This window comes from Gossypium hirsutum, chromosome A03 (genome assembly GCF_007990345.1).
Source record: "Gossypium hirsutum isolate 1008001.06 chromosome A03, Gossypium_hirsutum_v2.1, whole genome shotgun sequence".
In the NCBI taxonomy this organism is placed as follows: domain Eukaryota; kingdom Viridiplantae; phylum Streptophyta; class Magnoliopsida; order Malvales; family Malvaceae; genus Gossypium; species Gossypium hirsutum.
The window spans coordinates 12,493,670-12,564,493 of record NC_053426.1 but is presented as its reverse complement, the minus strand read 5'-3'; the positions used below and the strand labels follow the sequence as shown (position 1 = coordinate 12,564,493).

The following is a 70,824-nucleotide window of genomic DNA, read 5'->3' as shown; positions in this document are numbered from 1 at the left end:
CCTTATATTCCGATGGTTCAACGGGTAATTCTACTAATGAGAATACTCAAGATGAAAGGGACGTATTGGTAAGTGTCGTGAAATGGATATTTGAACAGGTATGTACTTAACCCTCGGGTTGAAACTCGATATAACAACAATATGGTAAGATGAAATAAATGTATGATGCTCGGTGATGATTATGCAAATGATGTTTATTTGCTTATATAGTTATTACTGCTATTTGATGTGAACTTATAGCATTATGCTTTCCCTTTCATCCTGTAGTGTTGACAGCCAGCTCGGAATCGGAAACGGTCGGAGGCACGCTCACACTATCCGTATACCATCTTGCATAATGGCTTGTATATTTTGAGTATGGCATGTATAGCATTATAATTTTGTGTATATGTCTTATGATATGGTTATTGAGTGGTATGAAATGCTTGTATGATTAGCCATTGAATGGCTAATCATGATCATATTTGGTGTTATGTATGCTAAATTGCTAGCTAATCCATGGGACCATGAAATAGGTAAATTTACCATAAATAGATTCAGACAGCAGCAGTGACGTGAGTTTGAAAATCACTAAAAATAGTATAGATACAATTATATGATGAATAATAATGGAATTGAAGATTATGAGTCTATTTTCATATGGATGGAACAAAACAGGCATATGAGTTATATTTTATGAGATGTCTAAATTTTGTGAACAGGGCCAGAGCGATTTCTGGATCCCCTGTTCTGACTTTGGAAATTCACCATAAATTTTACAAAGATAATTAAAAGTAATTCTTATATGTACAGATTCCTTACTGAGTCTAGTTTATTAGAGACAAACAGCATAGTCATTGAAGCTCTGTACAGGAGATATCTGATTCGTAATACACAGAGTTAGAGTAGTCGAACCCTGAAATAGGGGAGACTTTAACTAATAACTGTACTAATTTACCAAACAAAAAATTCTAGAAAAAAATTAGTAGATATATATATGAGTCTAGTTTCAGGAAAAATTACGGAATTGGATTTCAAGTTTCGGAACTCGAGATATGATTTTTAAAGCGACTGTGATGCAGTTAGCCAGCTTGTCTGGAAATTTTAAAATGAATTGTATGAGCTGTTTAAGTAATGAATTAAGTCCGTTAAACCTCTTGTTCGAATCCGGCAACGGTCTTGGGTACGGGGCATTACAATTCCCAACATTAGGGAGAGAATAACAGCTAAATGAATAAGTACTTGAATAAATTATCATTGTCTAAGATCCTTGAACAAAGCAATGTGAACTAGAAGTTCAATAGATAATATTCATTTACAAACCAATTGTAATACCCTACCCGTATTCATTGCCGGAATAGGGTACGAGGCATTACCGGAATTTATGAATTAATTTTTTTTATATTCAATATAGCCCTTTATAAATATCTAACCTCCCCTGCAATATTAAATCGAGACCAATCCACATCAACCAAATCAATTCACATATTTTCAAGATAAATTCATGCATATTTATAAGATAACGTCATCACATATCTAAAACCAGGTTTGTTAACGATACTAATGGCTAACTTTACATTCATTTCACGTTAACATTACTTTGTTAGCCAAATAAAGTTTCTTTATATACCGAAATCCTGAGGTTGACAGTGTGATGTGTCTCCGACCAAATTCGACCTCCGAGCTCTTAACACTACAAAACAGGGAAAAGGAAACGGGGTAAGCACTTCGTGCTTAGTAAGCTCATGTAACAAGAATGATACTTACCTAATATTTTCAATACAATACCATAAACATCCATATATCCATTCAATGCATTATTACCCTAATATGCACAAACTCAACATTCAAGTTAGTACAATAATTTCCATGTACCAATAATATATACTATGATTGATGAGCTCGTCAATACCATGATTTCCATTTCCTTGTTATTTTTCCATATTTATCCCGTTGAATTTCTTAGAATTTTCGATGGATTTTTAGAGGTACACATTTATTGTACAATTCCGGGTCCGTCAATTCATATTCATGTGCGCACATTTCCATTTCAGAGAGCACACTCCCGCGAACCTAAACCTTGCAGCGGGATTACCAGTCCAGGCTGAATCCCTGCAATATAAACTCATAGAGTATTGTCGGGATTACCAGTCCAGGCTAAATCCCCTGCAACGACAATTACTCTAATGAGCTTGGATCTAAATTACCAGTCCAGGCTAAATTCAGACCCTAATTCGGATTATCCGTCCGGGCTAAATCCATTTTACACATATTCTTCGGGAGGGCTATATCAGGATAGGATCACCCGCCCGGGCTAGATCCTTTTTACCGTCAATTCCTTTTCAGAGATCCATCGAATTTTCCTTTCATTCAACCGGGATTTCTTCCCATTTTATCAAATATATCAATGTTTCATTAATTTTCATACAATGAACACTCAAATCATATTCACATCAACAACATACAATCTCAAGCATTTAAGAATATAATTCAAGTTACACGAACTTACCTTGATACTTGTTTGTAAACAGTAAAAATCTACTAATCCCGAACTTTTTCCTTTCCTCGATCTAGCTTCGTATTTGAATCTTTTGGATTTGGTGCAAAAATTATGAAATACCAGCTTAGAGAACCCTCCTATGGCGTTTTTAGCTGCTGGAATTGAAGAGAAATGAAGAGAAATCTAGATATTTCCTATTTAGTCCTAGTTTTATTTAGTTAATTTTGCAATATTCCAATTTTACCCTTAATTTATCAATTTTTCTGCTGATTTCATACCCTTGCCGTCCAGCCCAAATAACTTTTGGGTCTAATTGCCTTTTAAATCCTTTCTCATTAGACTCTTAAGCTATTTAATCACTCTAGCAACTTTTACACCTATTACAATTTAGTCCTTTTCATTTAATTGACTACCCAAGCATTAAAATTTCCTAACGAAATTTTAATACCACATTAATAACATTTCATAAATATTTATAAATTATTTTCAACTCGGTTTTACGAGATAGAGGTCCCGATACCTTATTTTACCCAATTTATTCAATAATTTCTTTTTCTAACTAATCACTAAATCGATAAAATTTTCCTATCAATATTTTCATAAGATTTTCCTATCATATCAATTTTTAAGCAAAAATATTGAAATAAATTTCTCTTTAAATATGGTTACGAAACCATTGTTCCGATAACCTTGAATTTAGGCCATTACACCAATTGTCAGATTCATATATTGACCTAAAAAGAATTACAAAATCTCTCATACCAACTAAAAATACTCCAATATTAATTAATGTCCCAATAAGGCAAATTGTTAATACAAAGAAATGAGCAGTGAAAGATCAGTAGCTCATGTTCACACATAAAATAGTTTAGCTGAACATTTATTAAACGCCTTCAACTAATAGATAAACCATTACTTATGAGATGGTAATATAGGAGAAGCGAGGGTTCCTAAAGAGACCCATGACATAACTAATTATGAAACACAAGAAAAGATTTAGGTACCTGAAAGTGAAAATGAAATGATGAAAATAAAGAGATCTCGAAAAGTTATGTCAATGCGAGAAAAAGATGGAATTGAAAAATATAGTTGTCGACAATAATTTTGCTTATAATGTTGCCATTGAAACAACAAAAGAAAATAAGAATCCTGAGGCTAAATCTTTTGAGGAATGTAAAAATAGAAAAGATTGACTAAAATGGAAAGACACAATTCAAGCAGAATTGAATTTTCTAAACATCAAAACCTAAAGATGTAAATCCGGTAGGATATAAATAGATATTTATGTGAAAAAAATGAGAAAAATGAAGTCGTAAGAAATAAAACACAATTTGTAGCATAAGGATTTTCTTAAATGCCCGACATTAATTAGTAAGAGACATACTCTCATTTAGTGGATGCAATCACATTTAGATATCTTATTAGTCTGATGGATTGGTGTTGTTGCAACCTATTTGTATGGCTCACTTAATAGTAAAATTTATATAAAAATCATTAAGGATTTAAAATCCCTGAAGGATATAGAGTTCTTTAGAAAAATTATTCGATAAAAACGATCCAATTTTTCCATATGTCTTTATAAAAAGGTTTGGATCAAATTTTGTGGTCATTTCTGTTTATGTTGATGATCTAAATATTATTGGAACTCCTGAAGAGTTTCAAAGTGTAGTAAATTGTTTAAAGAAAAAAATCGAGATGAAATATCTTGGATTTTTTTTGTTTTATCCTGCAGATCGAGCATTTAAATGATGGAATTCATGTCCATCAGTGAACTTATACAAAAAGATCTTAAAGAAAATTTACATGTATTATGTACATCCATTGAGCATCCCGATAGTTGTATTATCATTGGATGTGAATAAAGATTAATTTAGTCATTGCAAGAATGATGAAAAGTTTTTTGGTCTTGAAGTACCATATCTAAGTGTCATAGGGGCATTGAAATATCTTGCAAACAACATAAGGCCTAATATAACTTTCATTGTAAACATTTTAGCAAGATTTAGTTATTCTCTAACACATAAACTTTGGAATATAATTAAACATGTATTCGGATATCTCAAAAGGACCATTAATATTAGATTATTTTATTCAAATAATTCAAAATCCTTATTAGCCGGCTATGTTGATGCTGGATATTTACCGGATCCACATAAAGTTCGATCTCAAACAATATATTTATTTACATGTGGAGGTACTTCCATATCACCGTGTTAAATAAAGCAGACATTAAATGCCACCTCTTCAAATCATACAAAAATAATTGCAATGTATGAGGCAAGCCGAAAATGTGTATAGCTAAGGTTATTGACCCAATATATCTGGAAGATATGTAATTTTCCTTTACAGTAAAAGATGCCAACTATCTTATACGAAGATAATAAATGTATAGCTCAATTGAAGGGTGGTTACATTAAAGGCATTGTCAATCTCAACGTTTGAAAGACTAGTATACAAGATTGAATGCGTCAATTCTTAAAGATGTAATGTGATGTTTCAATTAGGGGGAGTCTAAAACACGATGTACTGTTTTCTTTTAACCAATGATTTGTCCCACTAGGTTTTCCTGGTAAAATTTTTAACAAGATAGCTTGTAATAGGAGATTGTTCACTCTTTTTTTTTCATTAGGTTTTTATCCTATAGGATTTTTCCTAATAAGATTTTAATGAGACACCACTACAGCAAAACTGACTTTTAGCGGCGTTTTTTAGGCCTTTAGCGGCGCTTTTAAGTGCCATTAAAATTATTAGCGGTGTTTTTGCAAGCGCCGCAAAAAACGTCGCTATAGATGGCGCCGCTAAATTTTGTGGCGTTTATTTGAAAACAACGCCGCTAAAGGTCCTGACCTTTAGCGGCGCTTTTCCCACAAACGCCGCTAAAGGCCATGACCTTTAGCGGCGCTTTTATCACAAACGCCGCCAAAGGCCATGACCTTTAGCGGCGCTTTTCCCACAAACGCCGCCAAAGGTCAGGACCTTTGGCGGCGCTTTTTCGAAAAACGCCGCTAAATGTCATAAAAATTAAAAAAAATAAAATATTATAAAATATTGTAAAAGTCCTAAAAAATATAAAAAAATTAAAATTCATTATCAAAATATTGAGAAGAAGAATAATCTATGATATAAATACATCCCGCCAAACAAAATACCACACTTATCATACTACACCAGAAATCTAACAAAATACAAATAGAACAAAATAAGGATGAATGAAAGACATTAATGATATATAAAATCATTGTTTCTAATGCATATGTAGAAATCAAGCCATGGTGTGCACCAAGGATCCGGTTCTCGTAATAGCACCAGGCCTTGATCAAAATAATAATACTGCGTTTGAAAGGATGATCTTTTCCAATTAGCTGGTCAACCTGAAAAACAAACAGTTCAAAAGAAGTCATGTGTCAATTAAACTTGCCACCCTTGATATTGCTATAGGAATTAATGCATGGAGAGTGATGGAGATGGGATTGGGGATTTCTCAAGGCTGCAGCAGTAAATTTAAGCAACAGTGTGGGAAAAGGTGAAATGAAAGATTTTAGACTAAATCCAAAGCATTAATTTCTATTAAATGAAAACAAACAAACAAATATAATTGTTAAAGAAACATTAATTTCTCTTAAAAATCCGGTAATATTCGAACTATTCCATTATTCAGTGCATTCAAAGTTTCAGAATAGAGAGATGAATACAGTTAGCCGTAGGAAGCAAATACAGACAATTACCACATTTTCAGTCGTCGTAGCTATAAACTTAGTTACTGAATTCATAAATCGTGCCTGCCATTTGCAGCCCAAATACACACACACACATATATATATTTAAAAAAAGCAGCACTTTATAGTGTTGGTTGCAACCAAAGAAATTCAAACATACCATCAAAACCCTCCAAGATGCAAGGGTTGCCAGAATCTTCAGTGGCCTTCAAAATTTCTGCTCGAGCTACCAGTAAGCCATAGTGCAAATAACTGTACACAAGAAAGCCATAAGTATATAACTAAAATATAAAGATTATACAAATGACTGAATAAAGACCTGTCTGATAAGACTGCTTAAGGAATCACAAGCCATTAAGATTTCTCTTTATATTCAATTTCAAATCATTAATAGAATCCTATTTTGTTAAAATGGAGGGTACCTGTGTACATAGAGGTAATATTTTGATCCCTTGAGATACATTTCATTTACATAATTGTCCTGTCCAGCTGGTAAACTTGGAGCTCTTGAAGCAGCATTCTTGGAGATGGCATACGCCATTTGAACAGATCCACCACCAAGATCAACTATGCCAACTGTGTCTTGATATGTCCTTCCCAAATTCCCTAGTAGGTAATTTATTGTCACCTATAAAAGAAGATGGAGGTTAAGAAAGTCCAAATTAGGTCCATTGGCTCCATCAGTAGGAAAAATTACAACGGATCCTAGCCCTAACAGCACGTAAATACTTTATTCTAGTTTCCCTAAGTTACCCTAGAGAAACCCCTCGGATTTCTCCAATTGGCTCTGGCACCACCATGAAAGCATCTCAAGCAAGACTGATCATGTTGACCAGTTATAAGATTAAAATATCAAGCAGTCCTTGTACTTAGTCAAAAGTACAATTTAATCCACTATATTACAGAATTGAGTTCTTCAATCTTTTTATGTTTGACATTGGAGAAATAAGTAAAATTGATAGCAATGTTAACGGGAAACCATCTAAAAGCTAGCATAGACCCCCGAAATCTGACAAAAATATTGATCTCTAGATGGAACTGAAGTAGCAACATTTTTTCAATTAAGAACATACATATTGTCGGATTTAAACTCATGTACAACTCATGTACTATGTAAGATTTGAGAAGAAAAGTCCACATCAGCATTTAAATAATTTTACATCAATATTGTTATCAATTTTACTTGTTTGCGCCTATATCAAATGTTTAAAGATTAAATTACTCGGTTCTATAATACAAGGATTAAATTGCATTTTAGCTATAATATAGGGACGCCAAGATACTCTAACCCCAGTTACAGTATGCAAAGTAAAAGCAAAGTATAAAAGTACAAGAAAATTCAGCATATCATACCCACTCATAAGAACCTTCTTGAGAGCCGTCCAGAATTTTGACCCCATTTGCCTTGGATTTAAGGGTGCTTCTACTTTTCAAAAGTTCCCTAACCTAAATACATATTTAAATTGCACTAGCTTGAGGAAATGGTAAAGTAAATGCTGTGGCCATAACAAACATGTATCCGAAAATAAAATTACCGATTACAAATTTTATCAAATGCCTCGCCTCCTAATGCCCTCAGACCAGCAGTTGCCTACACAGATAGCCCCATTGTTCAGCAAATTAAAAGGCTTAGAATGCATAACGCATGAACGTAATACCTACCCCAACTCTCACAGCAGTCTTTGATCGTAAATCTAGCGGAACAACACTTTCTGCCTTGTCAAGAAGAGAAGTTAATGAATTTGCAGCAGCCTGTGGATCTTTTGCATAGTAGCTCAAACTTGGTTTAAGCTGCAGCAAAACAACCCACATAAAACTAACTAATACTTGGACAAAAACCTCCATAAAATTGAAGAAAATGGTCCACAGCACATAAGTAAAATGGTACCTTGAAAAGAGATCAAAGAATTGATGTTTTGAACTCTTTTTTTTTTTGTTCAATTCAAGTAAAATCCTTTTCTAGAGGATACAAGTTAAAATCCTACCTTACAATATTTGAGTCAAACTACGTCACAATTCACAAATATCAAATAAAGGTCACAATATTCTCAACCCCTTTCAACTTATATTTAGAGGAAAGAAAAACAAAAACAATAATCATACAAATAAAGATTACTAGTTGTCAGTTACTTTTGTTAGAAGTAGCTTTCTAGTGTCTATTCGTCTGGAATGTTTTTTATTGAATATTTTATTAATTATGTTAAAAATTACTATTTAAATAAACTTTTTTACGAATTATTTATTTTTTCAACAAGTTTGACAATTAAGGTTCCATTTCCTCGATACTTTTGCATCTTAAAATCTCGCTATAAAGTAAACCTAAAAAAAGTTACGATTGATTAAAAATGAACAAAAAAATTCAAAATGTAACACTAAAAGTAACATCATGCAATTTGTTATCTATCAATGTTTATTTAATAATACTTCAAAAACATTGTTTCTCTTGCTAATCTAGCGTACAGCAGACCAACTAGTTACCATTAGCAAGTTTTAAAATTACGATCAAAGCAGGCGAGTATCAGACTAACATTTCAAAGGAAAATAATTTAGAAAAAGAAAGAAGGAAATTGTAAAGAAAAGAATGAGTTTATATAAGGAAAAATATGGTTATTAGAATCCTATGATTGTTGGAATTGTGACCATTCGATGATTTGTTATCGTTTACTTGAAAACGCGTCTTATAGGGCGCGTATGTAATACCCCTACCCGTATTCATTGCCGGAATAGGGTACGAGGCATTACCGGAGTTTACGAATTAATTTTTTTTTTTGTTTCAATTCAACATATTTTCATGATAGATTCATGCATTTATATAAGATAACGTCATCACATATCTATAGCCAGGTTTGTTAACCATACTAATGGCTAACTTTACATTCATTTCACGTTAACATTTACTTTGTTAGCTTATACACGCCATTGATTTCCAAAATAAATTTTCTTTATATACCGAAATCTTGAGGTTGACAGTGTGATGTGTCTCCGACCAAATCCGACCTCCGAGCTCTTAAAACTACAAAACAGGGAAAAAGGAAACGGTGTAAGCACTTTGTGCTTAGTAAGCTCATGTAACAAGAATTATACTTACCTAATATTTTCAATACAATATAATAAACATTCATATATCCATTCAATGCATTATTACCCTAACATGCACAAACTCAACATTTAAGTTAGTATAATAATTTCCATGTATCAATAATATATATACCATGATTGATGAGCTCGTCAATACCATGATTTCCATTTCCTTGTTATTTTTCATATTTATCCCGTTGAATTTATCGGAATTTCGATGGATTTTCAGAGGTACACATTTATTGTACAATTCCGGGTCCGTCAATTCATATTCATGTGCGCACATTTTCATTTCAGAGAGCACACTCCCGCGAACCTCAACCTTGCAGCGGGATTACCAGTCCAGGCTAAATCCCCTGCAATATAAACTCATAGAGTATTGTCGGGATTACCAGTCCAGGCTAAATCCCCTGCAACGACAATTACTCTAATGAGCTTGGATCTGAATTACCAGTCCAGGCTAAATTCAGACCCTAATTCGGATTACCCGTCCGGGCTAAATCCATTTTACACATATTCTTCGGGAGGGCTATATCAGGATAGGATCACCCGTCCGGACTAGATCCTTTTTACCGTCAATTCCTTTTCAGAGATCCATCGAATTTTCCTTTCATTCAAACGGGATTTCTTCCCATTTGAATGAAACGGGATTTCTTCCCATTTTATCAAATATATCAATGTTTCATAAATTTCCATATAATGAACATTCAAATCATATTCATATCAAAAACATGCATTTCAAGCATTTAAGAATATAATTCAATTTACACGAACTTACCTTGATACTTGTTTGTAAACAGTAAAAATCTATTAATCCCGAACTTTTTCCTTTCCTCGATCTAGCTTCGTATTTGAATCTTCTGGATCTAAATAAATAAATTTAATTATCAATTTAATACATTTCATGTTCATATGCAACATTCTCTATAATCCAACTATTATTTATAGTTCATTCAAAGTTGTCTACTTGAGTCATAGTCACTAAATTATTTATAACTTGAGCTACGGAACTCCAAATTAAGATCCGTTAATTTTTTCTGAAACTAGACTCATATATATTTTTACCATAAAATTTTCAGAATTTTTGGTTTAGCCAATCATACAGTTTATTCTTCAAAGTCACCCCTGTTCTGTTGTCTAACAGTTCTGACCCTTCTTCACTAAAAATAAATTATCTCTTTATACAGAATTCAAATGATGTTCTTGTTTGTTTCTATTAAAAATAGACTCATTCAGAATTCTATACATATAAATTTAAGTCCCTAATTATTTGTATTCAATTTTTTATAATTTTTCAAAGTCAGAACAGGGGAACCCGAATTCATTCTGACCTTGTCTCACAAAATTCATTATATCTAAAAATTTACAAATCCATTGCTTACAATATTTCTTCTATGAGAAACTAGACTCAATAAGCTTTAATTCCATATTTTGTTTATCTTCTAATTCGATTCCTACAATTTTTGGTGATTTTTCAAAGTTAGTCTACTGCTGCTGTCCAAACTGTTTTAGTGCAAGCTGTTTATTACCATTTTTCCCCTAAGCTTTTAATAAATGATAATTTCGTCCCTACTCAATTAGCCTCTCAATTGAGCTGATTTTTCTCAATTAACATTTTATTCTATCACCTTAAACTAGTTTACAACCTTTAGGAATCAGAATTTCAGCAATAGACTTTAATTCCAAACATTTTCACAATTAGGTACCAAAAATCAATTTCCATTGAAATTGCCTAATAAAATCATCTCATAAACAAATTAAAGCTTTAATTTCATTCTATTTCATCATAAACTTACAGCACTCAACCATGGTGACTTGAAATTTCATCCATGAAATCAAAAACTAATGAATTTAATAGTAAGATCTAGTTGTAAAAGTCTTAGAAACATAAAAATTACAAGAAAAAGGCAAGGATTAACTCATTTGGTGCAAAAATTATGAAATACCAGCTTAGAGAACCCTCCTATGGCGTTTTTAGCTGCTGGAATTGAAGAGAAATGAAGAAAAATCTAGATATTTCCTATTTAGTCCTCGTTTTATTTAGTTAATTTTGCAATATTCCAATTTTACCCTTAATTTATCAATTTTTCTGCTGATTTCATACCCTTGCCGTCCAGCCCAAATAACTTTTGGGTCTAATTGCCTTTTATATCCTTTCTCATTAGACTAATAAGCTATTTAATCACTCTAGCAACTTTTACAACTATTACAATTCAGTCCTTTTCATTTAATTGACTACCCAAACATTAAAATTTCCTAACGAAATTTTAATACCACATTAATAACATTTCATAAATATTTATAAAATTATTTTCGACTCGGTTTTACGAGATAGAGGTCCCAATACCTTATTTTACCCAATTTCTTCAATAATTTCTTTTTCTAACTAATCACTAAATCGATAAAATTTTCCTATCAATATTTTCATACGATTTTCCTATCATATAAAATTTCAAGCAAAAATATTGAAATAAATTTCTCTTTAAATCGGATCTATGGTTACGAAACCATTGTTCCGATAACCTTGAATTTAGGCCATTACAACTCTCCCCCTTTTAAGGATTTTCGTCCTCGAAAATCTTACTAGTAAAGAGGTTTGGGTATTGTTTCCTCATTGCCTCCTCCGGTTCCCATGTTGCTTCCTCAATCCCGTGCTTTTGCCACAATACTTTCACCAAATTTATCTTTTTATTTCTAAGCTCTTTTGTCTCCCGTGCCAATATCTTGACCGGTTCTTCACTGTAAGTCATATCCGGTTGAATCTCTACTTCTGTCGGAGAAATAACATGTGAAGGATCTGATCGATATCGTCGTAACATAGATACATGAAAAACATTATGGATTCTATCAAGTTCCGGTGGTAATGCCAATCGATAAGCGACCGGTCCAATTCTTTCTATGATTTCATAGGGCCCGATAAATCTTGGACTCAATTTACCCTTTCGACCGAATCGAAGAACTTTCTTCCAAGGAGACACTTTCAGAAATACCTTGTCACCGACTTGAAATTTAATCTCTTTTCGCTTAAGGTCGGCATATGATTTTTGACGATCGGAAGCTGCTTTTAGACTATCTCGAATAACCTTTACTTTTTCTTCTGTTTCCCGGATCAAATCAACCCCATGTATCTTCCTTTCACTGAGCTCTGTCCAATATAACGGTGTTCTACATTTTCTACCATACAAAGCTTCATACGGAGCCATTTTAATACTAGACTGATAACTGTTATTGTAAGCAAATTCAATCAAAGGTAGATACCTCTCCCAATTACCTTCAAACTCTAGTATACAACATCGGAGCATATCTTCCAATACTTGAATTACACGCTCAGATTGACCATCTTTCTGAGGATGAAATGCAGTGCTGAAATACAACTGAGTACCCAAGCTTCTTGCAATTTGTCCCAGAAACGAGACGTAAATCGGGGATCTCTATCTGATATAATGGAGACAGGCACTCCATGTAACCTGACAATCTCAGATATGTACAGTTCAGCTAGTTATCTAAAGAATAATCTATACGTACCGGAATAAAGTGAGCTGACTTTGTCAATCGGTCTACAATCACCCAAATAGCATCTTTTTTCCTCGGAGACAAAGGTAGCCCCGATACAAAATCCATAGTGATTCTTTCCCATTTCCATTCCGGTATAGTAATTGGCTGAAGTAACCCCGAAGGTACCTGATGTTCAGCTTTAACTTATTGACATATTAAACACCTTGATACAAACTCAGAGATATCACGTTTCATTCCCGACCACCAGTACATCTTTTTCAGATCATTATACATTTTATTACTCCCCGGATGTACAGACATAGTATTACTGTGGGCCTCGCGTAGAATCTTCTGTATGAGCTCTGAATTCTGAGGTACACATACCCTACCTCTGAATAATAAACAATCATCAGAACCAATCTGAAATTTAGAATCATTACCTGACTCACACTGTGCCCGTTTAACCTGTAACTTCTCATCATTCTTTAGAGCTTCACATATTTGCTGTAAAAATGTCGGTTTAGCTCTCAATTCAGCTAGGATTGAACCATCATCAGTCAATGATAACCGGGTATTCATAGCTCGTAAAGCAAACAGAGATTTTCGGCTCAAAGCATCAGCTACAACATTAGCCTTACCCGGATGGTAATCAATAATCAAATCATAGTCTTTTATCAGTTCAAGCCACCTGCGCTGTCTCAAATTCAAATCTTTCTGTGTCATCAAATATTTCAAGCTTTTATGATCAGTATAAATATGACATTTCTCACCGTACAAGTAATGCCGCCATATCTTCAGCGCAAATACAATAGCAGCTAATTCAAGATCATGTACTGGGTAATTTCTTTCATGTGGTTTAAGTTGTCTTGAAGCATAGGCTATTACTTTACCTTCTTGCATCAAAACACAACCTAAACCATTTAATGAGGCATCACTGTAAATAACAAATTCCTTACCCGGTTCAGGCTGCACTAATATAGGTGCTTTCGTTAATAGGTCTTTCAATCGGTTGAAACTTTGTTGACATTCATCAGTCCACTCGAACTTTACATCTTTCTGCAATAATCGAGTCATTGGAGAAGCTATCATAGAGAATCCCTGTACAAATCTCCGATAATAACCAGCTAAACCCAAGAAACTTCTAACTTCAGATACATTCTTCGGTGGACTCCAATTGACAATAGCTGAGATTTTACTTGGATCTACCTTGATGCCTTCGGCAGATACAATGTGTCCAAGAAAACTCACTTCTCGAAGCCAAAATTCACATTTACTGAATTTAGCATACAACTGCTTCTCTCGTAGAATTTGCAACACAATTCTCAAATGTTCTGCATGTTCTTCTTCATCCCGAGAATAAACCAAAATATCATCAATGAATACTACTACAAATCTGTCTAAGTACGGCCTAAATATCTGGTTCATCAAATCCATGAATACTGCAGGTGCATTAGTTAGCCCAAACGGCATAACTAGAAACTCATAATGCCCGTACCTGGTTCTAAAGGCTGTTTTTGGCACATCTGACTCCTTTACCCGTAACTGATAATAACCTGATCGAAGATCAATCTTTGAAAACATAGTAGCACCTTTCAGCTGATCAAATAAATCATCAATCCGGGGTAACGGGTACTTATTCTTTATGGTTACTTTATTAAGCTGCCGGTAGTCGATACACAATCTCAAAGACCCATCTTTCTTTTTCACAAACAGAACCGGCACACCCCAAGGTGAATGACTCGGTCGAACAAAACCCCTGTCAACAAGCTCTTGCAATTGTGTCTTTAACTCTTTTAATTCTATAGGAGCCATCCGGTACGGAGCTATGGAGATCGGAGTAGTTCCCGGAATCAAATCTATAGAAAATTCCACTTCTCTTTCTGGTGGCAATCTTGGTAATTCTTCTGGAAACACATCAGAAAATTCACATACCACTGGAATTGCCTGTATCTTTGACTCAGATACCTTGGTGTCGAGTACATAAGCCAAGTAAGCATCATACCCCTTTTTGACATACCTCTGTGCTGCCATTACTGAAATCATATCAGATAACCCCTCTGTTTGATCAGATTTAACCCGGAGCAACTCACCATTCTAACATTTTAACACAATATATTTTTGTTTACAATTTACTACCGCATCATGCTGGGTTAACCAATCCATACCCAATATCACGTCAAATTCATCAAATGGCAGTAACATCAAATCAGCCGGGAAACAATAACCTCTTACCATCAGTGGATAATTTTTACAAATTTTATCCACTAACACAGACTGGCCCAGGGGGTTCGAGACTTTAACCACAAATTCAGTAAGTTCAACAGATAAATTTTTAACAATTGCAAGTTTAACACATATATATATATGAATGCGTAGAACCAGGATCAATCAATGCAGTAATATCAGTATCAAGTAAAGAAAATGTACCAGTAATAACATCGGGTGCTAAAGCATCTTCTCTGGCACGAATGGCATATGTCCTAGCAGGTGCTCGTACCTCAGGCCTACCTATAGTATCTTTTGTAACTCCTCGACTACCACTGACATTACCGGATGGTTGAGGTGGTCTGCCCCTCGAAACTAGATTACTCGGCTTCGATATATGTTCAACTTTTTTTCAACCCTTTCTGGACAATCTCTGAGGAAATGGTCAAAAGAACCACATCGGTAACAAGCCCCACTCTTAAATCGGTATTCACCAAAATGAGCTTTATTACAGTACTGCATCTCGGTTTAGGAGTGCCAACACTGCCAACACTGGTCACTGATGGACTAGAAGGCCTTGGATTAGTGCGTTGAGAACCTCGTTCTTTGCCCGAATACCCAATGGCTGAAGTAGAACGATCCTGATATTTCTTCAATTTCTTTGAAGCAGAAAACTGGGATTTTCCCATCGGTCTTTTACTAAAAATTTGAGCTTCCCTCTCAGCCTGTTTCTTTTCTTTGCTCAATTCTTCTGCTTTATAAGCTCTCTCTGCCAATGTAGCAAACTCTCGAATTTCAAGAATTCCGATCAGTAATTTAATGTCTTCATTCAACCCTTCTTCGAATCGTTTACACATTTCAACTTCTGACTGTACCCATTCTCGAGCATATTTACTCAATCGAACAAATTCTCTTTCATATTCAGATACTGATCTATTGCCCTGTTTTAGCTCAAGAAATTCTTTTCTTTTCTGGTCAAGGAACCTCTGGCTGATATTTTTTTTTCTGAACTCGGTCTGAAAGAATTCCCATGTAATTTCTTCTTTCGGAACAACTGAAGCTTTAATATTCCACCAATGGTAAGCTGTATCTTTTAGCAGTGAGACGGCACATTTCAGACATTCTTCTGGTGTACAAGATAATTCTTCCAGAACTCGAGTAGTATTTTCTAACCAGAATTCAGCCCGTTCGGAATCATCATCAACTGCTGCTCGAAATTCTTTGGCCCCATATTTTCGAATTTTATCTACTGGTGCTTTCCCTTTTCTGACAGATTCAGTACCTGTACCTTGTGGGATCTCGGGAACCGGTGAAGGAGCAGGAGGGGGAGCTTGAACTTGCTGCACTACAGGGTTAGTTCTTAAGTATTGATTAAACCATTCATTCATCATTTGAAAGAAGGCTGTTTTTGCCTCCTCCCCTCGACCCTCTGTTTCGGGCCTTTTACTGCTAGTTTTTTTCTCTTTGTACTGAAGCCAGAGCATGACTCCCAGCTTCCTCAGATTGAGCTCGGTCGGATGACATTACTATAAGAAAAACACATTTTAAATGGTCAGGAGATATCACACTATCAATAATAATTTAAATGGCATGTATAGCTAATCCCGTATTTGCTACATCGGTCCTAGAACAGGCTAAACCGTAGCTCTGATACCAATAAATGTAATACCCCTACCCGTATTCATTGCCGAAATAGGGTACGAGGCATTACCGGAGTTTACGAATTAATTTATTTTTTTCAATTCAACATATTTTCATGATAGATTCATTCATTTATATAAGATAACGTCATCATATATCTATAACCAGGTTTGTTAACCATACTAATGGCTATACATTCATTTCACGTTAACATTTACTTTGTTAGCTTATACATGCCATTGATTTCCAAAATAAAGTTTCTTTATATACCGAAATCCTGAGGTTGACAGTGTGATGTGTCTCCGACCAAATCCGACCTCAGAGCTCTTAACACTACAAAACAGGGAAAAAGGAAACGGGGTAAGCACTTTGTGTAATACCCCTACCCGTATTCATTGCCGGAATAGGGTACGAGGCATTACCGGAGTTTACGAATTAATTTTTTTTTCAATTCAACATATTTTCATGATAGATTCATGCATTTATATAAGATAACGTCATCACATATCTATAACCAGGTTTGTTAACCATACTAATGGCTAACTTTACATTCATTTCACGTTAACATTTACTTTGTTAGCTTATACATGCCATTGATTTCCAAAATAAAGTTTCTTTATATACCGAAATCCTGAGGTTGACAGTGTGATGTGTCTCCGACCAAATCCGACATCTGAGCTCTTAACACTACAAAACAGGGAAAAGGGAAACGGGGTAAGCACTTTGTGCTTAGTAAGCTCATGTAACAAGAATTATACTTACCTAATATTTTCAATACAATATAATAAACATTCATATATCCAGTCAATGCATTATTACCCTAACATGCACAAACTCAACATTCAAGTTAGTACAACAATTTCCATGTATCAATAATATATATACCATGATTGATGAGCTCGTCAATACCATGATTTCTATTTTCTTGTTATTTTTCCATATTTATCCCGTTGAATTTATCAGAATTTCGATGGATTTTCAGAGGTACACATTTATTGTACAATTCCGAGTCCGGCAATTCATATTCATGTGCGCACATATCCATTTCAGAGAGCACACTCCCGCGAACCTCAACCTTGCAGGGGGATTACCAGTCCAGGCTAAATCCCCTGCAATATAAACTCATAGAGTATTGTCGGGATTGCCAGTCCAGGCCAAATCCCCTGCAACGACGATTACTCTAATGAGCTTGGATCTGAATTACCAGTCCAGGCTAAATTCAGACCCTAATTCGAATTACCCGTCCGGGCTAAATCCATTTTACACATATTCTTCGGGAGGGCTATATCAGGATAGGATCACCCGTCCGGGCTAGATCCTTTTTATCGTCAATTCCTTTTCAAAGATCCATCGAATTTTCTTTTCATTCAACCGGGATTTCTTCCCATTTTATCAAATATATCAATGTTTCATAAATTTTCATACAATGAACATTCAAATCATATTCATATCAAAAACATGCATTTCAAGCATTTAAGAATATAATTCAAGTTACATGAACTTACCTTGATACTTGTTTTTAAACAATAAAAATCTACTAATCTCGAACTTTTTCCTTTCCTCGATCTAGCTTCGTATTTGAATCGTCCAGATCTAAATAAATAAATTTAATTGTCAATTTAATACATTTCATGTTCATATGCAACATTCTCTTTAATTCAACTATTATTTATAGTTCATTCAAAGCTGTCTACTTGAGTCATAGTCACTAAATTATTTATAACTTGAGCTACGAAACTCCAAATTAAGATCAGTTAATTTTTCCTGAAACTAGACTCATATATATTTTTACCATAAAATTTTCAGAATTTTTGGTTTAGCCAATCAGTACAGTTTATTCTTCAAAGTCACCCCTGTTCTGTTGTCTAATAGTTCTGACCCTTCTTCACTAAAAATAAATTATCTCTTTATACAGAATTCAAATGATGTTCTTGTTTATTTCTATTAAAAATATACTCATTCAGAATTCTAGAAATATAAATTTAAGTCCCTAATTATTTTTATTCAATTTTTTATAATTTTTCAAAGTCAGAACAGGGGAACCCGAATTCATTCTGACCTTGTCTCACAAAATTCATTATATCTAAAAATTTACAAATTCATTGCTTACAATATTTCTTCTATGAGAAACTAGACTCAATAAGATTTAATTCCATATTTTCTTCATCTTCTAATTAGATTCCTACAATTTTTGGTGATTTTTCAAAGTTAGTATACTGCTGCTGTCCAAACTGTTTTTGTTCAAGCTGTTTATTACCATTTTTTCCCCTAAGCTTTTAATAAATGATAATTTCGTCCCTACTCAATTAGCCTCTCAATTGACCTGATTTTTCTCAATTGACATTTTATTCTATCACCTTAAACTAGTTTACAACCTTTAGGAATCAGAACTTCAGCAATAGACTTTAATTCCAAGCATTTTCACAATTAGGTCCCAAAAATCAATTTCCATTGAAATTGCCTAATAAAATCATCTCATAAACAAATTAAAGCTTTAATTTCATTCTATTTCATCATAAACTTACAGCACTCAACCATGGTAACTTTAAATTTCATCCATGAAATCAAAAACTAATGAATTTAATAGTAGGATCTAGTTGTAAAAGTCTTAGAAACACAAAAATTACAAGAAAAAGGCAAGTATTAACTCACTTGGTGCAAAAATTATGAAATACCAGCTTAGAGAACCCTCCTATGGCGTTTTTAGCTGCTGGAATTGAAGAGAAATGAAGAGACATCTAGATATTTCCTATTTAGTCCTAGTTTTATTTAGTTAATTTTGCAATATTCCAATTTTACCCATAATTTATCAATTTTTCTGCTGATTTCATACCCTTACCGTCCAGCCCAAATAACTTTTGGGTCTAATTGCCTTTTATATCCTTTCTCATTAGACTAATAAGCTATTTAATTACTCTAGTAACTTTTACACCTATTACAATTTAGTCCTTTTCATTTAATGGACTACCCAAACATTAAAATTTCCTAACGAAATTTTAATACCACATTAATAACATTTCATAAATATTTATAAAATTATTTTCGACTCGGTTTTACGAGATAGAGGTCCCGATACCTTATTTTACCCAATTTCTTCAATAATTTCTTTTTCTAACTAATCACTAAATCGATAAAATTTTCCTATCAATATTTTCATACGATTTTCCTATCATATAAATTTTCAAGCAAAAATATTGAAATAAATTTCTCTTTAAATCGGATTTGTGGTTACAAAACCATTGTTCCGATAACATTGAATTTACGCCATTACACTTTGTGCTTAGTAAGCTCATGTAACAAGAATTATACTTACCTAATATTTTCAATACAATATAATAAACATTCATATATCCATTCAATGCATTATTACCCTAACATGCACAAACTCAACATTTAAGTTAGTACAATAATTTCCATGTATCAATAATATATATACCATGATTGATGAGCTCGTCAATACCATGATTTCCATTTCCTTGTTATTTTTCATATTTATCCCGTTGAATTTATCGAAATTTCGATGGATTTTCAGAGGTACACTTTTAGTGTACAATTCCGGGTCCGTCAATTCATATTCATCTGCGCACATTTTCATTTCAGAGAGCACACTCCCGCGGACCTCAACCTTGCAGCGGGATTACCAGTCCAGGCTAAATCCCCTGCAATATAAACTCATAGAGTATTGTCGGGATTACCAGTCCAGGCTAAATCCCCTGCAACGACAATTACTCTAATGAGCTTAGATCTAAATTACCAGTCCAGGCTAAATTCAGACCCTAATTCGGATTACCCGTCCGGGCTAAATCCATTTTACACATATTCTTCCGGAGGGCTATATCAGGATAGGATCACCCGTCCGGGCTAGATCCTTTTTACCGTCAATTCCTTTTCAGAGATCCATCGAATTTTCCTTTCATTCAAACGAGATTTCTTCCCATTTGAATGAAACGGGATTTCTTCCCATTTTATCAAATATATCAATGTTTCATAAATTTCCATATAATGAACATTCAAATCATTTTCATATCAAAAACATGCATTTCAAGCATTTAAGAATATAATTCAAGTTACACGAACTTACCTTGATACTTGTTTGTAAACAGTAAAAATCTATTAATCCCGAACTTTTTCCTTTCCTCGATCTAGCTTCGTATTTGAATCTTCTGGATCTAAATAAATAAATTTAATTATCAATTTAATACATTTCATGTTCATATGCAACATTCTCTATAATTCAACTATTATTTATAGTTCATTCAAAGCTGTCTACTTGAGTCATAGTCACTAAATTATTTATAAATTGAGCTACGGAACTCCAAATTAAGATCCGTTAATTTTTTCTGAAACTAGACTCATATACATTGTTACCATAAAATTTTCAGAATTTTTGGTTTAGCCAATCATACAGTTTATTCTTCAAAGTCACCCCTATTCTGTTGTCTAACAGTTCTGACCCTTCTTCACTAAAAATAAATTATCTCTTTTTACAGAATTCAAATGATGTTCTTGTTTATTTCTATTAAAAATAGACTCATTCAGAATTCTATACATATAAATTTAAGTCCCTAATTATTTGTATTCAATTTTTTATAATTTTTCAAAGTCAGAACAGGGGAACCCGAATTCATTCTGACCTTGTCTCACAAAATTCATTATATCTAAAAATTTACAAATCCATTGCTTACAATATTTCTTCTATGAGAAACTAGACTCAATAAGCCTTAATTCCATATTTTGTTCATCTTCTAATTCGATTCGTACAATTTTTGGTGATTTTTCAAAGTTAGTCTACTGCTGCTGTCCAAACTGTTTTAGTGCAAGCTGTTTATTACCATTTTTCCCCTAAGCTTTTAATAAATGATAATTTCGTCCCTACTCAATTAGCCTCTCAATTGAGCTGATTTTTCTCAATTAACATTTTATTCTATCACCTTAAACTAGTTTACAACCTTTAGGAATCAGAATTTCAGCAATAGACTTTAATTCCAAACATTTTCACAATTAGGTCCCAAAAATCAATTTCCATTGAAATTGCCTAATAAAATCATCTCATAAACAAATCAAAGCTTTAATTTCATTCTATTTCATCATAAACTTACAGAACTCAACCATGGTGACTTGAAATTTCATCCATGAAATCAAAAACTAATGAATTTAATAGTAGGATCTAGTTGTAAAAGTCTTAGAAACACAAAAATTACAAGAAAAAGGCAAGGATTAACTCACTTGGTGCAAAAATTATGAAATACCAGCTTAGAGAACCCTCCTATTGCGTTTTTAGCTGCTGGAATTGAAGAGAAATGAAGAAAAATCTAGATATTTCCTATTTAGTCCTAGTTTTATTTAGTTAATTTTGCAATATTCCAATTTTACCCTTAATTTATCAATTTTTCTGCTGATTTCATACCCTTGCCGTCCAGCCCAAATAAATTTTGGGTCTAATTGCCTTTTATATCCTTTCTCATTAGACTAATAAGCTATTTAATCACTCTAGCAACTTTTACACCTATTACAATTCAGTCCTTTTCATTTAATTGACTACCCAAACATTAAAATTTCCTAACGAAATTTTAATACCACATTAATAACATTTCATAAATATTTATAAAATTATTTTCGACTCGGTTTTACGAGATAGAGGTCCCGATACCTTATTTTACCCAATTTCTTCAATAATTTCTTTTTCTAACTAATCACTAAATCAATAAAATTTTCCTATCAATATTTTCATACAATTTTCCTATCATATAAATTTTCAAGCAAAAATATTGAAATAAATTTCTCTTTAAATCGGATCTATGGTTACGAAACCATTGTTCCGATAACCTTGAATTTAGGCCATTACAGCGTTTTTACTCTGACATGAATAGATAAATTTCAAAATTTTCGGCATATATCAACAAATTAGCCTAATTAAATGGGTAAAGAAATTCTGCAGCTAACAGAAAAAAAAAGGTCGACAAATGTACGTACCTCTTACAAAACAAACACAAAATTTCACCTCTGTTAACTTCCTCCTCACTTCTTATTGTGTTTGCGTGAATCGATATGACAATTGAAAGCTCCCACTCTTTCTAATTTACACAACAATTCCTGTAATATTATAAAATCATTAAAAAAGTTGATAAAGAAAACTGATAACAATGGAATAAAAATCCCAGAAAGTGTGAGGACGAAGAAGAGAAAATTTTGAAAAAAGAAAGGATATTTGGGAAGGAACAAAACTGAGAAGCAAAATCCCGAGAAACAAACAGAAAACAGTGAGATTCAAATATTAATTTATATATAAAATAAACATAAAAAATAAAGAAAATACACTAACTCACCTATCAGCTCTCCAATGAAACAAAGATGAACAAACCAAAGAACACCATCGAAAGTTAACATTATATAACCCCTCCCCCCAAAAAGAGTTTAAAATCAATACAAATACAGAAACCTTTCTTTATAGTAGCATTACATTGAACAACTTCAAACTTCTTTTTCTGTGATAAAAAAAACGTATATATGAAACAATAAATGGAAACACAATAAAAAGGAAAGCATTACTAAGATTTCCGACTTACCTTAAACGGAAATTCATTAGCCATTGTTGATCTTTATCCACTGCTACATTCGCCATCACTCGAAGAAAAAAAACACAAAACCCCTAACTTTAGGCTTTTCTTCGTTTCCCGCTCTTTGAAACAAAGAGATGAAAAGAAGACAGGAAAAAACACTGACTCAGGTACGAATAGTGGCAAATTTGAAAACTCTTTCCATGTTTGATGCTCTCCTGCAGAGATATTTTAGGGTTTGGGTTTTTCATTTTTTTTTAAATTGAAAAAACAATTATATTTTGTTTGCTATCCCCGGGTCTAGCCCATATTTCAAGAATATAAATACTCTTCTTGGGCTACAGTCCAATAGTGTCCAACCTATTTGGGCCTATATTCGGTTGCAATTTAAGTTTGATCCAATTATACATTAATATTGATTTAATGTGTAATTGTATACATGAATTTTAATTTGGTGCAATTTAAGTTTAATTCGTTGCCTTCTATTCAACCAATTATGGTAAGTTGTTGATGCGGCAACGTAAAAATTGACATTTGGCATGCATTTTTCATATCCTAAAACATAAAATGAAAATTACACAATACAACTATTATTAATTTCTTGATAATTTTTTCGTATTATTACCGATTTAACTAATTAATTTTGGAAAAAATAATTTTTAATGTGAATTAAAAATACATATTAATTCCTAACTTGAATAAATTTTAGCAAGAGTTTATTTTTAACTTGAATTAAAATTAGTCGGATTGAATTAATTTTCACAATAACTAATATGGAAACACAACAAATATGTTCTTAAATTTAATTATGTTATTCATTTTATAGAAGGGAAAATATCAAATTTGGCAAGAATTAATTATTGAATAACCTATGTTATTAAATATTGCCAAATTTTTAATGTTAATTAATTTTTTATTTACATTAAGAATTAATTTTGACATGTTTTATACTGATAATTTGATTTTATTTTATTTTTGTAAATTATAAGAAGGACAAAATCCTAGCAACTAACAATTTGATTTAACTGGTGTTTTTAACCTTGCTTCCCCAAGGACCATGTTTTTAGTAACAATGTCAACATTAAAAAATGCTAATACAATTACATATAAAATTTTAATAAATATAAATTAAAAATTTAAATTCAATTACATATATAGGATATTAAATATTAAATTAAAAATAATATAAATATATATATTAAATTGGGTTTAGGTTAAGCCTTTTATTAATATGGGCATACTTAGATAAAATTTTAGGCTCATATATTGAATGAAGTGAGACTTGAATAAAAATAAAATATATTAATATCATGCTTAAAGCACAATCATGTTTAAGTTAAACAATTATGTTTTTTTATTAATATATATTCAATGACTTTAAAAATTAGGGGTTTTAGTGTCGGGCATGAGAAAAAGAAAACATTTCAAAAAGAAAACGACCCCGTTTAAGTTAAATTTCCAATTAAATTTATAAATACTTAACGCAAATTTATTTAAACCTAATGATATTGTTTTAATTTTTTTTATAAATATATTCATGTTATTTTCATTTTATATTTTTTAATTTTTTAAATATAAACAAGTTAAATATTTTTAATTATTATTATTTTTCTAAACTCCAAACCCTTAACCCTTAACCCCAAACCCTTACACATTAAACTCCAACCCTAACCCCTAAACCCTAAATTATAATCCCTAAACCCATAATTCATCATAAACCTTCAAATACTAGTTAACTCCTAAACCTTAAACCCTAAACCATGTATCTTAAACCATAGTTAACTCAAAAATCTTAAACCCTAAACTATATATCTTAAACCATAAACCATAAACTATAATGATAATTAATTCGATATTTTAAATTCAATACTATCTCTTTTACGATTATATAAGAAAATATTTAATATATTGTATAACCATAAATTTTAATAATTATTGTTTTAGGGGTTATAGATTAGTGTTTATGATTTTTTTGGTTTAGGGGTTATATGACTTTTAGCGGCGTTTTGCCAAAAGCGCCGCTAATGCTCTGGTTTTTAGCGGCGTTTTTCCAAAAGCGTCGCTATTGCTCTGTTTTTAGTGGCATTTTTGGTAAAACACCGCTATTGCTATGTGTTTTACAATTTTTGCGGCGTTTTTTGATAAAACGCCGCTAAAAACGCCGCTAAAGCCCTATTTTCCTGTAGTGCACATTTTCATTTATGGACATCCAAGGGGGAGTGTTGTAAAATATATTGATAAATGGATGTCCATAACCCCCGAAATTTATCCTATTGTAACCCTTAAAAGATGAATGTCCATAATCCCTAAACTCATTATCTTGTAGCCCCTAAATCATTTATAGGGTACCTTAAAGTTGGTCTTTAATGGTTTGTAACTTATGGTTTTTGAAGCCCTATAAATAAAGGACATGTACAAGCTTATTGGATGCCAATGTGAAAGTTGAATCATCCTTTCATCTTCTGTTCTTCTCTCTTGTTCATTCTATATTTCTTTTAAGTTTTATAACAAATCTAAAAAAATTTCCCTTTTATAGGCTAAAGTAAACAAGGTCCTCACTAAAGCTCGCCCTTATATCTAATTGATTTTTTAGTGATGGAAAAAAAATTACTTGATCTAAACTCTCGCTTTAATCGTTAATGGTCGACCAGGTTATTGATAAAAACCACTAGAATTTGACAGATGGCATGACATGTGGATGTATGCTAATATGACATATCATGCTAGAAAATTTTAAAAAATAAATTAAAATACACATTTAGGATGAACTTAGACAATCAATTGTTCATTTTCATTCTAGATAAGTGCAAAATTACAAAAAAAAAATTTAAAAATATAAAAATATAAAAAAATTCAAATATGTAAATAATTATAAAAAATAATAAAAATAGCACATCGGAGATGAACTAAACAACCACACATTCAAATTCATTCTAGAGGAGTGAAATTAAAAAAAATAGAATTATAAAAATTAATAATTATTAAAGTCTATAAAAATTCCAAAGGTAAAATGTAAAATATATAAATTATAAAGAAAATGTTGAATTTAGTATATTGGACAAAGAGACCTGATCGAATTAATTCATTTATTAGTAAGTGGATCAATTTAATTTTTGTATTATTAAAAAGAATAAATTAATACCTAAGTGGACTAATGCAAACATTTATGGTTTAAAAACTATTATTTATTTCTTAATAAATTTAATTTTTTAGAGTTTTTATGGTTTTTAAAGATTATATGGGATTTAACTGTAATTGAAATAAATAATTTTTAAAATATTTTCTATACAGTAAATATTAATTGTGTTATAATTTAAATTTATTTATTTATTTTAATAATATAGTCATTAAATTGATAATTGTAGTGAACTAATTTCAATCTATAATAAATATGCTTTATCAATAAGGAACGTATAACCCATTTGAAAATGTCCCATCATTCTTTAATTCCCTTCTTATTTCCTTTCCAGATGCTATTTACACGAAAACTTACTTTCCATTTTCTTCATCATCATCGTCGTCATCATCATTATCGTTATATTATCATGTTCTTTTTCCTGCTTTTGATCATCCCTCTCTTTTTATTTTATTTTATTTTATTTTATTTTAAGTTTCAGAAGATTCAGAGCACTTTCTTCTTCAATTATTGTAGTTAAGTCGGTACAAGACTGGCACACGGCCTTCACGCAGTGCTTCAATCCTTATCTCTCTCTCTTTCTATATATATATATATGTATGCACACACACACAAAAAAAAAACCTGGTTATCGTTCTTACAATAAACCCTAAGCTGTGTTTTAGCTGATACTTCGAAATGATGAGAAGTGAAGAATATGATCGAGTTGTCAGATATTTCGACAAAGATGGAGATGGGAAAATCTCAGCTTCTGAGTTAAGCCATAGATTAGGCCAAATGGGTGGGAAGTTGTTGTTAAATATAGCCGAAGTTGCAGTGGAAGCATTGGATTCCAACGGTGATGGGTTATTGGATTTGGAAGATCTTATTAAGTTAATGGAAGAAGATGATGAAGAAGAGAAGTTGAAAGATTTGAGACAAGCTTTTGGGATGTATGATGAAGATGGATGTGGGTTCATTACACCTAAAGGACTCAAGAAAATGTTGAAAAAACTTGGGGAATCAAAGTCCATTGATGAATGTATGGTTATGATCAAACATTTTGACATAAATGGTGATGGTGTTTTAAGCTTCGAGGAATTCAGAGTTATGATGAAATGATCAATGTTGTTTTTTTTTTTTCATTTTTCATGTAACCCATTTCATTATTCTTTGAGATTTCATCATTCATATTTCACTATATTCTTGTAATTATTATTCATGATTGTTAATATATTAATTACTTCAAATTTAATTAAGATTTTAGATATCTTCAACTTTAATTTCTCCATTTTCTCGTGTCTCGGAAAGATTATATATTTTTCATGCCATTTTTTTCTGTAATAATTCAGTAATTTTTTTATTGGAAAAGAGAAAACATAACTCAGATTATAAAAAGCTGTTGATAGACTGCTATTCTATTTAATTCTAGTGATTTGTCGTATTCCAATTTTTATGTACCCAAAAATTATATCAATCCCATATCTAGCATTTCCCTTTACAACAACTCTTTTGTTATAAATTGGGTTGTATTTTACTTTTTCTTATTAAAAAATAATAAATTAATCTTAATAAATTAGATAAAAAATAAATTAGTTCTTTTTATTTATAATTTTATTCATTATCTATCTGTATTGTTAAAAACTGATGTGATTAACGGAAGAGAAAGAATGGTATGAAACTGTGATTCCACGTCATATTTATCCATTTTCAATAGAAGAATGACAAATTAGATTTTTTTCTCTTGATTTTTAGCTTTTTCCTCCTGAAAAAAATCAAATCTAACTAAAAATACTAAAAATCAAGAGAAAATATCTTATTTATCATTTTCTTATTGAAAATGAATAAAGATGATGTGAAATCACAGTTTCATATAATATCTTCTCTTGACGGAATAACTAAATAATGACATCTGCGTGCCACATATACATTATGTTGACGTATATGGACTAATTTTTAATAATAAAAATGAAAGGAAATTTTAAAAGAAAAATTAATTTTTTATTTAATCTAACATACATAAATTAAATTATCTATTTTTAAATAAAAAAATAAAATACAATCTAACTCTACTAAATATAAAACAAATGGAGTGAAATCGATAAAAACAAAAAAACATAAAAAAGAAGGCCAAAAGAATCGAACAATGCTGCGGATGTCCCAAAGCATTTTCAATGCCTTTTTACGTTGTTACTCTCCTTGAAAGAATAATCTTTTATACTTCCACATTGCGTTTGGCTAAAAGACAAATATATTTATATATATATATATATTGGATCTCTTGTCTTCAATTGCAGAAAAGTTTCATTACGGGATAACTCAAATCTTAAAATCTTTGATTTGGTTTGGTAAGAAGCCATTCCAATTTGTAATGGATACCTGTGGTTCAGTCCAGGAACTTGAGACACCAGATAAAGGGATTTGTTCTAACAGTACAGGACTCTGCCTGCTGTCACCTGTCTTGGAGATCAATGAAGATTGTCCACTCGACGATAAGATCGGTACGTCTACTATCTTAACCCATTCTTTTTTCTACAAACATTTCATTTAGGAACTTCATGTAATTAAAGTCAAGTTCGAGGTTGAGTTATAAATAATTCTATACATTATTTAAAAAAGAAGAAGTTAAACTCAAGTTGTTAGGAAAGGATTATGGATACAAGAAGTTATAAGAATTAAAAAGGTTAAATTCTACTGTTAGTTCTTGTACTTTGTAAAAATTGTGGGTTTAATCCTTAAACTTTTTTAAGGTGTTAATTTTAATTCTATACTTTTTGAATTGTTTTAGTCTTGACTTAAACAATAACAGTTAAATTCAATTACTAGTCATGTTTTATGCATACAATTTTAAATTTAGTCTATATTATCTAATTGGATTATTATTTTTCAAATTTTCAAATTTTAGTCTTAACATAAATGACAGTTGTTCATCCATTAACTAAGTTTTTAGTGAACAATATACGAAAATAACAAGCTCACATAGTATATTACACATAATAATATATTTGTCGAATCAAAATTTGAAAATAGAAAAACTTAATAAATTTAACAATTATTGTTTAGTGGGAATTAAAACTTTAAAATGTGAAAAGTATAAAGACTAAAAATATCAAATTAAAGAATAAAGATTAAATACATAATTTCCGTAAAATACATGTACTAATAGCAAAATTTAACCAAATAAAAAAGTGTTTTTAAGTTTTGAAATTGGATGGAAGGTACAAAAATTGAGTGGTGCTTCTAATTGCAGCTGGCCTGAACAATTGACTAGAAAAACACGGTTGCTTGAAGTTGTACGCTAACATAACTTCAAAATGGCTGGGTTTTTTTTTTTATTTTTTCTTTTCTCTTGCCACTCTTTCTGGATGAAAATAATTTATTGACTCCTTTTGGTTCACGCAGATAATCCCTTTTAAGAGTATAGATAATATTTATACAACAATGATAACATAAAAATAGAAAAGATATATATAATATATTCCTAAATATATAGGATAATATACAATATAACCAATTTTTTCTTTTGCAGATAGTGAAGAAGAGGAGGCCTTCTTTGATAGCCAAGCGTGGCTAAGATCAGATTGTGAGGATGAGGTTTCTAATAATCCTGGGGAAGAACCTCCTCCAGCATTAGAGGAGAAAAAGGAACTAGTGGAGCTATTGGAGGACCCTTTTTGGAGTGATCTACTAATTCAACATCCTACGAAAGTCATATCAATTTACAGGGATAACATACAGTTGGTTCGGTTTTTTCAGGATTGCTCTTGGACGAGTGAGCAAGGTTTCAAGAATCATAGCATCGTTAAGCCATCTATCCTCGTGAAAATTCCCAAGGAATTCAATGGTTTGAGTAATTCCAGGAACAACTCATTGCATGGCAAGGAGAGAGTTCAAAAGAACAAGTCAAACTCTAAGGAGAAAAGTTTCTGTTGCATCCCGGTGGTTTAGTCCAAGACATTGGCTTAGCATCAAACAAAGCTTTCTGCAAATGAATTTATAGTACAAACTTATATTATTTAACATATTGTTCTAAAATAGTTTTTTTTTTTGAAATAATAATCGGATTGGGCTTGTATAGCAATTAAAATATAAAACAAAGTTCAAAAATAAACAGAACAATACTGAAGGCCCAACACTCAAAATGGCCCGTGATATAAAAATATCTTAGATACTAAAATAAACAGAAAATTCTAGAAGTGTAATTATGCCACCGACTAAATGCCCAATCAGAAAAAACCTGACGCTTGTCTTTCCATCATTCTGTCATTTCAATTTTAATGGCGCTGTTGTTTTCAAAGGAAGCTTTAATCCTCATGACTTTTGATCTGTTCATTTTGAAACTTCCTTATTTTCTCTCTATCTCCTTTCTTCTTCAGTCTAGTTCTCTCACGCTGTCATTTTCCATGTGGTTTTTGGCAAATCTGGGGACACTCTCAACAAGGTACGTCTTATCCTTCCTCTTCAAAGTTTCTGTTGCTAAAATATGGGCTAAAAAATTTGCTATTCTTGGGGTATATTCGAACCTTAGATTCCTGGATCTAGTCTTTAACTGATGAATGTCATGTATATACGCCCCTATCTGCTATTTATCATACCCTTTAGCGTTGCATTTCTTTATTATCGATAAAGAATCACCCTCAATGATTATTTTTGGCCATTGCATGTCGATTCCTAACTTTACGGCAAGCAAGGGCTTCAGCAGCGAAGGTTGAGGGTACTCTTTGATGAATCTCCAAGCATGATAGGAGGACCAGCCCTGCACTGCCTCATACAGCAACTCCAGATGCTGACTGTTGATTCCTCTCATCGTAGGCTCCATCGAAATTAATTTTTACTGTTTGAACAGGTGGGCGTTTCCATTTTATTTCCTCCGTTAAACCTTTGAATGTTCTTTGTCCGACGCCATTTAACTCTGATATATAGTTGTGGACAAATTTTGCTATCTCCTGACCAGATTTATTTTTCTTTTTATGAATACGAGCATTCTTGTCCCCCAGATGGCCCATAGCGCACAGCAAAATATTCTGCAAAGACTGGAAGGCTGTTGAGCGAAAACCCTGGTAAGCCACTGTTCGAATGCTATAGTAGATTCCTGTATAAAATTCGAGGTTGATAATGCTCTCCAAATTGACACTAATACAGGACATTCGCGGAAGAGGACTAAGAGGTGATCCATTGTTTCTACTCCTTCACCACAACGGGGACAAGCGGAACTGTTTTTTAGTCTTCTGTATACCATGTTAGCCCGTGTAGGCAAATAGTTCCATGAATTCTTCCAAATTGTAACTTTAATTTTGGTAGGTAGATCTAGGAGCCAAAGTTTTTTTGTAAAAATCCTTATAGTCGGTCTGTAAAGGGTAAGTTCTAAGATTAGAAATTTGTAATAGTTATTCTCCCGAAGGTTCCCCGCTCCACGTCAGAATATCAGCATGAGGTTCTTACGCCAACGGGATGCTAAGGATTTTTCCAACTTCAACTTTTGGGAAGGTATTGGCAACTAGCTCTCTCTTCCATTTCCTTTAATTAGAATCAATTAACTCAGCAACTTTAAAATCTGGCAAATTAAAATTACTTGACGTCAATCTAAAATTTCTTGAATCTGGAATCCAATTGTCATGAAGAGCTGAAATGCTCATGCCCGAGCCTACCTTCCAGCAGCATCCTTCTTCCAAAATACCATTGGTCGCCCATATACTCCTCCATACAAAGAACTGTTATTTCCCAATCGCGAGTTGAATCTTCTGGAAAATATTTTGCTTTAATAGCACAACTAACGAATTTGGGTAATTTATGAATCTCCACCCTTGTTTTGCTAGTAATGTAATATTAAATTGGGCCATACCCGTAAACCCCATTCCACCTTACTCTTTAGGGTGACACAAATGTTTCCAGTGGCACAATTGTATTCCTCTTTTCCCATGCCCTTTCTGCCACCAAAATTTAGCACAAATATTTTCTCTCTCCACATAATAAATTAGGTAAAAGAAAGCAAGACATCACATAAATAGGAATTGCCTGTAATATTGATTTAATGAAGATCTCCTTTACCTCTTGCGATAGAAACCTAGTTCTCTAGTTTTCAATTCGTACAGAGGCCATTTCTTTTAAATTCTGAAAAGATTCTTTTTTTCGTCTGCCCAAAACATTAGGGAGATCTAAATATTTTTCAAGATTTGTTGAGCTTCTTATTCATAGCAGTGTCGATACTTAGCTGTAGAAGATTGTTGATTTATTAAAGTTCACACATTGCCTACAACTTTCATATTCCTTGAGTATCCTTTTAAGAATTATCGCACACCTGATTGTTGCTTCAACAAACAAAATGCAATCATCAGCAAAAAGTAAGTGAGATATCTCGGGCCTGCTTATGTTTGGTTATGCACATTTAATCAAACCCTCTCCCATTGCTAATCTCATCAAAGATGAAAGTCTCTCGCCGCATATTAGAAAAAGAAACGGAATAAGGGGATTGCCTTGTCTAATCCCCCCAGTAGGTGGAAAAGTTCCTCCCCTCCTTCCATTGTTATTTAATGCGTAAGAGACTGTGGTAATGCATTTCAAAATTAATCTCACCCATTTCTTTGTAAATCCCATCTGTAACATTACTTTAAGAAACCTCACTCTACTCTATCATAAGCTTTACTCATATCTAGTTTCATTGCCATATATCCTTTTTTCCTGTTTGCTTTTGCTGAAACGTGTGTAGAATTTCGTAATCTAAAAGCACATATCAGAAATAAGTCTCCCTGGTACAAAAGCACTTTGTGCTTTATCAATGCAGCTATCAATGACTTCTTGTAAATGATTTGCTATTGTTTTTGCCACAATTTTATATATGACGGTGCACAAACTAATAGGTTTAAAGCTAACTAATTTTGTGGGACTTTGGACTTTTGAAATGAGCACTATATTTGTCATGTTGAGAGAGTCAAAATTCAGGTCCCCATCTAGAATGCCTAAGCAAAACTTTTCAACATCTTTACCTACTATGTGCTAATATCTTTGAAAAAACAATGCCTGAAAGCCATTAGGTCATGGTGAATTTGTAGGCCCCATTCTTCTTAAAGTTGTCAAAACTTCTTCTATTGTAAAGGGAGATAATAAAGCTAAATTCAACTCTGTAGAAATTTTTTTGTTAATGCCCTTAAGAAGATGAGATGGATCTTCAACTCTAGTTGTTGTGAAAAGCTCTTGAAAGAAAGAAGCTCCTACCCTTATTGCCCAACTTGAGAGTGGACAGCTAATGCATTCCACTCTTAATCATATTAGATCGTCTACAAATTGAGGCCCATTTAGGAAGAAGGGCTAAATTTTAGTAACAATAATTTTAGCCATTGTTTCATCATCCTTTTCTTTTCCTAATAGGGTTGTGAGTTCCTTGGTTAACTTTTTTTTTATTCATTCTCTGCCTCTTTTGATTGTGGTTGCCCATCTCTTTAAATAAATCTGCAAATCTTCAATTTTCTTATTAACGTGCCTGTTGATGATTCCCATAAAACCTTTACTTCTTATTCAAAAGACTCCTCCATGGTCCACCACGCCTCAAATTTAAATTTTGGACTCCTTGTATACATAATTCCATTATTTGTATTTAAAAGGGGAGGACAATGATTCGACATTGAATAAGGTAAATGTTGAATACTTTCCAGTGGAAACAGATATAACCATTTTTCGTTTGCAACTCCCTTATTAAGTCTCTCTTTTATGTTTGTTTCTAGCAAGTTTCCCTTTTCCCATGCAAACCAAACCCCCGAGTGTGATTCTTGGAGAAACTTCTCAAATTAACCATGATATTTCCTTTTCATGCTAAACAGTGTCCACCACGAGAGCTTTCAACATCAGTGTCAACCCATTTAGAAAACCACAGCTTTTTCTAACCTGTTACATATGTTTTTTTTTATCAATTTTAGTCTCCATGAAGAAGACTATATGGGGATTATGCTACTTCAACAAATGTTGCAACCTACATACCGTCCATGGACTCCTCAACCCATGGACATTCCAACAAATGTTTTTCATTGCGCCCGGTCGGGTTGCCATTCGATAGCTGCCAATCTAATACTATTGGGAATAACATTTTGTTCCGAAGTTTCATTCAACATGCCTATAGGAACTTCTGCTCGGTCAATTTCTTCTTGTTTTAATCTTTTTACTCCAACTTCATTTGAAAATTTTGTGATGTTCTCCCCTTCATCAAAATTTGGAAATTTTTGTTTCCCCATAATGCTTTCATCCTTTCTTTTATCTACCAAAATCCCTGGAGCTATTCTCTTCCAGCTTGATTTTGTCGTTAAAGTTGAATTTTGGCGCAGCTCACAAGATCTATCATTCTGCTCACCAGCTTGCATCATAGTAGAGCCTTCCACCTAATTCTTTAATATAGCCTCCAAATCCATCATTTGAAGTCTATCTTTGGGTCTCCTATGCGTATTTTCTTCAGTAGATTTAGTAATTCCATTGTGCTTTATTTCCAAGTGTCCTTTATAAGAACATTGAACCCTCATCTTCTTTGAGAAAGCATTTAATTTTATATTCTCCTCTTTAATTTTAATGATTTCTATAGGATCTAGCACAAGACAATCGTTGATGTTATGCCCTATTCTTCCACATCCAAAGCAAAAAATTGGTAACTTTTAATATTTAAAAGAAATCCACGATTTAAAGCTATTGTTGCTTGAAACAAAAATACCTCTTCAGAGACTTAACTGGCATAAATCATCAATAATTTTAGATCTAATTACTCCTCCAAAAGTAACACCAATAGCATGCAAAAGATTTTTTTGTCAAATTTCGGTAGACACGAGCCTATTCTAATCTAGGATTTGATTTCTTTCTATCGATTTACTTAGCCGATCAAATAAAACTAGGTATTTCGTAAATAACCATGGACGTCCTTCCATAATTGTCACCAAATCTTCTTTTAAATCAAACACAATTAAAAATAGATTCTGACGTGCCAATTGAATCTCGAATTTTTTCTTATATTTCCGTATGCTCTTCATCTGCGCCTTAAAGTTTTCTAGATTGTAAGGCTTTTTTTGTCTATATTGAACATATAAGGGTGGGTTTTGCATTCGGTACCACCATTGATAATTTGATGAGGTTTTCTGCCAGCAGAGAGATCTCATCTCTCCCCTCCTTATCATCTCCACCGCGGTCTTCTATCCCAAGCTGTAGCAGTTACTGCTTTCTCTAGGACTCTTTGGAAAGCACTCTTGGTTTGAAATGGAACTCTTACTCCTTATAAATTTTTAAACCAAAGAATTAAGCAAAAAAACTCTTTGAGAAAGGAAGATCATAAAAAGAACAAGACAGAATTACAGAATTGGAGGCCAAAAATCAAAGGAATCAACGATTGAAAAAAAGGAAAGTAAAAAAAATACACACTAGAAGGTAAAAAGGAGAGCGTGCATTAAACTATTGTTCTAAAATAGTTAGACATAAAATAAAGAGTAACTAATAAAAATTTAAACATGCAAGTAAAAATTATTGTAAAAAGATAAGATTTCTTTATGATAAATGAAAATTTTTCTTGATGTGTCATTGAGAGCACAAAAAATATCATATTTTTTGTAAAATAGTAAAAATAACAGTAAAGGGGAAGTAAGGTCGAATTTTTAGGGGTCGAATTGAACAAATGTTCGTTTGTTGAAATCAATGATAATTTCTTGGCCAAGAAAATCTGCGTTTCTGAAAAGTAAAAAAAATAGATTTAAGAATTTCGATTTGGAAAAATAAAATAAAAATAGAATTTAAAGTGAGTTGAAATTGTGAAATTATATAAATTGCGGAAATTAAAATGAAGAATATAAAAATAAACAGAGTTTGGGGAAAAGGAAGTTTCTTATGTGGCGAGATTGTAGCCTTTGGTTGTCTCGTTCCATCTTGGGTTCAATCTTTACCCTTCTCGAGTAGTGATCGCGTTATTTTGTGATAGGTTTTAAATGTTTATAATTAATCGTTCTTGAAACTAACTATTATCGCGATGTAGGCAAGTTTATTTATCGAACAGTAGTATAGTTTTAGCAAGGTTGGATTGTCGAACCCAAATGAACTAAAAATACTAGTAATGACTGTCTTTTTATTATCTAGCCTAAGAATAATGGGTTTTGTTTTTAACTAACTAATTATCTAAACTAAGGAAAAATCTACTTAGACTGTACTTGTTATTCTGGCTCTGAATCGGATGATTTATTCATTTAACTTGTTCCGTAGAGATCTTTAAGTTATGTTATTATTCATATTCAAGACTAATAACATCTAATCCCTAGATTGAATAACTGAGACTTTTCTCTAATTAACACTCTAGGGTTGCATTAACTCGATTTATGGATCTCTTTATTAAGTTTCGTCCTAATCCGGCAAAATCTTGTCGCCCTATGTCTAGGCACGCAATCAACTCCACTTAATGGTGATAAATGTACTCTTAGCAAGGGTTTATTCCTCCTTTTGAATAAGAGCTTATCTTGAATCAGCATCATAGGATATGAAAACAAGAATTAAGAACCCATAATTAAGAAAAAGTTAAATATTTATCATACAATTTAGAAAATAATAACAAGATTCGTCTTAGGTTTCATTCCCTTTAGGTATTTAGGGGATTTAGTTCATAATTAAATGAGAAAACATCTTTTAATAATAAAGAATACAAAACATAAAGAAAACTCAAAACTCCTGTGATGATGAATTGAAGAGAGATCTTTAGTCTTGATGATGAATTCGGCTTCTGTGATGAATCAATTGACTTTCTTGAAGTAATTCTTTACTCCCTACTCTGTGTGTCCTCTTTTCTCCTCTTCCAGGGTGTATTTATAGGTTTTGGAATGCCTTTTAGCCCTCAAAATTAGCCTTTTTCAAATTGGACTCAACTAGGGCTCGACAGGGACATGCCTTTGTGACTCGCCCGTGTGAGATTAGTTCAGGCCATGTTCGAGCCGTTAGAATGGCACAGGCGTATGCTATACTCGAGTGAGTCGTGCTTCGTATCTGCCAGATTGACACGGTCGTGTGGTCTACCCGTGTAAGGAAGTTCAAGCCGTGTTGAGTTTGTACTTCGACCCATTTTTTTCGTTATTGGCCTGTTTCTCATTTCTTTCACTCTCATATGCTCTCCTAAATATAAAACATGAAATTAAAGTATTAGGAGCATCAAATTCACCAATTCTAATGGAAAATCATCCATAAAATGCGTTAAACATGGGATAAAAATATGTATATATTATGGTTTATTAAATATTCCACACTAAAGCATTTGCTTATCTTCAAGCAAAATCCTCAATTTATAGTCAAAATAAATTCTCCTCAACTTATAATTCTTATATTAAAGAACATAAAAGTCTCAAACATTCAAGTTGAGTATTTAATCATGCAAACATAGTTGTCTCTCCGCATCTAAGTAATTACCTTTGATTTAGAATATCACAGAGTTTCACATCCTTACTAAAGATTCACTCAAATCACTTGAGTGATTACCATAAGCTTGCATAGGCTTGCATGAAAATCAAATCTCGACCAGTATAATTTAAGATAATACATCAATCAAAAGGCCTTTAGAGGGTTGTAGTAAGGCTTGGTTAGAGGGGTGTGGTCATAAGCTGAAAGAAAGGGTTAGAATCGAGATTGAATTGAAAAATTGCCTAACTAGAAAAAGAGTTAATCTTCACTTGCGTACAACAGAGCTTCTTTTAGAATATAAAATTACAGATATGTATACATAGTGTTTTTTTTAAGAACAAGTTAAATATTTATAGATTAACTTATTACAAACAAGACATAGCTAAACAATTTCTTCAACTCAAATCTCGACAAAAATAGGTATCAAATTAATTTAGGGGATTTCAATAATAATGGGTTAAGGGCAATATTAAGGTTAATATAAAGAATGGCTTGGTAGGCTCAAAGGGGTTTTCTAAGGGTTAATCGTGGAGGTAGGCTTTTCATGGCATGAGTGGGTTAATCCTAAGTGCCTTAAATAATTTTGATATATCAAATTAAATGTTATGGTCTCGACATGTATAGTCAAGCAAGTTCTAGAATAACAGTTCAATACTGACGCACTCAAAGCAATAATAAAAGTGAGCATGAAAGAATTAATAGATGCTTAAAAGGCTCAAAAATCTCACAAAAATTATGGCTTTTTGATGTTTAGATTCGTAAGTTCTAATTCAAAGTAATACCTAGACTTGGAGAAACAACCTATAATTTTAAGTTCTTAAAAATCAACTTATAATGCTTGATTCAAGATATATCGATCAAAATCATAAATCAATTAAAATTTATCCTAAATATGATGAGAGTTTTTCAAGAGAAAAAGGTGAGTATTCAGGGATTTTTCTGATAATGAAATGAATGCCCCTCACACTTAAGATGTACATTGCCTTCAATGTATGATGAATTCCTCGAACTAGAATTTTAGAGAGTAATCGATTTGAGAGTGGAGGAGGATACTCCGGCAGTCGTAGAGGTTTAATAGTCCATAAGTCCTGCGCCAAAAGAATATTATATCTAGTGATAGCTATGGTCATGGTCGATCAGGATATGGCAGTTGTGGAGAACTTTTCCCGGTGGAGTTTTTAGTTCCTATGTGATGATGAGCTTAAGATATCTATATAACTGTGATAAAATCAGGAATTTTTTAGGGGATATTAAGAATCATAATTACTCAAAAAGAAATAAACGAAATTAATAATTAAAAATAAAATTTCTAAAATCTAATAAAAATAAAAAGTAGTTTTAATAAAAATTAAAAAACATAAAATAATAAATAAGTATTTTTAAACATCTTCATCACTGGATGGTTCGCGAGGTGGGACTGGCGATGAGATGTGGAGGTGCTGACAAATCTGCTATAGAGTAGCATCAATGTTGTTAAATCGTTAAAAACACTGCTACTCGAATCGGGTGAGGCGCTCAGAGATGTCAGCATATGAAGTCGCTGTATGAACTGGACGAGAGGGTGGTGGTGGCTGAGTCGGTGGGTCCTCGTACTGTGGGGGGACATCATCAAGAATGTCCTCGTAGGCTTCCTCATTGGTAAATTGGGCTAGCCGATGCTGAAGACGGTAGATTTCTCGGTGCTACTCGATCCTCATGCTAAGCATGCTCGAGATGTCTTGTGGAGACATCTGGTCGATGAAGGTGTGAGATGATTCTTGGGCCGCGGTGTTGAGGAGCCCAAAGTGTCGCACCAGTCGAGTTACGTAAGGGCCAATGGAGATGTCCCCCCTTTCGATGTCGCTCTGTCTGATTCTAAATCGCAAGGGTGATAAAATAGGCAAGGTCAATGACGTGCCCTTGCGACATGCACCATAAGAAGTAGACGTCGTGGGTGTTGATGACGACAGTGCTCTCTCGCCTCCCTGTAATCGTGTAAGCTAAAATAGCATGTAAGTACCTCAGGGATGTTGGGAGAGCTGATGCCTTGGAGCGGCTAGGATTGTAGGAGGCCGAAGTGTGCCTACACTTCGAGGGAGAGAAATGTATGTGGCGACTGAGAGCATGTAGTTCATTCTCCTCATTGAACTCCTCCGTATATAAGCCTAGTGCAACTCCAAACTCTATGACGCTTAGCTGGCGGACTCACCCACTCAGGCGAAACTGGACCGTGCTAGGATTATCGTACCTTGTCATTATGGTTTGAAGATGGAACATTGAGCATGGTTCCATTGTGAGCTCGAGGTATGTCAGCTCGATAATCTTGAAGAACAGCTCCCAAGGGTCGGTGGTTAGGAGAGCCCGAATCGCGTCAGCCATCTGAACTTGTTCTCTGGCAGCCCAGCCAATGCAATGGCCCGCATTTAATGGTTGGGCCCGAGGTATTTGAAAAAGCTCTTTTTGGGGCCTTCGGGGGAACTGTAGGAGAGGGTGACGAATTTTCGCGGTTGGACCCGCAGAAGAGGATGCTCCATTTCTTTTCTTCGAGGCCGGTACAATAGTTTTCTTTCCTTTTGAAGACGACATTGTGTACCTGCAAATGGAATCATCAATTCGTCTTTTTGATGAGTGGACAATTTACAATATATATAAAAAGAATGCGACTAAATTCGAAAAGAAAAATGCATAAATATATTCAGCCACAATTACTAAATTAAAACAATAAGTTCAATGACCCATTTCTTAGTAGCATGAGCATGGTCATATAAAAAATGGCAAGGAATAGAATGTAAAATACTATATAAATGAAAAGAGATGTCAACACAATATGCATGATTATTTCAACTATCCTAGCCATGAATATTTACTTCTAACTAATTACCTGATGTGTAGGAATCATGTAATGAGTACGATTTTAAACATGAGAAAGATGATGACTTGTTTGATAAATGAAATTTTTGTGATTATCAATGTGGAAATAACATGAAAAACATACATTAATATGATAAATAGCATTATAAATCAGTGAAGTAAAAGAAAAAGGAGTAAACAAAAGCTAAGGGAAGAGAGTGGGCGTCGAGAATAGAGTTGTAGGCGGCGCACGGGCGTGGCAGGGGGGCTGTGTGGAGTTGCAGCGGCTAAGGTTAGGGTTTTTGAATAGGGAAGAAAATGAATAGTGCAGGGTATTTATAAATTTTAGGGCACATGACCATTTCAAACGCTCGTGCTCCCTAATTTCAGCCCGTGTGATTCGCGAATTTCAAATTTGAGCGCGTCTGACATTTAGTACACGTTCGTGTTCCTTGGGCGTGTGGGTTCACACGGCCGTGTCGCATGACTGTGTCTAGCTTTGTTCGCTTCTCCCACGCCCATGTATGCAAGCCTCACGCCCGTGTTAATTTAGTAGGTTCAACCATGGGTATTCCACAGGCGTGTCGCACGACCTTGCTGTTTTAATAGGTTCGCCCACGGTTCGTCCACATGGGCGTGTGGCACGCCCGTGTTGTTTTGGTAGGCTCGACCACGTCTATATCGCACGGCCGTGGCGTTTAATCATAGCCCGTGTTGGGGAAGTCTTTTGCCCTATTTTTACATGGCCTTAAGCACGCCTGTGTTCTTGGACATGTCTTTATGGAAACACCTGTATTTAAGATTTCTATTAGTAAGTTAGGAGTTAAATACCAAAATTTAAAGAAATTAATATTGTTAGTGCTCAAGTTGCTTCCCGAGAAGCGCTTATTTATAGTCTAAGCTTGACTTACCTCTCCGTTGTATGATCATGGTGGTTTGTGGAGTTTATACTCATCATTCTTACTGTCAATCTCATCACAATAAGGTTTTAATCGGGTGTTGTTTACCTTAAAAGTGTCGAACTTGGGATGACTCACCTCCACCGTACTAAATGGAAAAATACTGAATACCGTAAGGGAGATTTCCTCATTCGGTATAGCAGTGACAATGTAGGGATCTGTGGCATCTAATAAGACCTTATTACCAATTTTAAGTTTATTTGGAGAGGTATAGGGCTCGTTTTGGCGTAATTTCTATTTGTCGGGTGTTCTTGGTTTGTGTGTTTGCCATTCATCGAGTTCCTCGATTTGTAGTCTTCGATCTTCATGAACAGGTCACTACTTGAAGGGTGGTTTTAGTAGGATGGTTTAAATAATTACCTTCAATCTCTGATGTGTTGCCAGAATTTCAAGCTTGAAGGGTGATTGTTTCGTCTCTCACCCGGAGTGTGAGTTCACCTGTGCCAACATCAATGATGGTTTTAGCAGTTGCTAAAAAGGACCTTCCTAGGATTAAGAGAGTGTTGCTATCCTCTTATATGTCTAGAATAATAAAGTCAACGGAAAATATAAATTTATTGATTTTAACTAGCACATTTTTAATAATACCTCTAGGGAATCTTATAGTTTTATTTGCTAATTGAATGTTCATCCTAGTCTGTTTGGGTTTCTCGAGACTTTGTTGCTTAAACATTTTGTAAGGCATGACGTTGATACTAGCCCTTAGATCAGTCAATGCATAATTAATATCTAAACTACCAATTAAGTAAGGAATAGTAAAGCTCACTAGGTCTTTTAGTTTGTTGGGTAGTTTATTTTGGAGAATGGGCGAGCAAACTGCATTCAGTTCCACATGCGACACCTCGTCCAACTTTCGCTTATTTGCTAAAAGCTCCCTTAAAAATTTCATTGCGTTTGGCATCTGTGATAGAGCTTCAATAAACGGTAAGTTAATATGTAATTTTTTTAAGAGTTTAAAAAATTTACTGAATTTTTCATATGAGTGGTCTTTCCTTATCGCGTTGGGGTATGGCATACGAGGTTTATATTCGTCAATCATTGGTTTGTTTTTATTAGATTCTACTTCACCTTGACCTTTGCTTACCACAGTTTCTTGCCTCGGTTCTGGTCCAAGCTCAACGACTCCGTTATCTTGAATATTTATTGCGTTGAGCTGTTCCCTTGGGTTGGGTTCAGTATTACTTGGCAAGTTACCTTGTGGTCGTTCAGAAATTAGTTTGGAAAGCTGGCCTATCTGGGTTTTGAGCCATTGGATCGAAGCTTATTGATTTTTAAGTGTTGTCTCAGTGTTCTGAAAACGAGTTTTTGACACCAAAATAAACTTTGAGAGCTTCTCTTCAAGGTTTGGCTTTTCTTGTTGGTAGGGTGGTTGTTGGTAACTCGGAAGATAATGTGGTCTTTGATTTCCTTAACCGCCCCACGAGAAATTTGGGTGGTTTCTCTAACCTGTATTATAAGTGTTACTATATTGATTGTTTTGAAGTCGAGGATTATTACCTATGTAATTTAATTGCTCGTTATCCATTTTGTGGCCATAAGGGTGGTATTCCGAATGGTTTGTTCCACTTCCACTTGCTTCGCAACGCATTACTGGGTGAACTTGTAAAGAACTAAGAAAACCATCAATCTTTTTATTTAAGAGTTCTACCTGATTAGAGAGCATGGTGATTGAATTGACGTTATAAACGCCGGCTATTTTCGTTGGCTTTGTCCTCATGACTTGTCACTGATAGTTATTCAGTGACATCTCCTCTATAAACTCATAGGCATTTTTCGGTGTTTTGTTGTTGATGGTTCTGCCAACAACTGCATCAACCATTTGCCGAGTCGAAGGATTCAAACCATTATGGAATGTTTGTACTTGGAGCCAAAGTGGTGATCCATGATGAGGGCACCTTCTCAGAAGGTCCTTGTATCTCTACTATGTATCGTAGAGTGTTTTTAAATCTATCTGCACAAAAGAAGAGATATCATTGCGTAATTTAGCCATTTTAGCCGGTGGAAAATATTTTAGTAAAAAATTTTCGGTCATTTGTTCCTAAGTAGTAGTTGAACCTCGTGATAACGAGTTCAACTACTGTTTAGCTTTGTTCCTCAATGAAAAGGGGAACAACTGAAAACGAATGGCATCATAAAAAATGCCATTGATTTTAAATGTATCGCATAGTTTTAAAAAGTTGGCTAAATGAGCGTTGGGATCCTCACCCTGCAAACCATTAAACTGAACAAATTGCTGTATCATTTGAATAGTGTTAGGTTTTAATTCAAAAGTATTTGCAGCTACAGCAGGTCTAACTATGCTAGATTCAATTCCTGTTAAAGAGGGTTTAGCATAATCATACATACTGTGTGGAACAGGATTTTGATTAACCGCAATTGCAGGAGGTAGTTGATTGCGTTGGTTTTCAGCCATCTCTTCGGTTGGGGGTTGAGTATCATTTTTTTACTCGTTTTTCGTGTATCTTAAGCTTTGCCTTATTTCTCTTTGGTTTCTACGTGCTGTGTGATCGATTTCTTAGTCAAAAAAGTAATGGTCCCGACGGGTTTCTTCTAGTCATAAACTATGAAAACCTGCCAAGAGAAGGAAAAAGTAAGTTAATAAATAATAATAAAATTAAATTAAATTGCAAAAAAATAAATAGCTAAAGTAATAAAAATTAAGCGTTCTTAATAACTTAAGTCCCTAGCAACGGCGCCAAAAAACTTAATTACGTTATTTCGTGATAGGTTTTAAATATTTATAATTAATCGTTTTTGAAACTAACTATTATAGCGATATAGGCAAGTGTACCTATCGAATAGTAGTATAGTTTGAGCAAGACCGGATTTTCGAACCCAAAGGATCAAAAAGTACTAGTAATGATGTCTTTTTATTATCTAGCCTAAGAATAGTGGGGTTTTGTTTTTAACTAACTAATTATCTAAACTAAGAACTCACAGAGAATAGAATTGGGGAATTTCTTTTTGGAAAATCGATTGAATGAAGACAATACCTAAGGAAAAATCTATCTAGACTGTACTTGTTATTTTGGCTCCGAATCAGACGATTTATTCATTTAACTTGTTCCGTAGATATCCCTAAGTTATGTTATTATCCCTATTCAAGACTAATAACGTCTAATCCATAGATTAAATAACCGAGACTTTTTTCTAATTAACACTCTAGAGTTGCATTAACTCGATCTATGGATCTCTTTATTAGGTTTCACCATAATCCGAAAAAATCTTGTCACCCTATATCTAGACGCGCAATCAACTCCGCTTAATTATGATAAATGTACTCTTAGTCAGGGTTTATTTCTCCTCTGAATAAGAGCTTATCTTGAATCAGTATCCTGGATATCAAAACAAGAATTAAGAACACATAATTAAGAACAAGTTAAATATTTATCATAAAATTCAGAAAATAATAACAAGATTCGTCTTAGGTTTCATTCCCCTTAGGTATTTAGGGGAGTTCATAACTAAATGAGAAAACATCTCAGAATAATAAAGAATACAAAACATAAAGAAAACCCAAAACTCCTGAAAGGGAATTGAGGAGAGATCTTCAGTCTTGATGATGAATCTGGTTTCTGAGATGAATCAATCGGCTTCTTTATAGGCTTTTCTGAATTGGACTCAACTTGGGCTCGGCAGGGACACGCTCGTGTGTGATTACTTCAGGCCGTGTTCGAGCCTGTTAGAATGGCACGGGCGTGTGTTATACCCATGTGAGTCGTGCTTCGATTTTGCCAGATTGACACAGCAGTGTGGTCTGCCCGTGTGAAGAAGTCCAGGCCCTGTTGAGTTCGTATTTTAGCCAATGTTCTCTATTTTTGGCCCGTTTCTCGTTCCTTTCGCTCTCCTATTCTCTCCTAAATATAAAACATGAAATTAAAGCATTAGGAGCATCGAATTCACCAATCTAATGAAAAATCATCCATAAAATGCGTTAAACATGGGGTAAAAATATGTATAAATTATGGTTTATCAAGTAGGATGAGCCAGTTATAGTGGAAGAGGATGCCTACGAGCACCAACTCCAAAGATTTAGAACTAAAATTTGGCAGAGCCTGACTCTAGCCAATAATCGCTTTTGTGGGACTATTTTCTGCTAGATCATCACTTCTCAACGGTGAATACCACACCGTTGTCTCTTGGATTCGCCAACCTCTGACGCAGAAAGTCAACGAACTGACTGTGCAATCTTCCCAAAACATACAAAGTGGCCGTTCCTTGCACAAGTTGAAAAGATCATTTATTTAGGTACATAGCCGGAAGCATCATCCCCGTAATACGGAGAAGTGATGAATACCTTGTTGAGAAGGCTAAGCGCGGGTTCTAAGCCTCATGAACTTTTTTGAGGAATTTTGACAACCTTCGGCTAGATTGGTTTAGTGGCTCATGATTGTTTAGAAAGAAAGAAATAAAATAGATATTGAATTTTTATTAAAGAAAATATAGAGAGAACAAAAGTTTTTGGAAGAGGGAGTGATTACAGAAAAAGAGATGTCAAATATGTGCCACCCCATCCCCTATTTATAGTACTAGAAAACCTAGTCTATTCCTAATGAAATTCTAAAAGATAAATACAAATAAATAAAGATAAATTAAAGATAAATTAAAATAAATCCTAGAATTAAATCTAAATAAAAATCCTTAATAATTATCCTAATATAATTGAAATTAAAATAGTCTGCTATAAAATCTCTTCTTTTGCATTTTAATCCTTGGGTCTTTCATGTTTGCATTTTTGGTACCACTTCTCTCTTTTTTTACATGTTGGCCCATTATATCTTCAAATTCGTAATTTTTGCCTTTAAATTTCCTCTTGCCTCTAATTTAGTCCCTAAAAGATAAAAGACCACAAAATAATCCAAATTAGTGGGATTATACTCAAAATAAGCATGCAATTAGCACATAAAATATGTCGTTCTAGAGTATTATCATCTCTCTAACACAAACAAATAATGTGAGTGAGTATGCAATTAGAAAAATAAGTAAAAACTCTGGTAAAAAATAAGTCATCTTTAAAATAAAAGTTTTTTTTTCTTTTTCTTTTCCAAAAACGTAACCAATGACTAAAACATGTAAAAACAAAAATAATACTGAGAAAATAAAATAAAATAAAATAAAGAACACACAGATTTTACGTGGAAACCTTTTCGGGAAAAAAATCACGGGCAGAGGAGAAAAAAATTCACTAAGTCGAATTCTAATAATTACAAAAGGAATATACTATGTCTATTTATAGGCTTGTAAAGTCATATTCTAGTAAGATTGAAACACATTATTCTAATCAATATAAAATAGATGGAGTTTAATAAGGTTTAAAAAACCTTCTTCTAAAATAAAATAAAAGAAGTGTAGTTCTATATGAATTTTACTTTTATTTTATTTCACCACTGTATTTTATTTAAATAAGGATTTGTGTTATTTAATTCTAAAAATCTCCACCTTGACACGAATTCTCAATGAACAAGTTCTTCGTCGTGAACTCTCAACGAACAAGTTCACCTCTTCCATAAAACCCCTTAAGGGTTTAACTTTAACAATGAACTCCAATCAAGTCTAAGCAATGCTCAAACTTGGTTATAGGAAGTGACTTATTCATCATATCTGCAGGATTTTTATGAGTACTAATTTTACTCATAACAATATCATCACGAGCAATAATATCACGAACAAAGTGATACCGAACATCAATATGTTTTGTTCTCTCATGAAACATTTGATCTTTTGTAAGGAAGATTGCACTTCGACTGTCACAAAATACTGTACTGATTTGAAGGTTTTCATTGAGTTCACTAAAGAGTCCCTTTAACCAAATAGCTTTTTTACAAGCCTCAGTAATCGTCATGTACTCAGCTTCATTGGTAGACAAAGCGACTGTAGTTTGCACAGTGGCTTTCCAACTGATTGCACAACCTCCGATTGTAAAGACATAACCTGTGAGAGATCTTCTTCTATCAAGGTCTTCAGTAAAATTAGCATCAACATACCCAATGACTCCATTTCTAGTTTTTCCAAACTGTAAGCAGACATCAGTAGTACCTTGTAAGTATCTTAAAATCCATTGAACTGCTTTCCAGTGTTCTTTATTGGGATTCACCATGTATCTGCTAACTACACTGACTGCATATGATAAATCTGAACGTGAACAAACCATAACATACATGAGAGATCTCACTGCACTAGAGTATGGAACATGTGACATGTACTCAATCTCATCATCTGGTTGTGGAGACAAAGCTGATGAAAGTCTGAAATGAGCTGCTAAAGGAGTACTAACAGGTTTATCACTTTGCATATTGAACCTGCAAATAACTTTCTCAATGTACCCCTTCTGACTTAGGTACAATTTACTTGCTTTTCTATCTTTGAGGATCTCCATACTAAGTATCTTCTTTGCTGGTCCCAAATCTTTCATCTCAAATTCTTCACTTAGTTGGGCTTTGACTTTTCTTATCTCTCTTTTATTTTTTGCTGCTATCAACATGTCATCAACATAAAAAAATAGATACACGAAAGAACCATCACTGTTTTTCTTAAAGTAAACACAACTGTCAAAAACACTTCTTTTGAAATTATGAGAAGTAATAAAGGAATCAAACCTCTTATACCACTGTCTTAGTGACTGTTTCAAACCGTAAAAGGACTTTTTCAGCAAGCAAACATAGTCCTCTTTTTCTAAGGTTGTAAAACCCTCTGGTTGTTGTATGTAAATGTCCTCTTCAAGTTCTCCATGCAAAAATGCAGTTTTTACATCTAACTGCTCAAGTTCCAAATCATACATGGCCACAATACCAAGCAAAGCTCGAATCGAACTATACTTCACAACTTGAGAGAACACATTTGTAAAGTCCACTCCTGAAATTTGACTGTAACCCATTGCAACAAGCCTTGCTTTATATCTGGGTTCTTCAACTCCTGGAGTCTTTTCTTTCTTTTTAAATACCCATTTACAACGAATAACCTTTTTACCTTTAGGAAGTTTCACAAGATCCCATGTTCTGTTTTTGTGAAGTGATTCCATCTTCTCTTGCATAGCAAACATCTACTTTTCTGAGTCTTCACAGTTAATTGCTTCAGAATAATTAGATGGCTCTCGGTTTGCATCTATATCTTCAGCCACATTTAAAGCATAAGCAACTAGATCAGCCTTGGCATACTTCTTTGGAGGTTTAATCTCCCTTCTAGTTCTATTTTTGGCAATAGAGTATTGTGGTGAAGAAGCAACTCTATTCTCAATTTTTTTACTGGCTTGAGGAGTTGACTCTGTATTAATCTGATGCTCCATCTGCTTTTGATTTTCTTTATTAGAAGAGTCTTTAAGAGATAAGTTAGGTAGCATAGCAGTTTCATCAAAAATGACATCTCTGCTAATCACAACATTTCTATTTTCAAGAAATCATAACTTATACCCTTTTACACCGGTTTTATAACTAAGAAAAACACATTTAATGGATCTCGATTCCAATTTTCCATTATCAACATGAGTATACGCATGACACCTAAAGATCTTTAAGTCAAAATAATTAGCAGGATTACCAGACCATACCTCTTGTGGAGTTTTTTTCTCAATGGCAACAGATGGGGATTGGTTGATAAAAAACATGCAGTAGAGGCTACTTCTGCCCAAAACGACTTTGGTAAGTTGGCATTTGACAACATACATCGAACCTTCTCCATGATTGTTCTGTTCATTCATTCTGCAACGCTGTTTTGCTGTGGAGTATGACGAACTGTCAAGTGTCTCACGATCCCTTCTGACTTGCACAGCCTATTAAACTCATCAGAATAGAACTCTAAGTCATTGTCTGTGCGGAGGTATTTTATTTGCTTTCCCGTCTGTTTTTCAATAATAATTTTTCAAGATTTAAATGCGGAAAACATATCGCTTTTCTGCTTCAGGAAGAATGCCCAAACTTTTCTAAAAAAATTATCAATAAAAGTTAGCATATAATTAACTCCACCTCTCGAAGGCACTCTGGATGGCCCCCACAGGCCAAAATGAATATACTCTAACGTCCCTTCGTGTTATGAATTCCTTTGGTGAATCGAACTCTCTTTTGCTTCCTAAAAACACAGTGCTCATAAAACTTCAGTTTGCAAATTCCTTACCCATCAAAAAGTTCTCTTTTACTCAATTCTGCCATGCCATTCTCACTCATATGCCCTAGGCGCATATGCCAAAGTTTAGTAATATCATTATCTGACAAGGAAGAGGAAGTGACAGCTGCATCACCAGTAATAGTAGAACCCTACAAAACATATAACTTGGTAGTCTTTCTCTGCCATTTCATCACAACAAGGGAACCTTTGGAAATCTTTAAAACTCCACTTTCAGCTATATATCTGTACCCTTTTGAATCAAGAGTACTCAATGAAATTAAATTTCTCTTTAATTTTGGAACATGTCGTACGTCACTAAGTGTTCTGACAACTCCATTAAACATCTTAACTTTAATTGTTCCAACACTTGCGATTTTACATGAAGCATTATTTCCCATAAAAACAACACCTTTAGACACTGTTTCGTAAGTTGTAAACCAATCCCGATTGGGACTCATATGGAAAGTGCAGCCTGAATCAAGTATCCACTCCTCGCTCACTTTAGAATTGTTGATAGAAGTGACTAGAAGTTTACCATCTCTGTAGTCTTCTACAACATCAGTTTCATCGAAATTTTCTGCTTGTTTTCCCTTTTGATTCGCAACCTCCCTTTTAATCTTGTTCTGTAGCTTATAGCACTCAGATTTAATGTGCCTTTTCTTCTTGCAGAAGTGATAAGTTTTACCTCTGTTTGAAGACTTCAATCTACCTTTAGATTTACCGCGAGGATTCTGTTCCTGTGTCATTCTACGATCATCATCTGTATTCCGATCTTGTCTCCCACAAACAATGAGACCCTCTCCTTGAGAGTCGAGTTTAACCACAAGATGCTTCATCTTATCATACGAGGTCAAAGAATCATAAATCTCATCAACAGTGAAAAACTCGCGGCTATATAAAATCATGTCTCTAAATGTTGAATAAGACGGGGGCAACGAACAAAGTAAAATCAATCCTAAATCTTCCTTATCATATTGAACCTCTATGGCCTCCAAGTTTGAGAAAATTTCTTTAAACACTGTTAAGTGTTCGTGTACAGACGCACCTTCCTCCAAACGATGAGCATAAATATGCTGCTTCATATGTAACTTGCTTGTTAGAGTTTTCGACATACATATTTGTTCCAACCTCTTCCATAATGCAGTGGCGATCTTCTCATTCATCACATCCTGCAAAATTTTGTTGGACAAATGCAGATGTAATTGTGTTAACGCCTTTCGATCCTTACGCTTCTTCTCTTCATTTGTTAATGTTGAAGGCATCTTATCTATCCCTAGCAGGGCATCCTCTAAATCCATCTGTGCAAGACTTGCATCTTAATCTGTCACAACGCAAATCTGGTGTCGTGATCCAACAGCAGAATTTCATACTTCAAAGATGCCATTACCGTGATCGAGATAAACTACCCGGAAGCTTTAATACCAATTTGAGAAAATAAAATAAAATAAAATAAAGAACACACAAATTTTTCGTGAAAATACTTTTGTGAAAAAAAACCACAGGTAGAGGAGAAGAAAATTTACTATGTCGAATTCTAATAATTATAAGAGGAATAGACTATGTCTATTTATAGGCTTGTAAAAACATATTCTAGTAAAATTGAAACACTTTATTCTAATCAATATAAAATAGATGGAGTTTAATAAAGTTTAAAAAATTTTATTATAAAATAAAATAAAAGAAGTGTAGTTCTATATGAATTTTACTTTTATTTTATTTTATCACTGTATTTTATTTAAATAAGGATTTAAGTTATTTAATTTTAACAAATACTCAAACCAAACACAACATAAATAGCTTGTACATTATTACGCATTTATGAATGTTTGCCTTCAAATATTTCAAAAAAATTGAAAAAGACATGGTTTATCTACTGTTACAAATTAATGTTTCAACACAAGTTGAAATTGGGCAAGTTTAACTCTACAAAAAAATTGATCTTTCGCGGGGTTTATAAAAATGTCACGGTTTGTGACGTTTTATAAGAGACGTAAGGAAAGATACTAACTTTACGTTTTAAAAAGAAAGCATCATGAAAGAATGAACTTTTGGTGATACTTATGAGTAATGTTAGTGACCTTTAAAATATCATGAAATATTTATTTTTTAGTGATGCTGAAAGATCTTTGGTGACGTTTTGAAAACCTCACCAAATGAAAACATTTTGATCATGTTTTTTTTCACATATTTTCGTGACATTTTAACCCTCACCAAATTACAACATTTATTTTACATTTTTAAACCTTTAAAGTTTTAAAAATATAAAAATGATTTAAAAGTTATAAACATGTAAAAACTGATAAAAATTATTAGACAACTTAAATTAAAATTAAGAAAATATAGAAATTATAAAAAAAAGTAAAAAAAAATAGTGGGAAATTGTATGAAATTTTTTAAGAAAACTTAAATTAAAATTATAGAAAGCTACAAAAATATTAAAAATTTAGGACGTTTTTCATATCTTTTCGTGACATATTTAATCACAAAATTTTAAAAATATAAAAATTATAAAATTTTAAAAACTTATAAAAATTATTAGAAAACATAAATTAAAATTATTAAAAATATAGAAAAAATAAAAAAAAAGTATAACAAAATAATGAGAAATTGTATACCAAATTATAAGAAAACTTGAATTAAAATTATAAAAGGTACAAAAATTATAAAAAAAATTAAAATAATATCTTATAAAAAATTGAAATTATCAAAAAATAATAAAAATTAATGGTATATTACAAAAAAATTTAACTTTGCCACCATAATTGTTTGAATTACTTATAAACATTTTAAAACAAGCTAAGTTATTAGTAGAATTGTTCATCGGTTGGGCTATTTGTTCAATTTTAAAGGTCTGTTCGAAATTTGGGTGGAGTTTAGCAAAAATATTAGGCTTGACAAATGTGTCTAGACAAAAAAATTAGTCGTGTTTAAAATATGCACCAGGCTTGAGCTTGAACATTTAAGGCCCGAGCTCAATCTGACCCGTTTATAATACTTTATATTATGTTATTTTTATATATTATGTAATTTAAAACACATTAAAAAATAAAATTATTCTAAATATATAATAGTACTCGAATATAAATATTAAAATAATGTTAAGATTACTACATAAAAAATTCAATAAATAAAAAAAAATTAAATTATTAAATATTAAAATAACATAATATAAATATTTTTTAAAAAAATTTAAAAAATAAATGGGTTGATCTAAAATAAGCTTAAATTAATATTTTACAAATAATGATGTATTTAGACAATTTTAAACACATTTTCTTAAACCAAATCAAGATAAATATAAAACATATTAATATCATACTTAAACTCCACCCGAATGATCATAACTCTAGTTCTTACTTTCCAAAATGCTCTAACTTGTACAATTGATCTCAAAACACTTCAATCATTCCAACTCCCAAACCACAATATTTATTCTTAAATTGTAGTGTATATATCTATATATATATATGCATAATTGACTTAAATTCAAGTTATATTTCCCCCTTAAACGGGGATTCCAGATTCAGCTGAAGCTATCTATCTGATTTTCAAAGCTTCCAGGTACTTTCTTTTTTAAGGATTTTAGTGTACAGATTTCAGCCTTATTTCTTTTATTAAGTTATTTCTCTCCATTTCACATTTTAGCATTTGATTAATTTGGTTTCAAAGCCATCGGTTTTGGTGCTTCAATCTGTTAGGGTTCTTGTTGGCTATTTGGACAAAGGTCTGAATCTAACAAATATGTATTACTCTCTCACTTAATTTCTTTTAATTCTTCTTTTATTTTGTTGAATAAGCTTTCGGATTGATTTCTGGGTTTTGCATCACGTTTCGAATTATGAAAAATTTCATTTCTTCTTGAATTTTGATGTGAACTATGGGTGTGTTGTTAGCCTGTTGAGTTAAATGACTGGAAGGGACCCATTTTTGTTAGCATGTGTTCTTTTCAAATTTATCTTTGCATTTATCCTCATCTCCTCTCAAGACCAGCTTTAAATCAAAATATGATTCAAGCTTTAGCACTGATTATTTTTCAACTGATAAGCTTTCCTCATATGTTGTTATATTTTAACAGTATGAGCCCTTGGTTAGGTTGCCTGGTGATATTGTTTCATCGGATCACAATTAGATTTACAAGCTACACCACAAATCACAAATGATTTTAATAGGACAGCAAATGCAAGTTTATCACCTCATTGCTTGGTTTCCATTTCCTTCTTGGGAAATATGGTTAATTAGTTTGAAATTCAATGCTTGATCTCTAATCTCGGGTTTATATTAGTTAGTTTAGTAAGTTCAATCTTTATATTTTTCCTAGGATCATTTCAAGATGGACTCCTTTTCATAGGGAAAGTGAAAAAAACATGTCAATCCGGATGGTACTATAATATGCGTATGTTCGAAGTGTGTGAATAGGGAGTCTCATAATGTCAAGGATATTCGATTTCACATACTTAGATTTGGGTTTAAGTCGGGTTGTAGAAGATAGATACATCATGGGGAAGATGGAGAAAACTAGGATGAAGAGGACGGCATCTCCACTTCCGATGACGAAATTGATGAAATGAGAAACATTCTTGTAGACGAACAAGAGAGAACTTACTATAATATTGGAACGACTGATGATTTGGAGGGTTTGCCTATTCCTGAAAGTGTTCAACACAGAGTAGATAACTAGGTGGAAGAGTTAGAATAAGAGTTGCATATCTGAGTGTAAGCAAAATTCTGCGCTTAATTTTATTGTAAAGATGATGAACATCAAAGTGTTGAACAACTTGTCCACAAAGCTTTTATGATGCTATTGGAGTTATGTCGCAATGTATTGCCTGAAGGAAATAAGTGCCCTGCATCGTTCCATGAAACAAAGTTGTTAAGAACTTTAGGCTTGGGGTATTTTAATATTGACGTTTGTTGCTATGACTGTTGTGTTTTCTACATGGAGTTGGAGCATGCAAATGAATGTCCTGTGTGTCACCATAAATGGTGGAGGAAAGAAAAGGTGTCATATAAGCGCATGCGTTATTTTCCCATCACAGATTGCATGCAAAGGTTTTATAGTTGTTGACATATTTCAGATGTGGCATAACACCTAAGCTCATTTTTCCGTACACCAGAAATATATCAAAATATTAATAAATAATTTTTCTAAACATTTCTCATAACATTCAAGCTCAAATATCATGTTATGGAAGGTGAAAGATATCATTTTTTTTTTATCTTTATGAAGCTTTATCTCATTAGCAATGGTTTCTTTCACTAAAATCATAATAAATCTGTGCTGAAATTTAAGAGATTGAAGGTGGAAATGAGCTTTGGAGGTGATTTTCCAAGTCTTTTTAATAGGGGTGAACAAAACTTGATTCGATTTGAAAATGTCGAAAAAAAATTTGAATTTCGAGTTAATCGAATCAAGTTATTCGAGTCAACTCGAATAAGTAATACGAGTTCTGAGCCGAGTTAAATTTTACAATTTGAATAACAGATTGGTGTAAATACCTTTTTGGTCCCTATCAATTTTGAAAATGAACAAATTAGTCATTCTCAATAAAAATTACAATTTTTTTAAATATTTATAAAAAATTCAAATTTTATATTTTTTAGAAATATTGTAATTTTTAAAAAAAAAATTCTAAAAAATATATAAAGAAAGTTAATGTAACATCTCATACTCGACTCAATTATTAGATTTGAGCTATAAGGTATTACATTTGTTATTAGAGCAACTACGATAATTTTACGCTTAATTTAAACAATTAAAAAATTAAATATAAGCAAAACAATTGTATTAAATGATATGTATTCATTTTCGATCTTATACGAGCTTACGAAAGCTCTATTACTAACCTGAGATCGAGTTAGGATCAATTTTTAAAATATTTCAAAGTTTGAGATTGACATCACAACGTCGAGAGATCTTTGTCGTGATGTCACATAATGGCCATTGCTTGACATCGCATCGTGACATGGTGACATGATCTCGTTGCGGTGAAAAATGTTTGACGTCTCGATGTGACAAGTTTTTTTTAAAAGATCAAGGTGACACCAACCTGCAATTGACCAAAACAACCAACTTATATATTTCAGACACATTTCCTAGCCAAATACTCGTCATAAACAAGTTTAATTCTAAACATTTATATCATACCTAAGCAATCACATTTGTAATTTAACTATCTATCCAATTTTCATTTAACATATAGATTATATTCATGGTTAAATGACGTGATTTCACACTTCATTTTACCATAGTATAATAACATTCCATACATTCCAAACTTTATAGAAAACTCAAATACATATTTCTGACTACTTGCAAAATATCATTTCAAGCTTCAATCATTCACATAAGCATATATTATGTCCAAAAACCAACTTAATATAGGTACATATCATACTTGAACAAAACGTGATTTATACAAACATTGTTAAGTCGGAAGGATCACTTCTTGGATGATGGATCCACTGCTCGAACTCTCGGGAATTCATTAAACCTGCGTAAAGAGAAAATAAACCATACGCTGAACAATAAAGCTTAGTGGTAACTTCATAAAACAGAGTAAATAAACATAACATTACTAAATTTTTATATTACATATATGCATAAAACTATCCTAATTATGTCCTATCATGTTAAGCAATTCTGTTGACACATCCACATATGAGTATACATATCAATTGGTAAAACCAATCCATCAACATAGTAAGATAGTTAACCAAATCAGATTATTTATCAAATACGAAACTTTAGGCCATACATAAACTCTCACATCTATGCCTTTCAGTTCATGCCATGCAAATCCAATTCATATACTACTTTACGCGTTTTCTCTATCATCAGTCACAAATACACAGAACATGTCAATTTCATTATCATTCCATAATTCTTATTCTACTCTAGTCATCCCGGGTAGCCCAACAACGATGAATTTTAAATATACACAATTTACCATCCCTAGTGGCCTGACATCGATGGTTTATTCAATTCAATATACTACCATCCCAGATGGCTCGACAACAATGACTTCCACACTTTACCTATACTACCATCCCAAATGGCTCGACAATGATGACATTTATGATCAATTCATTCTACAATTCTAGATTGCTCGACAATGATGGTTTTCACTATATACATATCCTACCATCTCGGATGGCCTAGTAGTGATGGTTTTCAACCTAAGGCATGCCAACTAAATCGACGGTACAATACTCGGGACCATTATTAGGGAAAATACCAAATTGATACAAATAGTAAACAAGTAGTACTTTCAATCTCATCATCAATTCATTAACCAAACACATACGTTCATATCATACACATTTTCTATTGAATTTCTACAACACATCACATTTCAAGATAATGTATATAATCTCTTATCTTATTCATTGTATTCCTTTATTCCAATATCTTCTAATACATTCAACATCTTACATTGACATTTCATATGGAGCTAGCAAATATGTGTATACAAAATAAAACGATACGAATTGTAAAGGTACAAACCAAGGTCTCGCGTCACTTGTTGACAACTCTCGCTTTTCTTTTTTCTCTCGATGACCCAGCGCCGACGTTAGCTACGTATAGTCATAAAACATATATCTATGTAAATTTCTAGTCAAACTCACAATCAAATACCAAATTATACATATTTGATAATTTATTCAATTTAGTCCTTAAACTTAAGACAATCATAACTTTCAATTTAAATCATGCATATTAGGGACTTTTTACTTTCTATTCCTACCTCAATTTTATAATTTTTTTATTTTATTCAATTTGGACCCTAATATACAAAACTAACAATTGAGCTTTACAATTTAGTCTTTTTCATAAATTAAGCTAAATTTCTAACAATTTCACGCTAAATTCTTCAAGAAATAAACAATAAAAACTTTTTAAAACTTTAACAGTTTTACAAATTGGTATATGGGCTAGCTAAATCAAGCTCCTGTGACCTCAAATCTGTAAAAATTATAAGAAAATGACTTGATTGCACTTACCAATTTGCGGTTGAAAGCTCGAAGGAACTTAAGGTTTTCTTTCTTTCGAATATGGTGGACGGTGTGAGCTTGAAGATGATGAAAAATTGGTTGTCATCCCACTACTAACTTATTATTTATACTAAACTTAACATTGTTTTAGTTTAACTAATCATAGTTAACTAATTAATTAAACTATTATTAAACATAATTTAAATCATAATTTAGTCTTACTAGAATTTGACTTCACTGTCCACTATCTCATGACTAAAGATGGTTAAATAACTAGTTTGGTCTTTTGAATAATTTCTATTTAAGTCCCTAAGTCTTATCCTAATTTAAAACCTATAGCGATTAAACTTTTACAATTTAGTCCCTAGACCTTAATTAAACATAATTTCGGCTAAATCACTTAGCCATTTTTCAATTCAACAATATATTAGCTCCATAAATATTCCTATTTAATATTTATAGACTCAATTTATGGAAATGAGGTCCCAAAATTGTAATTTCTGACACCACTTGAAACCAGTTCATTATAGTTAATTTTTTAAAAAATATTCTAAAATAATAATTTTGGGACCTTAATAAGTTAATTAATGATTCAAGTTTATCATATTAAAGTATTTTATTTTTTTAATTTTTCTTTGAAAAAGTTTTCAAATATATATGGTTTTAAGTTTATGAGCTCTAACATGGAATTAGTTATACTATAATAAGATTTTAATTTGACATGTTTAATTTTTTAATTTAACTTGAACAATTTCACTTGATTCGACTCAAATCAAATTTCATTGCGCTTAACTCGATTCGAAAAAAATTCAAATCGAGTTAGGATGATAAAATAGGACTCGTCAACTTAATTAACTCGAATTTTTTTTCACTCAATTCGATCAAACGCTCACTCCTAGTTTTTAACAAAAACTCAAGGTTGGGGTGTGGGATTTTGAAAGCTTTGAAGAGAAACTGGTAATGAAAGAGAAATAAAATTTCCTCTAATTTTCCTCTATAGTCGATTGCAACAAGTTGAATGCGAGCTCTTCCCCCCTTATTCATTTGTAACACTTAAACCCCCAAGTCTAATCAAATTTCATTAAAATGTGTGGTCCACAATTAATCTATTCCCATTAAACACATCCAATGGTCCAAACATATTTCAAACACCATGATAAAATAATATTCTCAATATATCTCTTGAGGAACTATCAAAATGCCCTAGCATGGTGATAATTACTATTTGCCTCTTTTTTTTTTAACCTCCAAGCATAATTTCTTCACAACAACAAAAACTTTACCAAGCCACATGTCATAAATCACATATATCCTTTAATCTAAAACCATGAATGGTGAAAATTACACTTCTACCCATTTCTCGATAAAATAGGAAATTTACAATTTAGTCCATATACTTTTAAATCTTTTCCAATTTGGTCTTGAAATTGATTTTCATCACACTGATACATATTATAATTTATTCATATACCAATTAGTCAATAAAAACTCATTTTTTCCATTTTGGTCAAATTTACAATTTAGTCCTCAATCTTTCTAAAATTTATGATTTAGTCCTTTCATCACATTTTCACTTCTAAAATTATTTTAATTAATTTTAATATAAAAATCAGTTTATTTTCATAAGAATTCATTTATACGACATTTTTAATTTTCTAAAAAAATAACTATATTGCCACCAAAATAGTGCTGCATGTTTAAATACAAATTTTTAAGTATTACAAGATTAGTTTGTTTCAAGAACATAAAAAAAGGCAACAAGAAGAATAAAGAGATAACAAGAGAAATGAATAACTTGGATTCAACAAACAACAACATTAGATTTAATCAACCTCTTAGGTCGACTATCCTAGTAAGCTAAAGTGTAAACGTGACCATCATGAAATATTGAAGAAAACAAGTTTAAAGCAAATATAAAATCACAAGAATGAGATCTTGAAAAAAGAACAACTCGAAGAGTTTAATGAAACAAAAGCAATCTGGATAATTCATAAGAGGGGCGGCAACCCTTTTTTTCTAAAAAAATTAACTTAAGACTAAAAGTTCTGAATATCATACTCTAACTAGGATTACTTGAACAACAGGGAACATGTAAAGAACTAATTTAATGGAAAAAAAGACCAAGTATAAACTTATTAACTTCGAGAGAAATTCGTCCGACTTATGTTAATGGGGCATTGAATCAAATTTAAACAAGTAAATAACATAATTTTAAGCTTAATAAAATTGTTCAAATGGTCCCAAATTGGGTCGAAACTCTACTGTAACTCCTCCTAATCCTTTTCCAGCATCGAAATAGGATTACGAAGCATTACCGGTTACTACGGTTTATAACACGAATCAAATAAAATTAAACATTGTATAGTTTAGTAATATATCTTATTAACCCCTTTTATGTACATTCAAGGCCATAGAATATGTTAAGAACGAATCGGAACCCAATCAGAAGCTTATAACTTTTTCGTAAAATTTCCAATATTTCTCTTAATGAACAGTACCACACGCCCGTGTGGTTTAGAGACACGCCCGTGTTGTCACCCCGTGTGACTCACACGGCTAGGACGCACTCGTATCCTCTACCCGTGTACTTTTTTGACTTGCTGCCCATGAACTAACTAGATTTACACGGCCAAGACACATATCTGTGTGCTTAGCCCGTGTGGATTTATTTTCAATTCAAACCTAATGTAGTTTTCACACGACCATGCACATGCCCATGTACTGTGGCTATGTACTTCACACGACTAAGACACACGTCCGTGTCTCTGCTCGTGTGGCCATACTTGAGCATTCTGTTTACCAAATTTTTAGATGTAGGGGACACACAGTCTACTCACATGCCCGTGTAAGGGCCGTGTGTCTCACACGGTCTGATCACACGCCTGTTTGCCAGGCCATGTAGACTCAAAATGAACCTTGTAGTCCAAGTTTACCAACCCTGCAAACTTTAATAACAAACAACTTAAAATTCAATCTTTCAACCAATCCAAAACATAATTAAATACAACCATTTCATATTAAATCATCAATGTTACGATCTAACTTGAGTGTATTAGTAAGTGGTTAACATAGAACCTCCAAACAGTATACTTTGGTACTAATTAAATCAATTCAAATTAAACTATATAAATAGCCATATTATAAACATAAACTTTGCATTCATGGGTTAACCATTATCATTCTTACACTATTAACATTCACATTCAAAATGACTTCCAAAAGACAACTTAGGTACATGCCATTTCTCAAAATAATATACATCACCAAGTATTTGAGTTCGGGCTTGTCTTGGATGCTCAGTTGTTAGTCGCTTTCGTACCTAACCTGCGCACTGAAAGAAACCGTACGCTGAGTATTCACTCAATGGTATTTCTATAAACCAACATTTAAATCATTATTAACACAAAATGCATTTAAGCTACTAAATTTCAAATCTAATAACACTAATTATATTCAAAGTTCTTTATCAATGAAGCATTCAGTTCAAATTAGTATCAATCAATAACAGTCGATTTTCAATACAGTAGCACAGTCATTCAATAGTCCAGTACGGTAATTTACCCCTATTAACTCGGACTGTGGTGGATACACAAATCTAACTAACATACCAGTACGACACATTGTGCCTCATCGGCATTACCGAAGAAAACAGTAACAGTACGGTACATAGTACCTCATCGAATTAAACCGAAGTATTAGTAACAGGACGACACACAAAGTGCCTAATCGACACAAAGTCGAAGTAACGGTACGACACTATTAGTGCCTCATCGACTCAAGGTCAAAGTATCCATGTACACTTCCAATCCTATGGCATGCCAATTATATCCAACCTAGCCCGACACTGTTAATAGAGTATTTATTTCACTTAAATTTTCAGATAATAGTCAATATATATTGCAATTCAAATATTCACAACTCAATTCTATTCAATACAATAATAGCATTACTTACATCTAATTACTTACCATATATATATATGTAATAAATGCAATAATAATTTTTAAGTTTGGTTTATAGAAATACAAACCGTAATTTTTTGGATTACTCCTCATTAACTTTCTCTTTTCCTTTCTTTGTCGATGTCTCTAGTACTACGTTAGCTACGAAAATTAAACAATTTATACTATTAATACAATAATAATTCACAATAATTAATTGAATTTCTATTCAATTCAAACCTCAATTTCAATTCAATCCTACTTAACCCATTTACTTTTATTACTCAATTCATACTTCATCTCTATTCAATTTCCTATCATATTTTCCCTAAGCATTAAATATTCATGGTAAAATCCTAATTTCAAGTTTCTTTCAATTTAGTCCCTCAAACATAAAACTTATAGCTTCTTTTACAATTTAATCCCTTAATCAATTCTAACTTGAAATTTATTCAATTAAATCCCTAATTCAACAATTTGTTCAATGTAACCTATGTCTAAAAATCATCTAACTTTCAAAATTTCCACTTACATCAAGTAATATTTGTCTCTAGGACTCCAAAAACATCAAAATTATAAATAAAAGGGGACTTAATTGACTTACCAAATTAAGCTTCAAGCTTCAAAACCCTAATTTTCCCCTTTTCTTTGCTTTTTCTTTCCTTCTTTCTTTCCCCAATTTCGTTCCACTTCTGTTTCTTTTTCTTTTGTTTCTTTATTTTATTTCTTTTATGTTTCAATTAATTAATAATTAATATAATAATATATTATATATATTAAATATCTTATACTTAAAATATAAGTAAATACATATATTTTACATTTGTATAAATACAATTATTACAAATGTATTAATTTATACCACACATTTGTCCCCTTTTGGTTTATTTACTAATTTAGTCCCTTCACTTTTCTTTAGTCTATAATTAAACTTTTACACTATATTCAATCTAGTCCTTATACTAAATTAATATTAATTCAAGCTAATTCACCTAACCAAAATCTAATTAATCACTCAACTAACATTCGTAAATATTTCTAATAATTATTTACGAACCCAATTTTTGAAAATAGTGAACTAGATACACAATTTTCTGATACCCCTAAGTTTCGGGTCATTACATCTACAGAGTCTGATATGGATTATTGGAGCTCATTTTCTTCAAGCCTTTAACTCCATTAAGCTCATAGATGATCGTCCAAGCAAGTCCCACTTCAAGAAATTAGGTCTTGAACCAAGATTTCCAAGAATTGGAATCTTGATTTTCTAGAAACTTTTAGATCTTCAAATCTGCCCGTTTTAAACCAAGAATTGTTTTCGTGATTTTCTTGAAACCAAGATTTAAGGTCTTGATAATCTTGTTCAATTCCAAGGATGCTTGAATCCCATCCAAAGTTGGTCTTCAAGCTTTATGATCTTTTGAGCTTGTCAAGTAGGCTTTCTAGAAGGTTAAGCCCAACATGTTCTTGGGCTAAAAATCGGGCTCCCATACTCGCATCAATATGTTTCTAACAACATTGAAAGCAAAATCTTGATACAATGCTTATACTCGATAAGAAAGAGAAACTCCTACAATTTCATAAAGATAGACGCGACAAAGTAGTTGTAACCGTCGCGAAGCATACGTAATCGTCAATTTTTTAAGTTTTTTAAGTAATGGAAAGTATTTGTTGGAATATTTTGAAGGTTAAAAATTTACTATTTGAACCCCAAAATTACTTATTCAAAATAAATTAATCAATGAATAAAACTTTGTTCTAACTCAAGCATATAGTCGCAACAAATCAAGGAATAGTAATTGCTTATTACGTCATCGGATACTCAGTTTAGGATTTCATTTGATTTTTGGTGACCATATCACGCAATACTTAAAGAAAAATAAATGTTTTGTTTGGTAGAGCGGAAAGAAAATTGGGAAGACGAAAAATTGAAGAGGTAGAAAAATAGAAAGATGAAAAATATAATTTTCTTTTAATAGGCGTGTTTGGTGGTAATAATGAAAAAATCGGAAAGAAAAAATAATTTTATTTCCATCCATTGCTTGGTAGAGCTGAAAAATGAAAAGAAATAAAATAAAACATTTGAAAATTATATAATTTTGAATTAATATACACTTCTCTCTCATTTTCTCTCCTCTCGTCATTCCAATATGGAAGGATTAATTTTTATACATTAGGATGAAAAATGATTATCTTCTTATTTTCTTTTCTCTCACTATTCTTTCCTACCAAACACATTTAAAACTTTTTTTTCCGGTTTTTCACTTTTTTCCTTCCATCGTTTCACTTTTTCACCCAACCAAACATATCCAAAAAGTATACATATTACTCGGTTGGGCTTGGGTTTGTACCAAAATTATATTATTCCAAGTTAATTTCTTGAAAAAGCATCAAATGAAAACTAGGATTGAGAAAAAAAAATTGAAAATCCAAACTATTGTGTCTAGTTTGATTTTTATTGAAATTAGTTTAATTTTAGTTGAATAATAAAAAGTAGTCCTATGCTCACCCATGAAAATATTAAAAAAAATATTATTACTAAAGAAATAAAAAAATAAAGATAATTTTAATAAAAAAAACAAAAATTTGCATAGGAAGATGAAAAATATGAAAGTTTAAAAAATAAAAATTCAAATATGCCCTATGTTAATAGGTTACTTTTTCTAATTATTTTTTTAACTTTTCATGTTCATTTTATAATTCATATTTGATGTTGTGGCTTTCCTTTTAACAATGCTGTTTTTAAGATTCCATTTAAATTAGGGATAAATATCAAACTATATATTAACTTTGATACAACGTGCAATGTCACATATGAACTTCAATTTTGCGTGGTATTATTCATAAAATTTAAATTTGATTAAATTTTCACAAATTACTAATAATAGCGAATTAGCATAATTTTACGTTAATTTAATATGAAAATAAATGTATGTAATTCATTTATTTAAATATATACATTTGAATCAATCACAAACCAACATATCAAATCTCACATTGGACCAAAGTTTATGTAGAAAATAGATTAATTTGATTTTTAAAATATCATATGTTAACCACAGTAACCAAATTCAACCCGTTCTTGATCATTTTCAAGACTTTGAAGTCATGAGAATCGGAGAAGAAACGGTGGGCGAAATATACAAGGGAAAAAGCAGTTTGATTAGGAGCCTATGGAACAATAAAGCAAGAAGAGCTGTAATGGCAATAAGTATGGATTATGTAACTCAATTAAAGCAATAGAGGAGAAGATCTGCCTGATTTGACAGAAATAGCCAGAAAACAAGACCCAATTAATCCCAAAGAATCCAAACTTCAAATCCAAATAAAGAAATGAATCCATTTCTTAATTAATAGCTTTAATTGCCAGGTTTTAGACCTTTTCAGGATTATGGAAAACAAAGAATCCTGTTAATTATTTCCTTCTCATATGTAGTTCGAAACGCCTTGCTTTTGTCGTTTTTCCCCCACCCTTCTTAAACTTTGGCGTTATAAGTACGTTCATGGCTGTGAAACACATTCACACTGAAAACACTGAAGATTGAAGAAGAAAAAATGGGTGGTTTTGCTGCTGTTAATGATGATATTCTTCAAAATATACTCTTCAGGTTGCCAGCTTCATCGTTCGCTTCAGCTGCCTGCGTTAGCAAATCCTGGAACAAAGTTTGCGACAGAGTTTTGACTTGTCCCAAGCTTGCCTCTGCACTGTCTCTCAATCCTTCTCTCCCTGTAAGTTAAAAGACTAACTGGTAATTCATGATTTATCCAACATCAAAACACTTGAAAAATGGATTATTCGTATTTCAATTAATAGGATGCTGTGAAAGAGGCTCTTGACAAGGTTCTCTCCAAGCCAATTCGTCCTCAGTTTGCCATTGCCTCCATTGGGTTACAGTTCAGCTTGGAAGCTGCTCATCAAATTGTATTGTCTCTTTCCCACAATCTTTATTTATTTTATGCTTTCCTTTTGCTCATCAACAGACCTTGCAGCCTTTTCTAAATCCCCCACGCACCAATTCAGGGGCAAAAAGTTAAGGGTCTTTTTTTTTTTGGGTTTTACTTTTCCCTATGTTGCAGATCACCGAAAGACTGGGCTCCAAAGTACCAGTAGTTACCAATGCTGCATGTGGAATCATTGGTAGAGATGCTATTACCAACACAATGAGAGAGGTTTAGTTTTTATGCTGGTTTATTCCAAAAATTAAAACTTTGAACAGCTAGATTGCATTAGAGTCCTTAACTGAAGTTATATTGCAGGTTCGATGGCACATGATACCTGCAGAGGATGGTTCAGTTTCTCGAGAATCCGAAGAATTTAACCGAGGCATTGTCTTGATTGTTGGATATCTACCTGGACTGAAGGTTGATGCCATCCCTTTATTAAGGCCAAAGATGGTAATCTTCCTACCTTAGTAAAATTTCTTGTTAATTGAAGTTCTCAGAATTCGAATCCCAAGCCTGTTGGATATCACATGAACTGACTGGCTAAGCTTCAAGTTTTCTGACCAGTCTTTATAGATCCGGTGACTGTGAGTTTGGTTTTCTTTTGTTTCTTTCGCCAAGGAATTTTGACATGATTTGTATGGATATCAGGAGCATCGGGTTACCATGGTTGATAGATTTATGATGGATATAAGGAATTACACAGTTTCTGTTTCAGGCAGTGTTATTCCAGCTGGGGTGATAATGTTTGGAGTAAGTCAACTAACATCTTCATCATTTCATTCAAATAATCTGTTTTTCTTATTACTTCTCCGATTTGCATTACTAACACTCGGCATGAAATAATTTAGGATCAACACATTGACTTGACTCCTGTTCTTGCAGAGCTTGGTAAATTACTTAACATATACATCACTCTACTATAGATCCCTTGTTGTGTTTCTAGTACAGATCATGAATTGCACACAAGCTAAACACTGTTGGAAACTTGTTTTTTTTTTTTTTTGGTCAGACTGTGTTATGCCTGAAGAAACAGTGATTGTAGGGGAAGCAAGTAGCCGCTTCATATGCAAAACTGCTCGTAATTCTGAAGAATACAATCCTGATCTTTACTTTTTTGATGCTGTAGCTTTGGTATTTGCAAAGGATAAAAATAAGCCTCCTGGTACTTCTTTTTCTCTCCTCCTCAGATCCTTTCTAATGAATGATGATAAATACTTGGAGAGTGACTCTGCAATGGCTTTCAATTTTCAAAATTCCAAAGTGCCACTTAAATGGTGCTTAGAAGCTATTTTAGAAAGGAGAAAATCAATTCTAGGGATCAAAGTCTAAAACGCTATAAGATCCTTCTTTCACGGTACCATTTATGTCAAACAACAAATTTTTATGGTTTCTTTATAATTATACATTAAAAACAACTATGTTCAAGATATGCAATATTTTTTAAGAATTAAAATATATCTGAGATTATAATCACTGTGATGCCTTTGTGCATCCAGTGCTTGCTTGCTTCAATTTGGTTGTGCTTCTCATCCATAGTGATATAGAATTTTGGTATGGTTCCTATTATTTACACTCTTCTTTTCTTTCATCTTGCCAAACACTATCATTTTCCGAGAAAATCAATGATTCTTGGTTTATTTGATGAACAGGCATTGGAGAGACTCGATTCCATGCGACATTGTCAACAGGTGTAATGCCCTTCGGCCCTGAGCTCAAGGCAATATCTGTAACAGCTAAAGGCACAGAATGTTCATGGCTCACAGCCAGCATGAATGGGTACCATCAAATATTAGATAGCCAGAGGCTTTTGGATGATATCAGTGAAGAGGTAACGATGTCAATCGAAATTGTTTGATGTAGAAATTGGAATTTCGAGTCCATGCTTACTTTGAACGTGAGCATTAGACAGTTTCATTGACAGTGGAGTCAAACTAAGGTTGCTGAATCAGTTATCTGTAATGCAGATGGATGATGAGGCCGCTGATTTATACATTGGGGTCATACAGAAAAGACCATCGTCCCTTGAGCACGAGAAAATGAAGCTACGAACATACTTGGCCTTCTATGAAGTTTTAGGGTAAGATTTGTATCTAAGTTCTATCCATTACATTTTGATGAAAACTCAAAGAACTCATTCCATAAGCTTTGGGGTTTTCTGGTTTTCACCAGAGGGGATGAAGAATATTTAGTGGTGGATGGTGTTGGCATAAAACCTGGAGACACATTCTTATTCTACCATTCGGACTCGGCCACTGCATCATCATCTTGCCTTAATGCCTTTGAAAAACTGAAAGTTCTGAAACCGGCAGCTTCAAGTTCCCGAAATCCCTACTCCAACATGGACAGCAATGGCGGAGTGTTCGGAGGGTTGCTTTTTTCATCCCATTACCGTGGAGAAACATACTTTGACAGCTTCCCAATCTACAGCAATTTCCCTGGTACACCATTAGCGGGCATTGTTTGTAATAGAGAGATCGGACGTGACTCCACAGCGGCTTCAATGTGGCAAGAAGCTAAAGAAGAAAGTCCAGCTCGTTGTTCCCTCCATGTTTGCACCACTGTCTATTTGGTGTTCGTATATGTTCCGCCATCTCCAAATCTTTATATCAATTAAGACCGTTTCTCGTTTTTATGGCATGTTGCATGTCTGTGTGCAACTTATTCGACCCTTTTTCTGCCTAAATATTTAGACTTTAATAGAGTGTTTCTTTAATTTGTAATAAAAGGAAGTACTTGCTGTTTTAGACCCTAAACTGCTTTTCCTTGGTCTCTTCTCTTTTTCTTAAATTAGAACTCATTTCATAACTCATCAACATATTCTTTATATTATTTTTTTAATAATTTCATTATAAATATTGATTATATCTGCTCTTTTAAAAACAATACCCTCAACTTAGCATCAATGTCCATACCAATCGAGCTTATACTCAATACATATTTTTTATATTATTGAATATTTTTAATTAATTATAAGTTTTATCACATTTATAAATAACTAAATACTTTGTACTTTTATAAATAACAATTTTGATTCAATTGAAAATTTTTTATCAAACCAACTAATATAATAATAATGACTCAAGTTTCCAATTGAAAAAATTTATGTTTAAATTATTATCTGAAAAAAATTAAAAAATTTTATACTGTTTTAGTTTTAAATAAAAATTTTATTTATTTATATAATAAGTAATTTTATATTTCATATAAAATTTTATAATCTTATCTAATATATTATAATTATATTAATAGTATATCATCTACAAACTATTATGACTAATTTATTCACTAATAAGAAAAGAAAATTAAAAAAATTAAATAGTAAAGAGTTTAATTTGCCATATATATAAAATTTTTAGAGTTTGTACAAATGTTTTAATAATTATTAGGAATTTTTTATTAGAAATATATTTGAGTGATCAACATAATTAAAATATGTTATTTATGTTTATTATTTATTATCTTGGATAAATTCGTTTTGATATGAAGTAAAATTATATTATATATTAAATATGGTGAAAACGTTTTAATTATTATTTGAAATTTGTTTACTATTGTAATATTTGAACTTTTTTAGTTCTTAAGGCTTTTACCAAAACGAGTTCAGTAATTAACTTTCGCATTTTGTACGTCTATTAAGGGGATAGATACTGGTCACAAGTTTTAAAACTTCTCCATACCCAAAGCGATGATCGAACAACCACTAATTAAGATAGGAAAAACTCTTATTATCTCACCTAACTCACGTAATTGTAATATTTGAATTATTAAATAAATTAATATAATTTAATTATGTTCAATGAATTGAATAATAAATATTAATTTATATGATTAAAAACACATTACTTTAAAAATTAATTAAATTATTAAAAATGTAAAATTATGCTCGAAACATTATAAACTAGTTGTAATAAAAATATAGATAGAAATGTTCAATAGATGCTTCTTTATTAAACCCTGATTCAATTGTTTTTTAGTGCTAGTTTGGTAATACTTTTGAAAATTAATGTGGAAAAATATTTTTCAGAAATATTTTAAAAAGTTTAGTTTAACATTTAAGTATTTAGTATTACTGTCAAAAAGTATTTTTAAGAAATAAAATGTTTATTTTAAACATGTTATTATCAAGTAACAAATATGTATTTAAATAATGTTCAAATAGTTAATATTATTATATTTTAGTAAGAATATAAAAAAATTATTATAACTTGTTGTTAATATTTTAATATATGAAATATAGATTTTAAATATTTTTAAGCAATAAATATTAATTATTTATAAAATTTAATTAGAATATACAAAATATATTTTAAATATTTAAATATAACCATTAAATATTTGTAATTAGATATTAGCACATTTATATTATTTAAAAAAATATTTTTTTTATTTTTAATTAAGCACAAAAAATATTTTTGGGAGAGGAAAATTTAAAATTTTTAACTTCACCTTTTCAAAAATGCTTTTAGAAAGCCAAATATTTCAGCAAAAAGTAACTTGTTTAGCACAACTTTTATTTCAAAAGTGCTTTTTTTAAGCACTACTAAACAAGCTCTTAGTCGGTATGCACTAGCCTTAGTGCTAGTCACAACCCCCTCCTTTTTCTTATTTTCTTTCCATTTTCATCCTCTCTTTTTTACTTAGGTCTGTTCAGGGTTGAGTTATTCGTTTAGGCCCGAAGGCTTGTTCAAAATTTAGAAGAAGTTGGATAAAAATATTAAGCCCAAAAAATGAGTTTTAACAAAAAAAAAATTAAAACTGTTTAAAATATAGGTCGGACTCAAGCTTGAATATTCAAGACCTAAGCCCGACCCGTTTTAAATTTATAATACTTTATATTATGTTATTTTTATATATTATTTAATTTATAACACATTAAAAAAATGAATTCATACTAAATACATAATACTACTCTAATATAAATATTAAAATAATATTAAGATGACTATATAAAAAATTTCAATAAAAAAATGTATAAAATTATTAAATACTAAAATAATATAATATAAAAATATTTAATAAATAAAATGGACTTGGGATAATTTTTTGTAAATATGGATAGGTTTAAACAAAATTTTAAGCTTATATTTTAGGTCAGTCCAGGTTTAGACAAACATAAAGAATGTTAATATCATATTTAGACTCGACTCGAACCTGGTCTAACTCAACCCATGAACATCTCTAATTTTACTTCTACCTATTCATTTTTGCTATCTTTTTTTCATTATCATTTCTTCCATATCCAACATCTTCTTTTTGTGCGATTTATAGGGGTTTTCTCCTGCCGTTGTCGGCTTTCCACCATTTTTTGGGATGAGGAAGTCCTCCCTTTTGAAAGATTAAAATTTCTCAAGTTAATTTTGACTTGATTGTTTTGAACCGAT

At 32.4% G+C, this 70,824-nt stretch overlaps 4 protein-coding genes and 1 long non-coding RNA gene across 8 annotated transcripts; 4 read left to right on the top strand and 1 right to left on the bottom strand.

Moving 5' to 3' along the window:
* Nucleotides 1-5,549: 5,549 nt before the first annotated feature.
* LOC107886234 (apyrase 2-like) lies at nt 5,550-8,055 on the bottom strand. 2 transcript variants are annotated; one of them, XM_016810109.2, is made up of 5 exons: nt 7,858-8,055; nt 7,549-7,641; nt 6,618-6,823; nt 6,356-6,447; nt 5,550-5,850 (listed from the first exon to the last, which is right to left on the bottom strand). In XM_016810109.2, the coding sequence occupies exons 1-5, from the start codon at nt 8,038-8,040 to the stop codon at nt 5,846-5,848; spliced, it is 579 nt and encodes a 192-aa protein (XP_016665598.1). In that variant the 5' UTR covers nt 8,041-8,055; the 3' UTR covers nt 5,550-5,845. The 2 variants fall into 2 exon arrangements, with proteins under 2 accessions (XP_016665598.1, XP_016665597.1); XM_016810108.2 differs by lacking the exon at nt 5,550-5,850 and having other exon boundaries at nt 6,183-6,447.
* Nucleotides 8,056-26,810: 18,755 nt separating this feature from the next.
* On the top strand, nt 26,811-27,566 carry LOC107888027 (calcium-binding protein CML38). The gene has a single exon (XM_016812210.2). It carries the CDS (start codon nt 26,986-26,988, stop codon nt 27,406-27,408), a length of 423 nt encoding a protein of 140 aa, XP_016667699.1. The 5' UTR covers nt 26,811-26,985; the 3' UTR covers nt 27,409-27,566.
* Nucleotides 27,567-28,569: 1,003 nt separating this feature from the next.
* On the top strand, nt 28,570-31,783 carry LOC107886235 (uncharacterized). Of its 3 annotated transcripts, none has more exons than XM_016810111.2 (4): nt 28,570-28,787; nt 29,816-30,727; nt 30,978-31,346; nt 31,429-31,783. In XM_016810111.2, the coding sequence occupies exons 1-2, from the start codon at nt 28,658-28,660 to the stop codon at nt 30,232-30,234; spliced, it is 549 nt and encodes a 182-aa protein (XP_016665600.1). In that variant the 5' UTR covers nt 28,570-28,657; the 3' UTR covers nt 30,235-30,727; nt 30,978-31,346; nt 31,429-31,783. The 3 variants fall into 3 exon arrangements, with proteins under 3 accessions (XP_016665600.1, XP_016665602.1, XP_016665601.1); XM_016810113.2 differs by having other exon boundaries at nt 29,816-31,132; nt 31,284-31,346; XM_016810112.2 differs by having other exon boundaries at nt 29,816-31,132; nt 31,268-31,346.
* Nucleotides 31,784-52,903: 21,120 nt separating this feature from the next.
* On the top strand, nt 52,904-54,575 carry LOC107886236 (uncharacterized). Its single transcript, XR_001680670.2, has 2 exons — nt 52,904-53,126; nt 53,884-54,575. It is a non-coding gene; the product is annotated as an uncharacterized lncRNA (long non-coding RNA).
* A 10,166-nt stretch (nt 54,576-64,741) lies between these two features.
* On the top strand, nt 64,742-68,185 carry LOC107886237 (F-box/LRR-repeat protein At5g63520). The gene is made up of 10 exons (XM_016810114.2): nt 64,742-65,227; nt 65,313-65,420; nt 65,576-65,668; nt 65,756-65,893; nt 66,092-66,193; nt 66,292-66,331; nt 66,453-66,605; nt 67,093-67,271; nt 67,408-67,520; nt 67,613-68,185. Exons 1-10 carry the CDS (start codon nt 65,054-65,056, stop codon nt 68,055-68,057), a joined length of 1,545 nt encoding a protein of 514 aa, XP_016665603.1. The 5' UTR covers nt 64,742-65,053; the 3' UTR covers nt 68,058-68,185.
* The last annotated feature ends 2,639 nt before the right edge of the window (nt 68,186-70,824 follow it).

What these genes read in the sequence shown, in the direction of transcription:
- LOC107886237 (XM_016810114.2), top strand. Translation starts at nt 65,054, where the DNA reads ATGGGTGGTTTTGCTGCTGTTAATGATGATATTCTTCAAAATATACTC. An exon ending in TCCTGTTCTTGCAGAGCTTG is followed by an intron (nt 66,332 to 66,452) that starts GTAAATTACTTA and finishes TTTTTTGGTCAG; the next exon opens with ACTGTGTTATGCCTGAAGAA. An exon ending in TGGATGATATCAGTGAAGAG is followed by an intron (nt 67,272 to 67,407) that starts GTAACGATGTCA and finishes TCTGTAATGCAG; the next exon opens with ATGGATGATGAGGCCGCTGA.
- LOC107886234 (XM_016810108.2), bottom strand. Translation starts at nt 8,040, where the DNA reads ATGGAGGTTTTTGTCCAAGTATTAGTTAGTTTTATGTGGGTTGTTTTG. An exon ending in AGACTGCTGTGAGAGTTGGG is followed by an intron (nt 7,642 to 7,857) that starts GTAGGTATTACG and finishes ATATGTATTTAG; the next exon opens with GTTAGGGAACTTTTGAAAAG. An exon ending in AAGAAGGTTCTTATGAGTGG is followed by an intron (nt 6,824 to 7,548) that starts GTATGATATGCT and finishes CTTCTTTTATAG; the next exon opens with GTGACAATAAATTACCTACT.
- LOC107886235 (XM_016810111.2), top strand. Translation starts at nt 28,658, where the DNA reads ATGGATACCTGTGGTTCAGTCCAGGAACTTGAGACACCAGATAAAGGG. An exon ending in TCCACTCGACGATAAGATCG is followed by an intron (nt 28,788 to 29,815) that starts GTACGTCTACTA and finishes TTTCTTTTGCAG; the next exon opens with ATAGTGAAGAAGAGGAGGCC.
- LOC107888027 (XM_016812210.2), top strand. Translation starts at nt 26,986, where the DNA reads ATGATGAGAAGTGAAGAATATGATCGAGTTGTCAGATATTTCGACAAA.